Source organism: Myripristis murdjan, chromosome 15, assembly GCF_902150065.1.
Source record: "Myripristis murdjan chromosome 15, fMyrMur1.1, whole genome shotgun sequence".
Classification (NCBI taxonomy): Eukaryota; Metazoa; Chordata; class Actinopteri; order Holocentriformes; family Holocentridae; genus Myripristis; species Myripristis murdjan.
Genome location: NC_043994.1, coordinates 10,242,566 through 10,314,654, shown reverse-complemented (window position 1 = coordinate 10,314,654; position 72,089 = coordinate 10,242,566). Strand labels below are relative to the sequence as shown.

At 41.4% G+C, this 72,089-nt stretch overlaps 2 protein-coding genes across 4 annotated transcripts in view; both read right to left on the bottom strand.

Annotated features, from left to right (window-relative positions):
• The window catches only part of ehbp1 (EH domain binding protein 1), a 174,881-nt gene extending 157,409 nt beyond the window's left edge, over positions 1–17,472 (bottom strand). For all 3 annotated transcript variants that reach the window (XM_030070143.1, XM_030070144.1, XM_030070145.1), the window contains exons 1-2: positions 17,080–17,472; positions 15,994–16,456 (exon numbers count right to left, since the gene is read on the bottom strand). In XM_030070143.1, the coding sequence (XP_029926003.1) occupies positions 15,994–16,097 (104 nt within the window). In that variant the 5' untranslated portion in view covers positions 16,098–16,456; positions 17,080–17,472. The remainder of the gene's footprint in view (positions 1–15,993; positions 16,457–17,079) is intronic.
• A 25,121-nt stretch (positions 17,473–42,593) lies between these two features.
• Positions 42,594–68,093, bottom strand: b3gnt2b (UDP-GlcNAc:betaGal beta-1,3-N-acetylglucosaminyltransferase 2b). The gene is made up of 3 exons (XM_030070719.1): positions 67,834–68,093; positions 52,613–52,759; positions 42,594–47,666 (listed from the first exon to the last, which is right to left on the bottom strand). Exon 3 carries the CDS (start codon positions 47,645–47,647, stop codon positions 46,460–46,462), a length of 1,188 nt encoding a protein of 395 aa, XP_029926579.1. The 5' UTR covers positions 47,648–47,666; positions 52,613–52,759; positions 67,834–68,093; the 3' UTR covers positions 42,594–46,459.
• Positions 68,094–72,089: the final 3,996 nt, after the last annotated feature.

Here is a 72,089-nt window from a genome sequence, read left to right as displayed (position 1 = left end):
TAACAGACTCAACAACTGACACAATCTTTAATTACAAACTGATTCCATTTCAGTTTTCTCAATATAACTCTTGCAAATTAGCTTCTGGACTCATGACATAATCTGAGCAATGTTCTCCAATCTTCATCTTGTATGTCTGTTACCTCCTGACCATCAAAATTTGTAAGAGCCAAAATGTGCTAGTGTGTCAAACATGAAACAAATGAAATATATTTAAATATGTCATGTTGCGTACATACTTTATATGTACATCACTGTTCTCTTAGGGCGGCCTTTCTCTTCTGTTGTCTACTCTGCCTCCCATTGTCTGTGTTGCTTTTTGTGCTGTCTGACACCTAATAATAACAGGAGAGTAAATAACATATAGAAATACAAATACTGCAAATGTTTAATACTTGCTTGAACACAGAAGGTGCAGTGCATTTTCTCTTTCTGATGATGTTACCAGGGAAACTCCTGTAGCCAAGCTGATTTAAACTGCCTTGAAGGCTAGTAGGAAAAAGTCGGATATTTGTTCTATTTTTTTATCTGTGGAGAGAGCAGGCAAGTGCAGAAGTAAAGCTTGCCGCTATGCATGTCTTCACAATTTCATTTTATTTTATTTTTTTTGCTTGTGGGGGATGATCACAACCTACAACTGTCAGGAAAAAAGTCATAAAACTAGTCATAAAATGAAAAAAAGTTAGTTTCACTGATGACCATTTCAACCTGTAGTTAGGTCACAGGCAGCGCTTGTAGGAAAAATCATATGGCTGCTAACAACTTATGCAAACTGTCCTAGAGTGCAAGTCAAACCAATTCAACAGTCATGTCTGAATATGGGCGGGTAAAATGCACTCATGTGGACTATTGTATATCTGCTATGTTTTTAAAGTCATGTCCTTCATGGGTCAATGGACACTTGCTGGAGATCGAGATGAGAGAGAAGCTGACAACAGCAGAAAGAAAAGATATGATCTCTTAAGATATAATGTGATCACAATCATCTATCACAAATCATTTTGATGATCTGAGCCACAAAATTACTGACCTTTTGCATTTGGCCTACATAAGCATCTCGACTACTTCAAACCACACCATATATTCTGAATGAGTTGCTTTGTTTGCTTGTCAACAGTCTATCAATCCAGCATTATCAATTTTTGGAGGTTAAAATTAAACAGCTGCACATAATGAACTGTACTGGCCCTATCAGAGGGTTACGTTTCTGATGCCAAAATGACTGGGAAATCTGGGAGAAGAGAATGAAAAAGAAATGCTCTATCTTCCCTAAACAACCACAGAAAAAAAGACATTCCTCTGTCTCATCCAGGGCTCTAGACCAATTTGGTTGCATATATGAGTAAAATTGGACACTAAAAAATAAATGGGTAGTAATAATTGTTATTATTTAAATTGTAAAGGGTATGATAAATATTTGCAAAGGTTACCTGTAGCAATGGTGGGACGATGACAACATGGGATACATCATCATTCTCATTTTGTTGTCTTATGGAAATGCAGCTTAATTCACTTGATATTTTGTGACATTCTTTTACAATTCATTCAAATGTTTTAGAGAAACACTGATTGAGCATGGAGCAAGGCGATGATGAATGAGTCTGCGTGTACGGTCACCACGACTTCCATGTATATATTAAGGTTAAAAACATTCTGCTGGACATTTTGAAAGGAAAGGAAATCAGGACACTACAGGAAGCGAGACACAAGGCAGTAAAGTGAATACAAAGCAGCAGTCAGCATTCAGACAGGCAGCAGCTTACTGCCACTCAACCAGAGAGCACAGTGACAGCCTCAGGGAGAGAACATACACAGCAGAAGTCACCCAGATCATGTGTTTGGGAGCAGCAACACAAAGCTCAGAAACAAAATACAAAAGAGAGTCGGAGGTGGACTGAGGCAGGCTTCTCACTGGAAGGTTGCGAGTTTGAATACCGGGAAATTCTAAGTCGGGGAAGTGAAGGAATAACTTTCAGCCCTCCTACAACAACTACTGTCACTACAGGAGCTAGCACACGGCCCGAGGGAAAGTCTGACACAGTAGGAATCACCACCATCATGTGCTGGAGAGCAGCTGCAGAAAACTGGAGAGAAAGGCGGAGTGGGGATAATGAATGATGGAGGGAGCAGAGGGAGCAAAATAACAGTGTGTGACAAAATGATTTTTTAAGGCATCAGAATTTTTGAAAAAATAGTACTGATCATAATGGTGAACTTATCTATACTGACTCAGTATCATCTCTATCATTACACCGCCCACATGAAGAACAAACATCTTGTGGATGGGAAACATGAAAACGCTTTTGACCCACTGCCTCATGTTATTGCTAGGAAAATTGTGAGCACCTACAAGTGTGTTTAGAGGGAGGACTAAGGATGGATCAGTCATTCTTTATGATCAAAGGCTTTGATGTTATATTTAAACTGCAGAATTCAACGGGTCATTTGCTTACGCACTACTTTGGAGGGGAAATTGAAACTGAAATACAAGGGAGAGACCTTTCATCAAAACACTCATATTTCCAGACCCCACTACATGCTAGGTATTATTTAATTTTATTATGAGGCCTGTAGCAGGGGCCACCCTGGTTGTAGGACACAGTATCAGCCAATCACACCTTCAGAGTTTGCATAGGCATACAACTTTGATATTTACGACCAATCCAAACAACAACACTGCTGCAGCCCAGCCAGGACTGCCAGAGTCACTGCTGGAGACAGAATGTGGTAATGTTGCTATGTAGATAGCACATGCGGAAAAGCCCTGGTGAATTAAAATGTAGTTTTTGTGTGCCTTTCAGAGGAATGTTTCCAACAGTGTGTTGTTTACAGTTTGTCAGTGTCAATAAATATACAATAAAGGATACAAGGATACAAGGAAGTTTATTGGTAGGCTAATTATACAACAGGTTGTATAATGAAATTAAAATGTGGTTCCCTCTTGGTTGATTAATTGATTGTATCAAAAAAATTAAATTATTAAACATGGAGGAGTGCAGATGGTGCATTAAGCAGTCTCACAGCCTGAGGGAAGAAGCTGCTCTGTACATAAATATTGAAAGCAAATGACAATAAATACGCCTGTACTTCCCATATAGGTAGCACCCTACTACAAGAGATAGAGCCCTGAGGCCTGTATCACGAAGCAAGCTTAGTTTTCGCTGGATTAGCCAGACATATCCGGCTACACTAATCGAGATCATGGTGATCAGGGATAACCGGTATCACGACGCTGGTTATCAACTCGCTCACTCGATCCAGGTTTGCCTCATCAAGAGCCGTGAACGCGCACGTATAAGAGGCGGGTTCTGAGGCAGCCGACCAATCACAAACATGAGCGACAAGGAAAAACGCATAGCGTCTTTCACGGCAGAGGAGCAGCGTATTATCGCCTACTGGAAAAGTATGAGGAGGAGTGGCGTACTAGACTGGAAAAGTATGAGGAGGAAAACAACATCTACACAGTAAATTGAACACCGCGGCTGCCGTCAAGAGAAGGCGGAATGCTTGGCAACGAATTGCCGACTGCATAAATGCGCAAATTACACATCAGTGGCTCAAGTCCACATCTGACGCTGAAACCCATGCACTGCACTGCACAGATGCGTTGCGTGTGTGACCGGTATAGTTGAATTCCCCCACGTGTAACCCCTCAGTTGTCAATCAGGCCCATTCTTTCACACAGGAATAATTTGTCCCCAAAAAATATTTAGAGCTAATTAATTGTGCCATTTTAAATGTCCCTAAAATGTTGTGAAACGCCTCTAAAAATACTTTTGATTATCAAATTTCCTTTAATGATCTCTCATGTATTTTCCTCTCCTACAGAGTGTCAGCTGTGTACAGCAGGCAGCTGTTAGCCAGGCTGAAGCTGCTTCACATTACATACATTACATTACATCCTTTCTCTCATACAGAGAGTCGTCGGCAAAATCTAACGGGTTTGATCGGTCAAGGAAAATCCTTTCACGCCATAATGCTCTCCGGGATCCTCGATGATTGGACAGGCCACGGTTTGGCAAACAGCTGATTGGCCAGGGGGCGGTGCTTTATGTAGGATTCAATCCTATCCTGAAAGTTAGCCTGCCCCGGAGCAGGCTGGCTTTGTGATACAGAAAATCCGGAGTTGAGCCTGAAGTTATCTCGCTAACCCCTTAATCCCGCTTTGTGATACGGGCCTCTGGTCTTGTTAGTTGCACTTCTTCTGCCTGGGAGTGTTTCAATGATATTGATGCATGTAAAAATCAATCCACATAAATAAATAAATAATGAGAAATGATCACAATGTTAACACAAACCATGGCTTTTAAGATTATTTAATCTACTAGCCACCAAGGCAGTCAACAAACCATGAAGCCTTTTCAACAGGCTAACAGGCAGGTAAAATGGTTAAAGAGGATTTAGTGGCCTGTAGAGAAAACAGCTTTGACAACCAAGAATGGAGGGAGCATTTTGTTCACTTGCCACAGTACATCCTCAAGTCCACCTGTGAGTTTTATGGAATAAGGCATCCCAAATGATGTTTTGTTGTCTGCTGCAGTGGCTGGTACATAAACCAGCAACAGCCAAAACTGAACAGCAGCAGACTGGTGGCTGGTGCTATGTTCCCATCCCAACACACACACACACACACACACACACACACAGTCATCAGCCTGTACATCCTGCAGCACAGCCCTCAGGCTGCTAAATGATGAGTGCTCTCCTGGGCTGAGTGTGTTTCTCTCTGACAGCAGCAGAGACAGACACACCAGCAGGGTTTTCATCACATTTAACACTCCATTGGCTGTTTCACTACCCCGCTATGTCTCGTGTGTGTGTGTGTGTGTGTGTGTGTGTGTGTAGGCACTACTAGACAGAGGCTTATATGATTATCTGTGTGCTTTTGTGTATGTGTATGCACTCGAACATGAACATGCATACATCTGTGTCTATCCTTTACACTTGCTGTGTTCCTGTCTCTGTGCATTTTTGTGTGCATGAGTGAGAGAGTACATACGAGAGTCATTGTGTGTGGCCTGTGTGTGTGTGTGTGTGTGTGTGTGTGTGTGTGTGTATGCATCCATGATTGCAGCACTGAAAAACTGCAGTCGGGTGGATTCCACTGCAAAGCAGTTAAAGTGACAAAAAAAGGGGGCGGAGAAACAAGTGAGGGAAGGCAGGAGGAAGAGAGATGGAGCGATTAAGAGAGAGAGAGAGAGAGAGAGAGAGAGAGGAGTGAGAAAGAAAAAGAGATGAGAGAGAAAAAAGAGAGAAAAGCAGTAATGATAGTGTGAGAGACACCCCAGGAGACAGCAGTGGGCTTGGCTCAAGAAAACAATTAAAGAAGGAGGAAGTCATGAAGAGTCTGAGCTGAGAGGAGCAAAAACAAGTGGCTGACTTAAACCCTCAGCAAACATCATAATTAAGAATGTGATAAGAGCACAAAACAGAGTGACACAAGTATCACATATGAAAACACTTGTTAAATGATTCTTAATAAACAGTGCACCAGGAACAAACCCAGAGCAAACTATCCATCAGCTTCACACATATTTTTGGTCAAACAAGCCCAATTAATTTCTATGGGAAATTATGCATGTTGTGAATTTTTTGTGCTCTATCAGCTGCATGATTATGATTAGAGTCAACCTATAAATAACTGTTAATAAACAGATAACAGGTAGATTCTTGATAAGTAAAACATATTGTTTTACCACGGTTTTGTATGGATAAATAAATCTGAGCACCAATTCATTTTCAAAACGCTCCCATCACAGTTTTACGACTGCTGTTTTACTGGTCACGTACTTTGCTGTGATTGGCTGTTCAAGTTCCACTTTTGCGTTTGTACAGCTAATACAACTGATTTGAACTGAGCTTACAGTACTTAGGTACTGGCTAGCCACTTCTTCTGGCCATTTTTCCCAGATTCCAAGTATGACAGTGTCTGTGATCCCAGTTTTGGTGTCTCAGTCGTACAATTCAACAAACCGAAAATACACACACCATCCACACACGCACTGCATTCCACAAAACCTCTGCTTCCCGTACGCACTGGCATGTCATTTAAATTTAAAGCACATATCTGTTTCTTTTCTTTTTCATGAAACTACTCAAAATAAAAATAAAAAAACAGCATAAAAATACACTGTAATGTTACTATTTTACAAAATATTCTCTAAAACCTCAAACCTTTCATTCCATAATTAGCTCAACTGAAATTTTCTGTCAAAATTCTGCAGTTCCACCCACAATTGCTGCATTTCTGCAAGTGAAGCAACAAGCCACGTTACACAAGCCATCAGGAAGACTTTCTCTGATGGGCGGTCACCATATGACACACATGCTCACCAGAGGACGAGTCGCAGCCTGACACAGGACGGTCACTATCCAGCACTAGGGCGAGGCATCAGCCAAGTCACGACATGATGCTTCAAACTGTTGAGCAATTTCAACTTTTTTTAATGTTTTCTTTTCAGGATATCTGGACAATCAACTTTCGTTCAAGTATTTTAAACTGTAGTAGACCGGCCACTCCTATTGAAAGCAGTACAGAATGAGTGAACAGGGAGGGGGCTCAGGGTCTTTATCAAGAATACTGAGAGGATTTGCTGCTTTCCTGTTTTTCTGATTACATCGTCAAGAATGAGTGAATGCAGAAGATAAGGGAGAGAGAAAGCCCTTAGCCCAGATGAGATAAGGAGCACTAAAAGCCGGAAAACAAAGGCGAAGCTTAATCTCCCATTAAAAATCTATCTGACTCGCATTTTGTTTACTCTCCAAATACAATTAATACACAGATGACATGTCTAATGTGTTTGGATGGAAAGTGGGGCTGAAAAATTTATCAAAATATCATTGAAATCACAATAGGGCATAGTGCAACATCCAGCTTGCAGGAGGAGCAATTTTTTGATAAAGCCAAAATATGTGACAAAACATTGTTGTAAATAAAGTATTATGGTAGTACAGAGATAACCCGGCCAACAACCGAGTACAACCGAGAGCTACTGTCACTTAAAGTGTCACACATATTGGCACATATGGGACAAGGCCATTTCACATGCTGATTGTGGAACTTTTCCTTGCTAAATACCATTACCCATGACATGATACCCTAAACTCTCTGTTGTTTCAGGGAACCATGAATAGGCTGTGCAAGACGACTATATGATGCTAATGTTTAAAAGCTGTTCTGACACACTGAGCTCCCTGAGGAGAGGTGAAGTAAAAACAAGAGGGATGTAACGGAGACAACAGCCGTTCATCTGTCAGCAGTCAGATTAGAGCAGCTTTACCTGCGCTGTCCCCAATGAGTATGTGTGTGTGTGTGTGTGTGTGTGTGTGTGAGAAAGAGAGAAATGGAGCGTGTGTTAGTGTAGGTGAGTGACAGATGGTGAGTTTGTTTGTGAATGTGCATGAAAGACGGAGGGTGAGTGAGAGCAAGTGTTAGAGACAGTCGGTGAGCGTGTGTGTGCTCGAGTCCACTGCTCTCCCTTCCCCTCCTGTAATACTGTGTATGACATGATTGATGCTTTGCCCCCAGGGTTGTTCCCCAGTCCCTGGTTGATAGGAAAACTTCTTCCTCTGAGCTCCTGAACCTTCCCTGCCCTGTCGTGTGGCTGTGAGGGAATCTCTACAGTCCAGATCAGCCACGGTTGTGTGTAGCCAGCTAGAGTTACAATGTAATCAATAGCGTCTGTGTTGTTTCCAGTGTGTATAACGCTCATACCCTTGACACGCGTGTCAGTGTGTCTGTCAACAACACTCCTAGCTTTTGACAATGTTCTTAACCCATATTTAACTAAAAACACATTCTTCCAAAAGCCGCAGCCTCAGGGGGGCAGTGACAGGATGAGGGAGGGTAACATGGATGTGTAAGTTCATGTGTAAGTTCACACCTGGGAGTTTTGAAGTCTTCTACACTTGGACTGTTTGAGCTGCTTTGCTCTAGGGAACCTTGCAGCACTTATAGCCTTTGTGAGACATCGAGGAGCTGTCACTACTTAAGCCAGAAGCACATTACATGATTTTATGTTGCAGGACAACTCACATTTGCCAAGCTACTGAGCTACTGAATCATCTTGTATCAAAATAGTGCACACACTTTTCAGATGAGGCAATGACATGTGTTTGCTCATTACAAGACTCAACAACAGACTTCTCAGTCTTGCGTGGGCCGGCCATACTTCAAACAGAGTTGACAGGCCGGTGAAATTTCATAGGTCTGGGCTCGTGGGACTAGAACAAGCAAGCCGGAAAGTCAAATGGGTCATTAGTGCAGACTTTGTTTGTGTCAGTAAGAATGAAGACAACAACAACAACAATAGATCAACTAGGGCAAATTTTTGTTTGCACCTGCATACCTGCAGATAGAAAGAGGACAGCTTCTAGGATTTGGACACATACACTGTTGGTTCGATCTGATTTACAAAGAGTTGGCGATGAGACAGCTTTCATAAAATGAGTTGCAATCATGCACACTCTTATTTGTCTGCTTGTGTCTCATTTACAGTAAAAAGAGTAATGACAGAGCTTATCCTGCTGCAAACTCACTGGCCAAAGTGACAAATTGGCTCATTGTATCCTCTAACACTACAACAGCCAAAAAAAAAAAAAAAAAAAAAAAAAAAGATAATCTCAGACAGCCCCGGAATGCATCAAAGACCTGGACGTGACGTGCTGACCTTCTCACGTTATTATCTGCATAATAAAAAAAATCTAGAGAGATCCTGAAGTTGGGCTGAAGCCAGGCTATCAAACTCACTGATTTCACCCAGATTTTCAAAGGTGACCCTCTGATCACAAGCTTTCTTCTCTAGCACTAAAGTAACAGCCCCGTTTCCATCTTCCAGGTAAGACAAGAGAGAGGACAAACTGTATGAAGGAATTAAGCAGATGTGGGCATAAGATGAGGATGGCGTCCACCTGGGGATACCTGCTGCCCCTTCCAACTCTGACAAGTTTAGCCAGCAGCTTTCGTTGCAGGGCAGCCACAACCTGTCACCAGTGCTAATGCCAGAACAGCTGAGAAAATCTGGGTGGGGAAAGTGGGTTTTCTTCCCTGGGTAAATATTGCCGAGGTGACTTTGAGCATGGAGTTTAATCCCCAAATGCTCAGTGGTCAACAGAAGCTTCCAGGTGTGACTCTATGTGTGAGTGGCAAAACTCTCTGTGAGCTTTCTGCAGAAAAATATTTTTTTTTTAAGTGACTACCTGAACCATGTGACCCCTCACTATGTTCACCTGCCTTTCAGATGGAATGTTTCAGCCTTAAAGCGGCTGCACAATCATGATGAAATGCTTATCACAATTTGTTTCTCTGACTGATAATTGTATCGGCACATTAACAATACTGAAAGGTTTCATTTCATAGAACACACTTTATAGCTGAAAATAGCTACAGTTAGGACGGAAGATGCCCAAAGTGCTATGAAACAATTAGTTCCTCAAAGTGGGGATAAATTCTTGATGATAAATAATCTATCAAATCAGTATTTCATAAAAGTTTTGGGATTATTAGTTTACATAATTATAAAGCAGTTTGCACTCTTCACATAATCCCAGAGGTATACAGCACATCCACATCACATGGTGTGTACTGTAAGTATCAACTTCTGACTATTAAACAGCATTCATATCAACATCCAACTAGGAATTACAACTAATCCCTGATATATCTGACAAGGAGGTAAATAACAAAAGAGTGTCTGGAAAATGGTGATCATAAATAAATCGAAACTTAAAGCTATTTTTGATCGTGAATGCTTTTTGAACCAACAAACCACACCTGTCTGTCAAACTGAGTACATTTTGTCAAATTAGAGGTTTCGTAGTGTTAGCCTACCTTTTGATATAGACTTGAAGACCTGTTACATTAGTTTACTTTAATTCCACGTTCACTTACTGTGCTGACATGAACACTTAAAAGTGGTACTAATGGGAACCTGCCCAACCTCTATCGTCCTTCCCATGTGACATGAATGTAGCAAATTACCCACTGAACAGTAAACACTAAGGGGAGTTTAAAAAAAAAATCAAGGCTTACTAATACGGTAAAAAATATTTAGTGCATTAATATTTTTGAGTGAGAGCGTTTGGTTATAATAATTTTAGCCATAATTATACAGCCCAAATATAGCTCCCCGCAACTTACTGCCTCTATAACTGCTGCTGTACTATATATTTGTTTGCAAGCCTGTGTCCATTATCACAAATAGACAGAGCAGATTTATCTCCAGCTCCTCAATAAAGATGAATCTTTTCTTGCCTGCTCAGCAGTTCAAAGCAGTGCCAGTGAACAGGTCAGAGAGACAGAAGCATGGCAGTACATGCTTAACAGCAAATGCCAGGTTAAGAGACTTATATATTTCAGTCTCCAGATATTACAGCCCAGTTCACTGCTCTGCAGAGGGAGAGGGATTGAGATTTGGGGTAGGCAGGAAGTGAAGTGGTAAACAAGACAAGATTCACTCTACATCTTGGTGAGCTGACGCAAGGGCTTTTCTGATTCTTCCCTCTTTGACTGTAGCAGACGTCTGAAAGTCAAATATAATGCGGCAAAGAAATACACAGTAAATAGCTATAATGCAGGCCTCTAAGTGCATTTAACTGTTTCCAGGGGCACCAAATCATACAAATATGTTCATACTGGAAATTAACAGAAAACATTTATTAACATTTAGCACCGGCTCAGTGCTAGGTTTGGATATATATACCACACGTCTCTCTGAGTGTGCCTACTGGTTGGATCAAACTAAAAACATGAGGCAAGGCAAGAGTGGTAGGTCATAGAGGTATGATCTATTAGCATTTCTAATATGTTATGCGTCAGACAGGATGAATGGGCATGATGCTGGCGCTACAACAGTGTGAATAGTGTTCCATTTCAATGGCAAAGACAGACACTGAACTCATTAAAGTTTGATGGCGAGTCTGATTTGACTCCGGAGTCTGAACCGGGTGTCAGTGGAATGCTAACTCTCTCAGTGCTGCAGAGGAGCCAGCCACAGGAACTGGGCCACAGATATAGGCCAAGAGTTAATTTACAAACATTAAATATGTCAAGGAACACCCAATGACCCAAGGTGCCACTTCTGTCACAACATGCCTATTGTTTCACTTTAGAATAAAAATAGTAAATCTGAGTGGACGGCCCACTCTCTTTATTTAGAAAAAACAAGAAACTGGAGTTGGGTTGACCTTGTGGGACAAAAGGCTGAATCAAATAACAAGTAGTAGATTAAACATTATATGTTTGTATTTGACTCTCACTGTCCCCTCTTTCCTTTCTCTTATTTACTAAGTAAATGTTTTCCTTTTCTGTCTAAAAGTATGCCAAGAAATGAAGCATGATACCCTCCAGATCCTTTAGGTAATAAAGGCCACTAAGGTCAGTGTTAACAGGTCATCACTGAAGACTTAGACCTTGTTCAGATTGTCAGCCCATTTTTTTGGCATATCCAGGTTGATTTTAGAAAGACCAAACATGAAAAAACACATGAAATGTAATTTTTGCAAATCAGATAAAAGCCACATTTGAAGGTGGTTTGAAATGCAATTCCAATCGGATTTCTACAGATGCATCTCAAGTCTGATTTGAAGCTGTCCTCTGCGTCACTCACAACGCGACACTAAAGGACGATGTCAAATCCAAGGCGATGGAAGCGCATCAGAGCAGTTGAGCGGAGTCCATGCTGCTACTAGCAAAGTGTTATGGAGGACAACATAGACAACAGCTGGTGGACAGATGCTGAAACGTAAAACCGCGTTATCAGCATACATAATAATTCACACCAATGTCGTTACCAGAGCAACCCATGCAGATAGGTTGATGATGTCTGGACAGACAAATCCGATTTGATCACTTGAAAAAAAAAAAAAGTGTGGACAGTCTATCTTAAACACCTGATTTAAGAAATTTGATTTGCCCACAGTGTGAACAAAGCCTTAAGCCTGAATTATGCTTCAGCGTTAGAAGAGCGTACGGGGGTTGTGCGAAGCACGCATTTCCTACGCAGTGCGTGTGTGTCCAACATACCTTTGCGAAACACACTGAGCAATTCTCCTCCCACCAACGTCGCTGCTCTTCTGTACGTCTTTGTAATGGCGAGAGGACGAGTCGTATAGGTGCGGGTACTTGCGCACCTCCTCAGCCAGGCATTCTTCCGCGAGATCCAGCATTCTCCAAAGTTTTTAAACACAACCGACGAGTCGAGACACAACAGTTGTTTTAAAAACGGCGCTGCCGGCCGGCACAACAACAGGATGTGATGCCGATTGCAACGAAATGCCGGAAAAGATGTACTTCGGCGGACCAATCACAGCTCTTGTGGGGCTGCGTAGGGTCCGCGTAGTTACAATTTTTGGGAGGCGCGCGGCAAGTCTCTGCGGCGGTCGCACAACCCCCGTAAGTTTCGCACAACCTCCGTACGCTCTTCCTACGCGGAAGCATAATTCAGCCTTTAGTGTCTTTGTAGTCTAGTGGGTGGAGGCAACATCCAGTAAGTGCATGGACACAGGTTCAATCCCTGTAGTAGTAGCCAGTTTTTCCATCCCTGCTAAACTGTCCATGAATGAAATACTGAGCCCCTGCCTGCTCCATGGGCGACATTCCCAGATGCCGCCGCACTTGGACTCCTCCGGTGAAATGGTACTTGTACAGTATGGTGAACATTAAAGGGATGCAAAAACAAACAAATCCCTTATTATGTTGTGTGTCATCTTGAAATTCTGTGTTTTACATTGTGATGCTCATTCCGCTCTACACTGGAAACTCATCTTAAGTAAAATGTGTAAAATGTAATTAAAAAGTTCCAATCCAGATTGAGGTGCCCCCGAGAGAGAGGGAGGGACAGGCAGAGACAGAGACAGAGACAGACAGAGAGAGAGAGAGAGAGAGAGAGAGAGAGAGAGAGAGAGAGAGAGAGAGAGAGAGAGAGAGAGAGAGAGAGAGAGAGAGGGAGCGAGGCAGAGAGAGAGAGAGACAGAGAAAAACCAGGATGTTACCTGAGACCATCACAGAAGTTTTGAACACCAATAGGTTAGTCTGGCTGGCTGGATAAAAGTGCTCATGCAAGCTTACACCCCAACCACATGATTAGAGGAGTTAAGCTACTCATCACACCTCAGGCATGGGGATCACATGTGAGGAACCACACTCTCGGAAAAGACCCAGGCACTTCTTACCAACTGGTTTTTAATATCAGCAACCTGAGAATTTAAGCCATTATATGCCCTTCTGCATAATAGCTATATTTGCAAAACAAAAATGTGAAGCACAGTTTCTAAAGCACCCACACATGCACGTGTGCAGAAATATGCACATACAGAAATTCAAACAATGAAAGGGCTGTGAGTTTTCAAAAAAATCACTTGAGGATTTCAGGATTTGAGATCCATTTGAGCTCTGGAGACTGTTTCCACTCAGTGTAGATGGAAAATTTCCACTGCAACAATAACATACCGTACTGATGAAGTCCGAGGAAGGCAGAAACCATGCGCCAATGTTCTCTCACACATTCTGAGCCATGCGTATACACACACTCCAAGGCAGGCAGAGACCCTGCGCCAGCATTCAATCAACCACAAGCTGCAGGTCCTCACATAAACACACACTATACACACAGTTATCTGTCATAAGATCTCGAACCACTGTTTTTGACACGCTCATTGGATCTCTTCTACTGAATATAGCTGCCATTTAAGATGAACTATTACATACTGGATGGTGGCTCACTCCTGCTAGCATGAAATGGTCTTGATCCAACCCTGACACAATGATGGATCTCTACACACTTTGCCTATAACCAAGAAATATTTGAATAAACTCCAATTACCACAGCAACTAACACCCAGGGATTACTATATTTATATTTTCAGCATTTAAAAACCACTCTTTCACAGCAATGTACAATAAGCAATGAAATGTGTGACTACCAATCAATACATCTGAATATTCCACTGATATACTTATAAGAGCCGTGCTCAGACTGCAAAACAAAGCATACGACCAACTAAGCTCTGAGCCCACCCACCCTTTGCTCTGGGAAGAGACGTACATTTTTCTCATTCCATTCTCCAACACGTTAACATCTGTCCCAGGTTGAGGCTCTGCGGGCCTGTGTTAGTCATGCCTACGGCAAGTCGCCTGAGAATACATGCCTCCAGGGTACACGCTTACTCCGCACCGCCCCGCTTTTCACTCATTACTCACTACAGGACACATACCTGCGAGCTGCAACACAGTGTGTGCACCTCTTGATCTTCACTAGTGAAAACATGCCTACCTGAGAGCTCCTCCATCCCTTTTCATTGACCAGCATTCATTCATTCTTCATTACAGACATATGTCTGGGTCGTAATTTTACACCTACAGACTGAAGTGGTGGGAGAGGCTGCTGAACTAAGACACAGAAGGTATTAAAAACATATATCCTATGCTTTCAATACACCTCATGTCAGTGAGAGGGGTGCTAAATGATTTTTGATATTACATCTGATGCCACTTTGATGCCATATCAGTGGTGTAAGAACAGGATATTGTGTCACTTAGAGCTCAGCAACATATCAATATTGTAATATCATGGCTGCCATATCCTGATATTATGTTGTCTTTTCTTGGCTTTGAAGGCTGCACCACATTAAAGGGGTAATGCACTGAATAGTGACATTTAATTTTACCCTCAAAATCTCTTAACGTGATTCACACTAAATAATGACACAATGCTTGTATAAACTTTCAAAGTGAAAATGTTAAGTGTACCTTAAAAAAAAAAAAAATATATGCAACTCACAAAGACCATAGAGACCAGTGAAATAATTTCCTTGTACTTGAAAATATAAAATAATGAAAAAATATAAATGAAGACGTTTGTACATAAAGAAAGAAATTACATTTATTCTTCGTCAGCATCCTGTCTCTGGGCTGGGTCAAGCCAGAGATTCTCAGCAACATCACAGGCAAAAACTCCTTGTATGCCTTATTCACCCCTGGAAAGCCTCAATGATAATATCTAAACACTACTCCTTCATTGCCTGGAGGAAGTGAACACAGATGTAAGGGTTTGGTCACAGACCTTCAACCACCATGCTGAAAAGCAGATAATCCTGAGATTCTGATTGCTTCTGACAATTTAGATGCACAGTGTTTCCACCTGGAGAACTGGGTGTTGACTAGGTTTCAGTTGTGATGACTTGAGTTCATGACATTGATTGCCAGTGCTTTCTAAATGGGCACATGGTGGAGCCAGAGATAGATGAAGGGTTTTGTGTGAGGAGTTATTCACAAAATGTTTATTAAACCTGGCTCATTTGTGAAAACAGGAGAAGTGTTTACAGTTTTGGTAAATGTGCCTGTCTTTGAGTAGATGGAGTTGTGATTTAGGATGTTCAGTTAACAGGCCCAGTTACAGCGTGTAAGCAATCAAGAAAAACTGTAAAGTCTACAATAAAATCCTACATCATACCTGTACTTGCCACCATGCTGACTTCCACAGTCAGCATAAAGCCCTGTGATGTGGACGACTTTCAACACATCACTTAACAATTTTAACAATCCAAGTTAATAATATGTCTTTACTTTATTAAGACCATAAAGAAGTTCTCTGTTCACTTTTCCCTCTCCATGGAAGACATTCAGAGTGAAGGGTCAGCAACAGCCCTGGGGCAGTTCGGGATTCACACACTCCAGCAGGGTGGGTGCTAGCCACATGGGGGCTTGAACCCAGACCCTCCAGTTGAGGAGTAATTTCTCTAACCACTAGAGCAGCCTGCTGCCATGGGCTAATACACAAGCCAAACAAATTCAGTGCCGGCGCACAAAAAACTAACATAGCAATTTCGCAAGGCTCCAGGGCCCCTCCTAACATGCAGACATGCCCGCACACCAAGGAGACTGTGTGTGAATTATGGCCACCAGGAACCAGCTCAGCATTCCAACACACAGACAGAGACACATAGTTTTCATAGGGCTGAAATGACAGCACTGTGGTTGCGTGTATCCCAACTCACCATTTCTTAGTGCATTCCACCATCAGCTCCTGATAGGAAGCCACAAACTGGAATTTGGAGGCATGCTTCCCCACACGTTGCAATCTTTTCCAAACCGAGGCCATGTTTCTTTAGGAAGGGATAGTTTTTGAGTACCTGTCCCGTCCTGGACTTCCCTCTGTGGGGCTTCCTTAACACAAATTCACACTGGGGGCTGAATGTTCATACAAATACAACCCAATTCAACCTCCTTTTATACATAGTTAATGTATTATGGGAAGCACATTAAAAAGACGTCCAACTGGAGCTGCTGGTCTTCATGAACTGCCTGGTAAATCCAAACATAACGACGTGGACTCTCCGCAGCAGTGACCCAGGACTGATTTGACAGCGCGCATGGTGTTAGCGGCGAAATCACTCCATAATTTCCAAGGACAAGACGATTAATCCTCTGTGTGTGTGATATTCCTTTAGGATGGCCACCCTGAAAAAGAAAGACACAGTCAGCAGAGCAGCGGCAAGACTGTGAAGTCCCAGCATTCAGGAGTATCCTCCCTGATCTAAACGCCAACTTATCCACTGTCAGTCCCCACAGAGAGATGCACTGTCCGTGCTGGCAACTTTTTTCCGCCGCTGCCACCGGTAATGGCACCGCCAATGTTACAAGAGCCCCGTTATGTACCGTCACACTGTATGGTTTATGTATGAGAAAGTGTGTGGGACTCCAACAGCGCTTCTGCTGCCAACAAGGCGTGCCGGGAGCTATTTACTGGAGCGGCAAGTCTGTGCTAGCTAACTTGGGATGTTTGGTGATAAATTATGGATTCATTTTCTATAATGGTGACAGAAAACGGTGACAGAGGGTTACTAACAATTCACTGAACAAGTCGCGTTGCCCATACCATTTAGCCAAACTTCATGAAGATATGCCACATGAGACTGGGACCTAGATATGCAGTATATTGTGTAAACATGGAATATTCCGTGGAATGTCTCTCTTCCAGGGAATAGCCTGAGCCGCTGTGCTCTGCTAACTGGAATGATTCAGCTGCTAGGCTAGCGTGATAACATGTGAAACTAAATTAACTGTGCATGCCTGACACTCACCTTGCTGTGATATCAAACGCATCATCCGTTAAGCAGCCTTATCGGATGTGTTAAAACATGGCGAACTGTCCGACTGCCTGGAACAAACTAGTCGGCGAGCCAGCGTAGCCCGCTTGCTAGCTAATTATCACCTTCTTTGCAGCGGTACCAGCAGCCATACAGTTAGCTAGCTCGCTAGCGATGGCTAGCTATCATAACATGGCAAGAGCAGAAACAGTGGCTGGCCAGCATACGCGTTTGCTAAACAGAGAAGCGCAAACTCGAAGACTCAGAGCCGAATCTGAGGCGACATTTATTTGAGCTTGTCCAAAAAGTAAACAAAAAAGTATTCCGACCCCAGGCGTAAATTCCGACAGGAGACCAGTCCGATACGCACACCGCTGCGCTCTTCAGACCAGAGTTAAGCTAGCCAGAAAGAGCAAACATCTCCCGGTTTTTCATTTTCAAAATAAAACTTCCATCTTTACATCGTTTGTTGAGTAACACCTAGTGGCAAATATGTCGAATTTCAAGTATACATTGACGGATTAATCTGTATAAAATTTACTTTTATTTCTGTTTACGCCAAAACGACTTTTCATAGAACTTTTAATAGGCACTCAATTATCACCTTCTTTACATTTTCAGGCTATGAGCTTTTATTTTGTATAAAAATTAAGGCTGTTTCCGGTGATGTTTTTGCTTTCTTTAGCTTGCTTGACGCAGTTTCACCTCTCCATCATTTTCCCCAGCGCCTGGGTGACTGGTGTACTGAGAGTAAAGAAACGCCCCCGGGAATCTCTCATTGGTGCGCCGCATGGGCCATTTACGGATTGTTTACTGATTCATGAGGCACGTCTAGATAGTTGTTATCACATTGGCCAAATCCAGCATCCATCACAGACATTTAATCCTTCACCGTGCCATTATATAAAACGCCTTCTGGCTCTGGTTTTACCCGGTGAATGTTTGTTTTGTCATTTAGTAACACACATGATCTCTTGATTCCTGTAAGCTGTCACTTGTGCTTTGGTTAATGGCTTCCAAACAGGACAAACTGAAAAATTTTACCAATAAGGTATCTATTCTATAAGGTACCAGGGTACCTACAGTGTTAAATCATTGTTGATTTTTTTAGAAGTATTTTCTTAAACCGTTTTTGTTTTGTTTTTGCTGTTTTGGGGGAAAATATAAATAGATAGATAAATAAATAAATAAATAAATAAATAAATAAATAAATAAATGGATGTTCTCTTCAAATGACACATATCTGATTTAGAGATCAAACCTCTCATTTCACAGAAAAAAACAATAATCAAGCATTTTGAGTGCAGGGCAGTACTGACTCCCATGTCACTCTAGGAAAGCAATGTAACAAAATTTCATGAATTATACAACAGCCTTCATGGCTGAGTGGCTTCAAAGATTGAGGATGAAAACAAACACTTAGCCCTGGCTCTATAGTATCATAGCTCATCCCCTCAGGTCTGGGCTAATGAGGATGACTTCCATTTCCTGTTTCTGTCACATAAATTACAGCATTAACCTTGTGATGCTGCACGCCGGGGGGTCTTCTTCACATGTTCAGAGGACACAAAACACCCCCCGGTCATCAGAAATCAATGTGCCACCCCTCCACACACACACACACACACACACACACACACACACACACACACACACACACACACATATACACACATATACACACCCCCAGGCTATAACCACAGGCTTGGGTTGTAATGAGCTTGTAAATGCAGAGGGCAGAGCAGAAGCAAGCAGGACCACTGCTGAGGGAGACAATATGAGGCAGATTTGTTTAATCTCAGATAAAGATATAGACATAACCCACAGGAAATTGATTTCTCACTCCTTTTATATATTCCTTTAAAAAAAAAAAAAAAAAAAATGATGAGGTCAGACTGAGTACGCCGAACACCAAATCACAGGAAAATCATTGCATTTAATTTAATTCTAGGAGTGTAAATGTCATAATGTGCCAGTGTGTCAACGCCTATCGGACTTAACACTATCCTGTTCTTTTTAACACTTTATTACCTGGAACCACCGCCTTTATAAGCCAAAAAAAAAAAAAAAAAAAAAACCACTGGCCACTTAAATAATAGATACTAAAAAATGAATGCTTAATAGCACTAAGAAATTTGCAGTATGGAGTGGATTTGGTCTGAATTTCATCCAAATCCCAGCTATAATCAGCCTAAAAGTCACAGGAGCGCCAGAGTGAGACAACCAGTTGGAAAAACATTCCACCAACCCAGACAAAATAATATCTCCATTAAAGTAAGAGTCAATAACAGAATGAATGACTAATTAATAAAATAAAATAAAATAAAATAAAATAAAATAAAATAAAATAAAATAAAATAAAATAAAATAAAATAAAATAAAATATTGAGGGGGAAAAATATGACATAATCTTTTCCCCAAAACTAGATACATGTAATTTTGTTATATGAGCCTTTCCGATAAAATTCAACACCAAGGACAAGGGGGAGGAGAGTACATAATGTATTTTTGGTAAAATAATCCTAATACATTGCGTTGAATCTTAGGGCATTTCAGTCACAAGTTACTATTAGCTGTTGTCAATAGACATGTGTGTCTTTGCCTGTCCTTCTGAAACATGGATTTTGGTGAGGCCTGAGCATCATTGACTTTTAGTGCCTTGCTAAACAGCACACAAACAGGGAGGGACACTATAGATGACCAGTTTTGGGATGAAATTATGCCCAGCAGGCACCAAAGCTCTCCTGCTACAAACAGATGAAGTGTCTGACATGTTTTCTATTCAGTCTCTTCCACTTCTCTGTCGACAGCTTTCTATTGGAAATGTATTTATCAGTTGAGAGCAACATGGGGTTTAAGGTTCAGAGCCGATTTGACAGTGGGGGCTCTGCTGATCCTGCTGCTCGACGTGGCCTGTTTATGTATTAGTGTGAGAGATTACGGGGAGCCTCCCCCCACACGCCAAGGAATGCTTTGATGTGACAAACGATCTGGTGCTAAATGCCGCTTTGTGTCTCTGCCCACACGCCTGTAAAGGCTTCATTTCATACATAACACAGGAGGAGGAGAGGAGGATGGGTAATCAGGTGGTGTGTGTGTGTGTGTGTGTGTGTGTGTGTGTTTGTGGGAAAGAGAGGGAGAGAGAGAGAGAGAGAGAGACAGGGGGTCAAGTGGAGTCCTCCTGCCTGTATCCCCTCCTGCTCCCCCTCAACAAACATCCTCCAGTGTTCTCATTTTTTCAACTTCATCTTAATGCCATAAAACAAAGCAGCGTACACTCACATCCCCATGCTGCAGACACTGCCATGCACAATGCTGAGCTTTCAGTGGCAAATGATGAATTTTATTTCCCTTTTCACGGTGCTGTCATTGTTTAATTGCTGGAAGAAACTTTGAGAGGACAGCCATTCATTCATCAGCATCACAGCTTTAAAATCAAATGGCAAGATTTTAAGGTGGAAATGCAGCATCTTCTCAGTGGGGCTGCAGGGGTCAAGAACATCCCATTTTAATCTAAAGGTAGTCCCGTCGTATAGGGGGGAAAGATGATGACAATTCTAAGGGCCCACGGCCCACTAGGGCCCACACACAGTTAAAAAAGTGGCAATGAATGGGGTAGAGGGGCCCACACCGATATTCTTTCAGGGGGCCCAGAATTCCTAGCAACTGCCCTGTTTAAAGGAGATATCAGTTTGCTGTTTTTGAGCAAAATATAAATTGTCTCCCAAACAGATGAATACATATATAATAATGATATATATTTTTGTCACATACCACAAATCAACTTGTGACTTGCTGGAGGATGACAAACACTTGTGCTGAAATTCTCTATATATGTTTTATTTTCTGAGAAACTGAAACTATTTATATCAGTTATTAGAGCAAGGGTTATCTGTAAGAAACTCTGAAGGCACAGTGGAAGTTCTTACCCATTCTCCCACACACACACACATACACACACACACACACACACACACACACACCACACATTTCCAGTCACCCTCCAGAGCGCCAACAAAAACAAGTCCAAGATCTAAGCCAGCTCTTTATGCAGAGAGACTTTGGCGCTTGGTGCTAGACCACTTGAAAAGCCTTGTTAACAGAGCAGAGTCCTTTAGATAGGAGCCAAGTGAGTTTGAAGCACTTAAGCGGAGCACAGATAGCTGTAAGTATCGCCACTGTGGGGAGAAAAGTGATGGATTCTCTCAGTTTCAATCACTGGGAATGTGTTGCAATCAGCGTTCTATTAGAGGACCTGTCAGGTGTGCTTCCCTCTCGCTGTGATGTACGCTGTAATACTGCTCTCAAGCTTATTTTTTCACAAATGGGCTCTTTGGACAACTTTCTATTGTGCAAGAAGAGAAGATTGGTAGCAATTTCACTCCCTGTGCATCCAGCATTTTTAATGTCACTCTGCTTTGGAGGTGAGGTAAAGGTAGCCTGAGCTGACTAACAAACATGTAAACACATAATAGTGTAAACCATTCACATGCATTGTAAACATAAATGCTCGATGCAACAGGGTGGAAGTGGTGCAGTCTTATCATCGATGATTATTGGTAAATTGTTAGAAACCTCTCTTTTTTTTTTTTTAAACCAAAGTCTGTATTCCTGTAACACATTTTTTTTAAACTTATGCCAACATTTGTTACATTTGATGAAACACAGAGGGGTAAGAATGCTGAAACAACCCTCATTTTCCATCTACAAGACAAACTCAAAAACAAACATGAATACACCTGATTGTATCTTTAACGCCAGCCAGGCGGCTCGGGCCACTATCGCTATCATATTTTCCTTCTTCCACCAATTCCTTTCCTGTTTGTCTCCCTGTGGAAATGTGAGCGCCATGCTTGCCCTGCCAGATAAGCATCTTTTAGTGTAAGCCGTACCATCCTGACTCATGGCAGCCTGACAGAGGAGCCGGCTGTATGGTGGGTCGGGGTGATAGACAGCTTCCGACGGTATCTCTCACTCACTGCTCAGTTACAGGAAGCCTTGGAGTTCCAGGATGTATGAATGGATGTATATATATATATATATATATATATATGTATGTGTGTGTGTGTGTGTGTGTGTGTGTGTACACATATGGATAAAGGGTGCAGTATTTGGTTCCCTGTCAGTCACTACCACAACTGGATTAAATATGTATTTTACTTCTATGATTAGGTTGGACCAGGCCAATTTAATCATAACAGCTGTGTCATCCCGCTGCCTCAACCTCTGTCCCGTGTCAGCAGTTTATGAGCTATTGCCTGTCTGTTTTTATTTCCCTCAGCAGTTCATAATGTTTGTTGTCCCACTGCTCAGTGGGCACCACATGGCAATAACAGGGGCAGAGCTTCCCACACACAAAATGCAAGCGCTCATGGTACTATGAGGGGATGTGACTACTAGCATTAAAAGTCCACCTTGACCTTGTGTTTCTGGGCCCAGTTTTGACCCAGGTCACTGGACAAACATATAAAAATACTTGTAGTGCAGAAACAATTCAATGCGAAATATCAAGAAAAGTCAGATTTCATTTTCAGTCTCTCAGAATCAAATACCAGTTTCTTTCTGCTCTCACCATTTCGCACTGATGTACAACAATCACAGAGGGGTGAATCCATCTTACAAGAGGCAATTTTTCCGCTGACAGTCGCATTGATCGGCTAGAATGCAATGTGGCCGCAAGACGTGTTAGGTTTGAGTTGATTGTTTAAAAAAAAAAAAAAAAGAAAAGAAACTAGTGGGCTATCTAGCTGTATTTACATGCCCATACATCCGCCTTTAACTGAAACCAGTATGTTCATAGCCAATCCATGGGGGCTGTCAAAAGGCATTCTGGGAAACCTGGGAAATCACACTTCCAATTTGGATTCCAATTTAATGCCTCAGTTGAAGTGTTACCATATGGTTTTACAAGTCAAATGGAAATGAACTGGCTGTGCAGGTTAATAAATTACAACACTTCATCTCAAAATGGAGTGGAGTGAACAACACAGACTAATGACGGGAGGAATAGTGTTAAAGTATCCAAGGGTGGGCGTTTCCTTTAAAAGCATTTATTATTCATAATGTTGTTTGACCTTGTTTGAAGGTGCATGCATACACAATGTATCTGTTACATTTCACAGGCCCACTAAATTTGGTGGTTCTTTGCTGTGCTGTCCCACCACTGTGGCCTGACACTTCAGATGAGTACCTTCCTTCTGACAGAACACTCAAATCAGAATTAAATTAATCTGCTGGGGAATGGATTTTCTGGGGCAGCAAATTACCCATTTACACTCATCTGGTGCGGACATCAGATCCTTGTCTGTGTGAAATTAAACCCACAATCAGCCAGGGCGGGCCGAGCTGGCGCACAGAATGTAATCATTTCTATTTGAGGAATCACTTTTCTCTGCAAAAGAGAGGCATGTTGCTGATTACATATTGCCTGCCTGCTGCTGATAATGATAGCCTATGCAAATGCATCACATTCCCATTTTATGCTGACTATATGAGAGTGGTAAAGAGCACAGCATTACATATGCGATAAACAGCATTGCTTCACAATGGTTACAAAATAAATGCTTACTCAAGTCGTCATGGTTGGAAATCCCATCATCTGCTGAGTGGCACCGAATCTGACTCATTTGAATCACCTGCAGGGAGGAGTCACATGTGGCTGTACAAACTAGAACAGCCAAAAATGTATTAACTGCCAACAGGTCGGTGTTATCCTTCCCCCCTTTTGCAAACCAACAGGAATCTCCACAGTACTGGCAGGTACAGCTTTCACCCCCTCTGACAAAAAAATAATAAAGTCACATTTTCACAGCAGAGACAAGTAACCTCACTTGATTAAAGCAGAAATCCAATGGAAGCATCTGGCAAATAGGTAATACACCAAAATATCAATACTGATTTGACATTAGCGCTTTTATCTTGACAGCAAAATGTCTTGTGTTGATGTCATTCTCCATCATCAGGTGGTTAAAAATGTGATATTATAGTCATTTTGCGATATGGAACAGTCTTACCTATTCCGTTATGGTAAAAGAAATTAAATTACATTTGCAAGATATGAGGATTGATATCTATTTTTGAAAAAAAAAAAAAAAAAAGAAAGAAAGAAATTGGAGCACTTTGCTAAAAGAGGTGTAATTTAAAAACCACCCGCTGGCATTTCTGCCATTGATAGACTGGCTGACCACCCACTCCTTCCTCTGGTAATCTTGGAACTGAAGCTTATTCTAATGTTGCAATCACTGCAAGCTATTCTTGGATAGGAGAGCCTGTGAAATGCCTTAAAATGTAAATGTTCATATGGCAATGTGAGGCAGGGTGCTACTGGAAAAGTGCACACGTGTTCAGTCAGCCACTCCCCGTGGTCGAATAAAGACTAAAGCAGAAGACAGACAGAGGGGAGAACGTTGAGAGGAAGTCACTAAATCAGAACACTGTGGTGGGATCATTAGCGGACAACAGTCAGACAGTAAGAGCCCAGTGAAATGAATAGTGACAGTTGAGCAGGCACTTACTCTCGCCTGTCTCCCAAGAGAGAGCTGTCCACTTCCATTCGCACAACCTGAACAAAAGCTAAATTAGTCCCTGGCTGGCTGTCTTGAGGCCTTTTGGGAAGCCACTCAAGCGGTGGAGAGGGGAGACGGAGAGGCTGGGACATGGCTCTCTGGCTCTGCTAGTCAAGATTAGATGTTTCCGTCTGCCTTTTTAAATAGCTTGTTAATTAGCAGCAGGGTGGCGGGATGAAGTCATTAAAGGGTTCAGTGCCGGAAGTAATTAATCAACAACATGGGATTGTGGCGAAATCAATGAAGCCTTTGCTGCTCTTTGGTCTTACTCAAATAGTATCGGCTTTCTGTTCACTTAGCAAGCACGGGAGCTGATTCTCCTGATAAAAGTGGGTGAAATATTGAAATATCCTCTCTCTGATGTGAAATTTTGCTGGAAATAAGACTTTGGATGGGAGGCCAATCTGTGTAAGTGTGTGTGGATGCGTCTACGTGTCTCTGTGTGTGTCTGCCTCGGCTTTCTGGCGTGTTTATTTATCCCTTGCTCTTCCTTAATCAGTCATGAGTCAAGAACAAGGGTGGATTGTTTATCATGCTCCTCCATTTAATGAGCCTGGTTTTGTCTGGCAGGTCAGGTTGAAGGCGTAAGCGGCATTTGAAATAGTGTTGCAGTGGGAAAACTTGACACTTTGACAAATATCCCACATTATCAGCAGCTATTAGGGGCTAATCTGAAAGTGCATCCAGATGTGAAGACAGAAATTGACACTACAAGCCTTTTAATGCTTATAATCTGTTTTTGTGACTACCGTTAAACTGAGAAAGTTGACTTAGAACACATTATTTTGGCAGCAGCTTCTAAAGGAGGAGGAAGTGTTACCTAGTTCATTTCCACCATGCTGATTTTCATGATTTGAACTGGCAGCTTTCCAGTCACAATGCAATTTCTCTTGCTTTCAAGCTACTGCCACCCCACATAAACAGCTTATAAAGCACTAAAGACTCCTTAAATATGCAAGTACACTCTGGTATCCATTCATCATTTAAGTCTGACACAGTGGAATGGGAACGTGCAGCAGCGACCGGCCAAAACAGACGTCAAGTGTCGCTAATAAAGAGGCAAAACAGTGTTTTCTTGCACAACCCTGTGGCCGACTCCTCTGGGAGTTGCTGGAGTTCAGAGCACAGCAGCGGAGGTGCTCGAAAAACACGAGAATCAGATGTCGGTTTTGTGTATTTGGTGCATGGATGGTTGTGTCAAGCTAGGAACAGATGGCTGCGAATCCTCCCCTTGTTGAGTTAGGAAGAATATTAGACTGTTGTTTAATGTTTCTCCCCTCGGCTGGCTTGCCAGGGACAAAAACACACACAGAGGGAGAAAACTTTAATTTTCTCTCCCTTGTCTGCAAAGAGAAAACAGCAGCTCTTGTCAGTACAGTATGAGCTGTAAAGCATCCTCCGGTTCATGCAGACAGAAACGAGAGCGTGATTCATCTTGTTCAGTAGTTACTCTGAAGGGAGCGGGGGAAACAAGTCATCTGCCAGTTGCAAATACAAGGCGAATCAAAGCTAAGGGATGTTAACCAGCAGATCTGAGCAAATCACTTCCAAGCCCTATTCCCTCGTTTCACAACAGTCATGTGAAATATTTCTGCTGGAGTTGTGAGGAACAGTTGCTGTCATGTCTGCAAAAGGTCAAAAGTTCATGGTGAGGAATGCTCAAGAATTGTTTCTTATAGTTACATTTCATCTATAATTATTCCATCATGGATGTTAAAACAGTGAATTTGCATGTTTCCTCATGACTCCATAGGTACACAAACAGCTATAGTCCCACAGCAGCATATTAGTGGTGCACTGGCAATTGTCTAAGAAAGAAGATCCAGAGAATCAATACCCTTATCATGTGGACCAGTTACATTTTTTTCAACTGCAGTCGAGATTGCCAGTCAGTTTTCAGAAAGCAAAGCCTTTCTTTTATCAAAAAATTCAGTTTATACAGTGGTACTCATCTAATTCAGTCTTAAGTGCAGTGTGTTTGGTGTTTTGCTAGCGAAATTGCCCATTTCCGTTGGCAAATGCTGCTCATGCATGGTTGTTAAGCTGGCAGTGATCACTACACTGCAAGTTCTCATTTGCTTCATCATACATTATTCAGCTGGTAGCTTCAGAAGAGGAATCTGATTGGGTGGAGACACAATCCAACTGTGCCGACACTTGCCATAATGGTTGCTATGGAAACTCTCAGGGTAACCAAGAGGTCATTTAGTGATCTTTCTTGTATGTTCTTGACTTTTTATTGTCATGACACAGAAAATGTATCAGTCAGTACACTCGTGCTTATAATCATTGTATCATAACAGCCATAATAACCTTGAGGGCAACTGCAATAATGATTGATATCCGCACGGCTATATCAAAGTCAATGATATATCACTGTATTCCATCATGAACACTGATATATCACCTGATCCAACCTGTCACTGCCTGATGAAGGGCTTATCATGCAAAAAAGACTTTGTAATCATTTCACCTCATTAGGATCTGCCCCTATCAGTTCATGTACATTGAGATGCATGACCCTCTGTATGACATTGCCTCAGTGTACAATGAATAAAGACTTGAGAAGAGTGATCTCTTGGCTGCCTCACATGTGTATCACTCATGGAGGTGCTTGCAACACACCGCAGCTGGTGTGTGCACAGTCTGCAGGATCTGCAGAGCTGCTGACCTCTTGGGAAAGTTTCGCCCCCGTCCCTTCTCTCTCACTGGGACTGGCACTGGGAAAGGCTGCTGGGGGAGTCAGATCTGATGAGGGTAAAACTGATCCACTCTGGAGTTTATTATCAAGAGTTTTTCTGCCTTCCTGTTTAAATATATTGAAGGGAGGAGAGAGGGGCAGCAGGCTTACTGTTTTTGGCAGCATCTCCATGTCGACTATAAGTGATGGCTTCAATTGTTGCAGAGAGTGAGACTGAAAGATTTAAAGGAGAAAAAGGGGAGCAAATTAAATAAAATGCTGAGTTTATGTATTTGAGAGTGAAACTTTACACTAAAGGAAATGGGAAATGGCAGAAAAAAAAACAGGGAAATAGTCCCCTTTGTCAACAATTACAGTCAAATTGCCCCTAAGCAAAGCACTCAGCCCCCAAGTGGCCAAGTGAAGCAGCTCTGAGGCTAATGGTGGACTGCAGCAGCTCCCACATGTGAATCTGTCACCACGAACCAGGGCACTGCAGAAAAGGAGCATACATGCTCATCAAATCTTTTCTCCATCTAAAATAAAAGCACAAAAATATAGTGGTGAAGAAAATAGCTGCATGAAAAACAAACAACGAGAGGGAGAAAAGGAGAGACCCCAGCATGGGGAAGCCTATTCCTCCCAGTTGATCTCCAGCGTGCAGCGGATCTTGCTGGCCCGCTCATTGCTTGCAGGTGTAATAACATGGAGCGATCCAAGGCAGGGGTAGGGGGTATGGCAGCTCACAGAGGAGCGATTTCTGCATCCCTCCCTTCTGGAAAAGACGAGCTCAAGCTGTGGTCTACTGTAAATGTAACTCATTCCAGGCGGCTCCAGCTGTAAAACGTCCCAAAACGCTGTCTTTTTGTGTTGCCATAACATTTATGAAGAGATGGGCTGAAATGCAACTTGAATTCTAGGCGTTCCAGTATCATTTTGGCATTGGGATTTCTGCTCCATTAGAGAGTGTTGAGTGGAGAAAGAGAGAGAGAGAGAGAGACAGACAGAAAGAGATAGAGAGTGAGAAGAGCCATGAGCTGCAATTGAACCCATAACATCACAAAGAATATGTGCACTTTGCAATTGGTAACAATATCGTTCGTATGTTTAGTTTGTAATTTGTACGGTAAGATTTACGCCATCATGTTTTGCACTGCCTCATACTGTACGTGAGGTTCTGCAGTGATACAACAGATAAGCAGGTAAGTACTTAACCAGTGTAACACTAGTCTACATTGAGCTGAAGGTAATTTGAACCAGATGGCAGTTCACCGTGGGTCACAGTAGGACTGATCCCTCATTTCACATCTGGGTTCCCAGGCCACTGAGGGACAGATGGTACAAGTTAAAATAGTACACCAGCATTTACAGCGAATATGCTGCTTTATCAACACACCACTGCACAGTGAGAAACAAATTGGACCAATTGATAACTGCTAAGTGTGTAATAGCAGCTTTGAGATGATGCAGAGCTGTTTCTGCTAGACAGCGTAAAGAACACAATGAAACAGAGGAATCATAGAGCTGGAAATCATCAGTTTAAAATCAACACCATGCCTGTGTTTATTTAAACCCATAACCTACGGAAATAATTTAACACTCTTGATAGTTTTGAACAGCCTCCCCAGAGCCACAACAGCTTTATGAGGACAAACATCACGACTGTCAACACTTGCCAGATAATTGTCACTGAAAAAGCAGCGCTCGTCAACACTGGAAGAGAGTGCTGATAACGTGACTGTCAGGGTGATTACAACCACAAGTCGGCATCAGGACAGATGTCACAGATCAGGCCAAATCCATGCAATACCAATCACAGAGTGACTGATCATGGCCCTCCTTTTCTAAAATGTTGTAGCAATGTATGGCGATGAAAAAGAGAGAGAAATCAGCAGGGATCAATCAATGTGACAAACAGACAGGAAACACCCACTGCTCGATGTTTTAAAGAAGGCTCATTTGCTACATCTTGCGTTATCTCACACTATACTGGAGGTAGGTGACAGTCATACCTCAAAGGAATCAGCAGAGTCCTGAAACATTTACTTTCATATGAGTAATAACTAATTTTCATGTCCTAAGCCTGTGCAACAGGTCATTTCTGCGGTGTGATGGACACATTCTTTATTCCATGCAGGTAATCACCATGCAGCACGGCTCCATGCACAGTGTGCCACAGTTCACAGGCTGCCATGCTGCACTGTACCTTATGTAACGTCTGTATAACAAGGGAGCTAGTTAGCAAACTTGCCAGTTTGTCCTACTTTTTATTCCAATGTATGTATGCTATGTTGAAGAAAAACAAAAAAGGTGGCTGTGCCTCAGCTATTCCTTGCAGCTTCTATGTCACCGTCATATCTGTAATCACAGTAAAAACACCCTCTTGCATATTATTGCTATTTTACAACATGGAAGTACATTTTAGAGGTAAAAAAAAAAAAAGAAACTCCCCAGAGTCTCACAGACTTTCCACAATTTTTCAGCCAAAAATACCACAGAGAAATGACAGAAATTTCCATTTGGGTTTGATGATAGCTCTGTTATAGACATGGATCATTAGTGGGGCTGGCTAAATCGCTCCAGGCTTTTCTCTATTTTAGTATGAAGGGAGCACTCTGAGGACCCGAGTGAAGCTAAACAGCTATGACAGAGCATCCTCTCTCCTTTCCTGTTTGTGTGTCTCTGCGTGTGCCCGTGTATGTGTGTTAGCCTCTCCAAACGTGTGCACATCCTGTGTGTGTGTATACCATGTGTGTCTACAGAGAGCTCCGCTGCTATTCATCTGACGGCTGCACAGAAGCACTCCACAACTGTCCTTAGTGTATTGCTGACTTCAGCAAGTCACCTAGGAGCTGCTGTTCCTCTGAACGTCTGGCATTTGAAGTGTTTCAAACAACAACCAATTCAATTATCCTCAGTAAACACGGGCCCCTCTGGTAATTCAAATAGGATAACTCAATTCATTGCTTTTCCAAACAGACTGTTCTATTGAAAGTGAGCTTCAAACACTTTAACAAATGTATCTAACAGGGAGCTAACTCAAAATGTGGACTTTGAATCTGTCAGGCTTGTATCAATTTTGCTTGCATGTGATGTTGAACAGAACAGAATGGCTAGTAATCCTTTTTTTTTTTTTTTTTTGTCTGCACTCCACTTCCCATGAGATCACTTGTCAGTTAAACAGCGCGTCTGGCACTGTGACGTCTTTGTCCTAAGATTTTCTGTTGATCGGGGGTTGAGTTTCTGTTTTCTTTCTCTGTTCGGCCGTGGTGGCTATCACTGCTCACACTTCCTTTAATTAAATCAAATAAACCATTGTTGCTGCTCTTGGAAACATCAAATGCATCACTTCCCGTGCGCCACCAGACACCAGGCGAACAGGCAGAGAGGGAGATGGAATAGGCGGAGAGACAGGGGAGAGGATTGCGGTATGATTCACCCAGAGGCACATGCAGTTCCAGTGCGTGCCTTAACCACAACACCATCTCTGAACATGTCACTCCTTCTTAAAATCAGAGCGGCCTCAGCCCAGATTAACCAAGTAGCACCAGCCAGTTCCATACCTGAGACCAATCCGAGCAGATAACTCATCTTGTTTGTTAGAATCGCCAGAGATTCTTCTGTCAGAGGAAAGTTTAGAGGCACTTGGAGGATCAGTTTGGAGTTTGTACTGCTGGGATGAAATAGCAGAGGTTGGCCCAATAAGGTGCTCAGGGATCCAGGCATTAGGATGGGCAGGGAGAGGAAAGCAGAGAAGGTTCTGGCAGGAATCAATTTAGCCAGCCGGGGGTGCATGTGATTCAGGAGGAGCTCTGTCTCCAGCCACCAAGATAAATATCCATTTACACTTTTTTCCTTGATGTGATTCCACACCCTGTGCCACATGGGTAATCGTTCTTGACACCGTATCACACTGCCAAGCATTAGACACAAAAACATCTGCTTTTTTTTTTTTTCTGAACGAGGTAAAGCAGTCGCGCTATGAAACAATATCTTATCGCCCCGGGCCGTGAAAGCAGGCTAAGCTTAAAGATACAGCACGCTTTATTGCATTTGTTTGGTCTGACATGGTGAGAAGGCAGTTTAGCACGGGTGGAGCTGTGTGGCGAGAGAGCAACAGCATGGCAAAAACCAAAAACACGCTGCAGGTCAGGTCACCCGGGGGGAGGGAGGAGGATAGCCCGAAAAAAAGAGGAGATGCGAAAAGCAGTTTAGAAATTGGACTTGATTTAACAAGGAGAAAGGACACGGCAGGGAAAAAAGAGAAGAGAGAAGGAGAGGAGGTGGTGCAGACAGAGAGGGAGAAAAAGAAAAGATGGAGGGAACTGCACCGACGGGGAGGGATGAATTTAAGAAGAGAGGGTGTCAAGATGGGCAGAGATTTAGGATACACTTTCACAGAACTGTGTCTAATCATCAATAATAATAAAAACAGGATTAGGGGGGAAATTAAAGATGCTGTGATAAACGAACACTGCACAGCGCAGATTGTGAGCTCATGAAAAATAAATTACCCCGAAAAATCATCCCTGTGGGGAGAAAATAAGTAGGATTATTACTCCTGCATAACAAAATGACCAGAATATATCGAAGGGGAGGTAGAGTTACTGATCAATAGCAGCGATTCGAGTATTCTGACGCCAGGTGAGGAGATTTATGGCTTGTAACACTCCCTGTCTGAGCTGCTCTTGCAAAAAAAAAAAAAAAAAACCCTACCTTCTGGAATTTCTTGCCCCCCCGATCCACTTGCATTTTCACCCGCTCAACAGCAGAGGAGCAACAGCATTACAAGAAGCTTTCAGCTGTATAAAAGAATTGTTCTCAAGCCTAAAAGGCAAACAACAAAGCAGGAGCACTACTCTGTGCAAGTGCATCATGATATGCTACTGCTTTTTTTTTTTTTTAAACCCAGGTCTTACTAATGGCTTTAATGAAGGCTCTGTTCCATTCAGGGTCCTGCCATTGTTCACGCTGGCTCACTGGAAAGACTCTGCTGCACTTAAATGGAACAAAACCTTCATTAATGTCATCAGTAAGACCTCTTTATCTACTTCATGTCAAAGTGGAAAAGGTCTATTGTGGAATGTGCCTTTTTTTTTTTTGCTGTGATTTCCCGTCTCCAAATATAAAGGATGAGATGTCTTTTTTGCAGCTGCTGTTTTTTTTAATAGATTTGTTGGATTTTCTTATTTTTCCACAAAAATATAATGAAGCAAATACATAACCAATAGTAAAAAAAAAAAAAAAAAAAAAAAATTGGTAAACAAACCTACACAGGAGGTTACAGGAAATTATTTGTCAGTGTTTCTCATATGGGCATACGTGTACCCCTAGAGGTACATTGGAGTATTGCAAGGGGTACATGAGATTTTTTTAAAAAAATGTTCATTTAAAAAATATTAGCAATGCATAATTACAAACATAATTAGCTTATGCTGTGATATTACTCAATAAAAAAGTGTAAATGTAAGTTTGATAAACCACTCTTTATATTCAGCTTTTCCAGTGGGTTTCCCAAAGGTCTGCTGCTGTGCTCATAGTTCATTATGACCAGGATGCCAGGCAAAAATCAAGAAAATGTATTTGTGGTTGAAATGCAGCAGGCAGTGATAGAGCTGAAAACAAGCTGACAGAAGTGGAAAAGAGGCAAAAACAGAAACAACAAAATATCCTCAGGATCAGGTTGCTGTTTCAGACACTGATGGAACTGTGTTGGGCTGTGCACCTCTTGATTTAAGCTTTTTTTTTTTTTTTTTCTTCGTCTACCAACGTTCCCCCCCCCTCTGGTTAGGAGGTACTTGCCTGAAAAAATATTTCAAAGTGGTTACACTACTGCAAAAAGTTTGAGAATCACTGATCTATATTACAATTATGTCACAGGTTACAAGGATTCATGTTCAGGAAACTATTAATAATGGAAGAAAAATCAGGTCTAAGATAATTTAGATAGGGCTCATGCAAGTATAATACTTGTAAGATATTCCAAAAGCATCAGCTCAAACATAAGTTTCCACCAGCCCTTAATAAAAGGGCTCTTATCACAAGTCAACTGTAATAATATTTTTTTTTCTAGCAGCAAATATGAGTGTTATATAACCTTTCTGTTAGCTGCAGTGGTTATATTTCTACTTGGGAGGCCCAAAATCAATGAGATTGGATCCATTTCTAAATTTTTCCCATTTAATATTCAATATTTCAGACTAACACTTCTGTAATTTACAACATGACCATTGGCAGAGGGTTAAGGTCCCTGTTTCAGTTTTATATTAGACACAAAGGAGAAAGTGCGGGGTTGAAATGTTGCCCGTTATCAGAGCATATATATATATTCTGTGTATAATTCCAAACTGATTTGCCTTTGTGTTGCCATCACAAATATTATTACCCTTTTTAATAATGCATGCCAAAATTTCTCCAGCACTGTGTCTCAAGCACAATGCCTATCTGTTGCTGTGGTTTTTTTTGCGAGTATAGATTTCTCTTGTGTGTGTGCTGCAGCAGGGTGGAGCCGTGACAAAGTGCCTTTATTGTTAGTCTACTCAGAGCGCTGCGGTGACTCTCCGCCCTCTCTGCATGGCAATCTTTGCATTTTGATATCAGTTTGGTTCCTCAAGTCGGGGTGATGATATCCTCAGCAACGACTCAGCAGGGGCTCCCAGCTCGTAGCCTCATTTCTTTCTGCACCCTCTCCTTTTCTCTTCTTTTTTTCACACATTCTTTTTTATCTCTATCGCCTCCTCTCTTTCTGTTCCCCTCTCCCTCTACTGTTTCTCTCTCTTCATGCAACCCTCACTCTTTCCCCTACTTTTCTCCATCTCTCTTTCTTTCCCCCTCCTTTCTCCATCTTTTAATGCAACATTTCCAAGTCTGTACCATCTCTCTCTGCTTCCCCGGTAGCTCTCTCCTCCTCCCTCTCCCCTCTCCAATGTTCTCCCTCTTCCCTCACTTCCCCCTGAAGGATGCAGCAGAGATTTAGTGCACAAGTTCCTCCTGCAGAAAAACTACCGGCTGCAGAAGCTACAGAGCTGTATGTTTATTAAAACACAGAGACGGGTCATCCATCATAACTTACCCCCACCTTCAGGACGCAGCTCCACGACTAACTTCACAGTGTTACTGTAAATTGCCCACTTTCTCTGTGGCCTTGATAGCCCTCCTCTGAGCAGAAATTATTTTTCAGGGTGAGGGAGGGTGTCTAGGTGTTTTATAAGTAGCTTCATTATTTTTAATGCTGTTCTTTTGTTGAGTGGCTCTTTGTAGCTCAGTGGGTAGAGAGTGGCACTAAAGCCGCCAGAGTTGAGGGTCTACTTTGCACCGCAAGGCACTTGGAATGAAAGCATCCACTACAGGACATGCATTTATTGATTTGATATTGATATTGATTTTAAGTGGTTATTCTTACATTTCCTGTACAAGACTAGACATCATCCATACAAACTTGGTAAAGCTTCTATTTTTGAATCAGTATAGAGGGTACAAGTGACGTGGGTTCAAGATCAATCAGGAAACTCTTTGTGCTGTTATCATCTCACTCTCTGAATTCAAAGATTTCTAAATGGCACACCATCTTACCTGGACAAGTTGCTTCTTCAGCTTCTCCTCGACTGCCTCTCGTGGTAATTATCACTTCCTCTCCAGGTCCACCTGTGTAGATCTGGTTTTATGATCTGTGAGAAGATTGTGCATATCCCTGTGAAATTAATGTATGTGCAGCAGCAATTTATCAAACTAAACATGTGTGCAGCAGCTGACATAGAGGCAGATCTAGCCTGTCAACGTCAAATTTATTCTGATGCCTTACCAATGAATAAACACATTTTTTGGGAGTTGTCCTGACTGAACTGAACATTGCAGGGGGCCCGGTCCATGTGTCTTGTCCCTGTTGGTCTATTCACAGCCCCTTTGGGACTATAAAAACAAAGTCAGTATATTTCCAGTCATTCAGCTCGTGATGTCGAGAGTGGTTCTGCTGCGGTGAGGAGCACAGAAGTCCAGGTCCAGGCACAGCTGTGGGTTATAGAATAAAAGCCTTTATTTTGGGGGCAGGAGGAACATTAAAAACACCAACACATTTCCCCGCCGAGCCCTCCTCAGGCTGCTCCACTGATGGAACTTGGACTGATTTTGAACTTGGATGCACACCATATAACCTGAAGATGCAGGTCTGATCCCGGTCCAAGTGAAGTGCGTGCGTAGTAGGAGTGCATTATGACTGACATTGTAATCCGAACCACCTACAGAAAGCAAGATGTGTTGAGTGCGATTGCCAGCAGTTACTCATGTTCCTCATCTGTGGTCAAACTCAGGTATTTCTCCATGTGCTCCTACCTGGCATAAACACCAGAGAAGATAAATTACAGCTAAGAGTGCAGGCAAATCCATTGTTAAATTATGAGCTCAAGTTACAGGGACTTCAGTTCAGGTTTGCTTTTCCTTCTCCTGCTGCCAAAATCTCTAACACCGCAGGGCGACACCTTACCAAAACTCTGTTCAATAAACAGCTATTTCAGTCCATGTGACTTCTGTTTACAAGCTATATTTTTCTTGTAATTTGACAGTGTGAACCTTAAATGAACCAAGCACTAAAATGCAACAACGTAAACTTTCCCCGCTTCGGTCCGGACCAAAGAAAATGAACTGTAGGTGTAGCAGTGATATCTCTTTTCTGTGAATGTTGGTACAATGTTGATGAAAGTACCCATAATCCCACAAAACAACATCCTTAAGGGTATTTTGGCTGTTATACAACAGTTCCCGACACGTGCGCTCGCTGCAACATTTTCTTCAAAGTGCAGCGTTACCCACAGATAAGAATAAAGAGAGAGCGATAAAAGCTCCCTATCTGCCTTTCTACCTATAAACAGCTGATAACCAATAAAGTGCAACCAGCAATGCCTTCTGGGAGCCATCAGCACAGCTGGGACACGCTTCTTTGACCAATCAGAATGCTTGGCTGAAAGTACCTGCTGTATGGTGGTATTCAAACCAAAAATGACTCAAGTTTCCAGGCTTTTAGTGCATCAGCGAATGGATTTGGCTGGAAAGTGAGGAGTTGGATGAGAGAAGTGACTCACTCCCCCCAGGTCACACCCACCGCCGAGCAGCCTTCCCATTCCCTCTGACTTACTGCTTCCTTCACTTAGCCTGTTCCAGTTTGGAAAAAGGAAAAGCTTTCCAAGCTGTCTGGTTATAGGAATCCAGAGATGAGGGAGAGAGATTTAGTTTAGATTTATTATAAAGAGTTTCTCACGCGAATGTGCATGTGTAACATTTTATGTGGCACTATATTGTAAGGGTAAAGGTTCTTTAATTATTTGATGACAACCACATGTTCACTTTCTTGTACTTTACCTTTATTATGACCAGATGTCTCTTTTTTTTCTTTTTCCTTTATCTATTGTTTCCCTGTTTCTATATGCTTCTGCAAAAAACAGAAGGAATTTAAAGGGCTTGCCAGTAATGCAATCTGATACTGAAAACTGAAATAGAGAGATAGAGTGAAATGAGTGAAAGAGAAAGAAAAAGGATGAAGAGAGAAAGAGAGAGAGAGAGAGGTTGAGGGTCTCTATCTCTTCCTCTCCACTCATAAAGATTCATATTAAATTCTCCGCAGCACCACAGTTAGGCTGGGCTTTAAAACGCACAGCTAAGGTCCTGCTCACTCGTATATATGTAGTAAAAATGACAAAACTAGAGGAGAGAAAGAGATTTATAATTGGTTGGTGGGGATTACATTAAAAACAAGCAAATACATCAAATACATATTATATATATTATAAACTTCCTCTCACAGCTTCCCAGGCGTTCCAAATATTGACTAACACTGCCACTAGTCTCTCTTCAAACGTTTCAGCATCACACACTCATTCATGTGAGCTTTTATACAGCTGGTGAATGAGCAGATATATAAAGCTGGCATGGCTCACATCATGAAAGGGAATAAAAATACAAATAGACATGATGATATCTGCCTGTGATGCTGAGAGGAAGCAGGTAAAGAAAATGAACGAATGAAAGAACGAATGCAAGCTATTTGCTCTTATCTGCTTCTCTTAGGTAGTCGGTGAACTATGACAAGATAAAACTACCGATAGTGGTTAACATGGATTGATATGATAATGGATCATTGCAGCAGCAAAGTAAGAGGATACAACATTGAGAAAAGAAAGCATAGATTGCAGATAGACATAGAATAAAACCAAAATGAACATGTGAAACAGCAGTGGGTATATATAAACACATGCAGTCAACAACAGAGACAGAGCTCTACATATTCTGAAAACCAAGCCAGGTATGTTTTCAGCAAGGGGGCTATGTGCTGCTCCAAATTTAAACACAATTTTGGCGAGGGAAAACAAGAATGGCTATTTTCAAAGGGGTCACTTGACCTCTGACCTCCAGGTATGTGAATGAAAAAGGCTTCTCTGGGCGCCCACAGGTCTCCCCTTTGCAGACAAACCAACCTTGTGTTAATCCCACACAGTTTTGGACACAAATCATGCAGTTTTTTGCATGCAGTACAAATGTGTTATTTCCACCTATTGTAAAATGGTGCATACTGCGCTCTTGGAGTTGCATAAGTCGGGCTTGACTGGAAAACTGAGACTCTTGTGGATTCAACGAGCCCAATTTTATTCATGTGTGATGACGTTAGCCCCACAGTAGCAGTAGTAGTATTTCATTGTAGCAAGACCGTTTTCTTTTTTTTTTTTAAACACTTGACATCACTGTATAAAATGACCTGTTGTGAGCTGTAGCATAATCACAGCCTTGTGAAACTTTACAACTACAAACAAGAGACCTAGAACATTCAGAGGATGTCTGCTTTTCTCGGTGTGTCATCAATAAAGAGGAGTTTCTGAACAATGTCTAGAACAGACAGCTGGCCAATCCAATCGCCAATCGAATTTTTCTAAGGTGTTGTTCTTGGGTGTGCAAATATGTGTAACAAATGATATCAACTCAAAAACTGCTGCAACAGCTGATGACACATAATTGTTCATGGGAAATGTCCATCACATGCTCCTCTCATAATGTTCTACCCTTTTTACAATCAAATAAATGAAAAAACCTATAGGCGCGTAACAAAACACAATGTTTATTGCAGATTTATTACTATAATAACTTGACACACAGTGCTCATGGTGCTGAGCTGCAGTGCAGTGCTATCTGGCATTGACTGTTGACCTTTTCTCACCGCCTGAAGATCCCCAGTCCCCTCACTACAACAGGAACAAGAAAGGGCCGGAAGTTAATAACCATGAGACAGGAGTAAAAGTTTTTTCCCCCCCACAAGTTTCCTTTTCTCCTACTTTCCTTATTTCTCCGTCTTCTACTTTTTGGATGAAAGTGATGCTGGAATGAACCAGGAGTCCAAAGCGCTCTGCAAGATTAATGCCGGCTCTTCCTGCAACAAAGTGCTGTTGGATACAGAGCCATTCAGCCCAAAGGAGTCAGCGTGTTGTTAGGTATCTTTTCTTCTTTCTTATCTGTGGGCACTGGTTGATGTCAGAGGCGTTCTCTAGCTCATACAGGCTTTAAAAATGTATAGCATATGTGAGTGTGTGTATGTGTGGAGAGAGTGTGTGAGATGTAAAGTGACAAAAAAGAGAGAAAATGTGTGTGTGTGCATGTGCATGGTAGGAGATGAGCTATAGGTGCTGCTGCTTCAGTCCCAGAGAGATTACATTCATTTCAATGATAGATGAAGAGGGTCTGCCTCCTGGGGCCCTGCAGCACAGATTAGCTCATCGCTGTGTGAGTCTATAGTTAGAGTGCGAGAGTGCAGTGAGTGTGTGTGTGTGTGTGTGTGCACGAGACAGGTAGATATGCTGCCCCCATCAATTTGCGAGAACTTAACCCCAAAGTTTATCATCCCGGCTTCCCGGCAGTGCGTTGATGATGTCATCGAGATGAGTCAGAGGTTCAGTAAATGCTGTTATTTGCTCTAAGCTCTCAGGATGTGGTCAGCGCTTCTGTGTCTCGACTTGATCGGCCCTCACACTCCGCTCTTATCCAATCACGGCCAGGCTGGAGATTGGAGAGTGATTGAAAAAAAAAAAAAAAAAAACGGAAGTGTGTTTTGGGCTGAGTCATCACTCCCTTTGTTCCCGCTCATAACAGGCAATCATGATATTATGATTCCATACGACGGCAATGAAAATGTGAAATGAAATGAAAAGGCTGTCTCGTGTGTGTGTGTGTGTGTGATGGGTTTAAGTGAGTCATATCTGAAAAATGAGGCCTTGATCCAAGTAGCCACAAGGCACACACACACACGTGCGCGCACACATGCACGCACACACACACACACAAACACACACGCCTGTTGTTTTCTATAAATACGATATCCACAAAGACTGCATTATGTGAAGGAAATAATAAGCACAAAATGGAAAATTTACATTTATCATTGTGACTGTGTCTCTGAACTTCACTCTTACATTGAACCTGATGTTGTGTAGTTTGCATTGACCAATCAGCATCAAGCAATACCCAACAGAATTTGAGCAGATGAGTGGATACCTAAACACTGTTCCTCATCATTAGATGGATAAGCTCTTTGCTACTTGTCATTGCTTTTGCCCGTTTATTTTTATACTCAGTGCAATATCTGAGTGTTGCAGTGAATAACACAAATACTTCACTGACATTTGCTGAACGCTAGCCATGCAAATAAATGTGAAACTGATGATTAAAGCCAGAACAAAGCAAGAGAACTAGAGAAAGAGCGATAAATAAACAGAGAAAGGAGGTGCATGAAGATAGATGCCAACCAAATCCATGACAACGCGTGTGTGGACGGAGCCAAAACAAAACTCTGCTGAAAAACGCAATGTTGGAAAAACAAGTGGAAAAGGCCTCAGTGGAACAAAGTGACTCAGCTGTCGCTCTGTGATTCAAGCACATCCAGACCTGGGTTGCAGAAGCTTCCTAGTGTTTGTTTTACCCTGCATGGAGCACCAGGTGGGTGGGGCTTCCCCGCATCAGGACGGTCTCACTGACAGAGAGGTAGAATTAACTTTCTACCTGTCTTTTATCTGCTTTCCTGTGATTATAAGAGCTGTCAGGCAGTGGTTTCGCGTCCTATATGTGTCCTATGTTGGAAACACCGCCCAGCTGGCACCTGTGTACATCAATGCAATCATAAATAGTGTTTGCAGTTGCTTTTTTTCCCCAGCCTTTGCTCTCATCTGCAACATCCTGCTGTTTCCACAGAAGGGTGGAAATGTAGAATGAGAAAGCAGCTTTTTGCGCCTGCACTCACGCCTCTTACACTTGAAGCACATCAATACAATTTACAGAAGAAATGATGATATCTTGCAGATGTGATGGCAAGCCCGTTTTATGTCACAGTGAGGCATTCAGCTCAGTATCACTTCCTCCAGGGGTTCCTAAACCTTTTCAGCCAAGAGCTCTAATTGAGTAAGTTTAGTTGCTTCCTGGGACCCAATTAAATTATACAACCTGGAGTTTTGCCCGAGCGATCTCATTGGTCAAAGATGCATCTGATAATCCTCATAAAGGGCTGCTGGCCTCCTGTGGTAACTGGGGAGCTTGTTAGCAGTCTTTCTGTTTTTCTCCTCTTCTTCTTTTTTTTTTTTTTTTAAATTCATATTTATGTGCACCACTCTGAGGAGGACCTTTCTCTCAGTGCGAAAGCTGTTGCAGAAACCATCTTTTACTGTGAATATGGTCACGCTTGTATCACCACTGTAACCATGTCATCAGAGTACGTTACGCCCTCTTGGGTATTATTGCTATTGATATTATTGTTGCTATATTATGTTCCAGAAACAAGCACTTGACTCAATTTAGCTGCAGAGCCACAAGCTGAAGTCACAGGATGCTGGAGTGGGACTATTCAAAACAACTCAAAGCTTCTGAAATGCTCTGCAGATCATTTTTAACCGTCACAAACTTTGTAATGAAATCTACAATGTGAGCAAAGCTTTCACCACTGTACCAGGTTGCTAGGTGAATCACTGTGAAAGCTGTTAACTACTAGACAAGGTTTCATATGAGGGAAGGTGTGTTGTGGTGATGGTTAAAAAATCTGTAGTTTTATTGGTGGGAATTTTCACAATATGTGCGCATTCTGCTACTAAATAATGCAGTTTCCTCTATAAAAAAAAAAAAAGACATTCTGATATTCAAAATTCTAGAAAATTTTATAGGTGTTTTGGCATTTCGTGCTCAACAGGTACAGTGTAAATGGTTATATAGGGAATTAGGTAGCAAGGTTAAAAAAAAGGAAAAAGAAAGGAAAAAGAAAGGATGACCTCAAGACACACTGGCTCAAGTTATTCTGCTTTTCTGAAAACTAGACAACCCAAAGGTGCAGAGGCTACAGGCATTTATTTATTTATTTATTTTGGTCTGAAATAGTTTTACAGGGAGGATTGTGCAGCTCTCCTGGCAAAAACCAAGGTCAGTAAAACCAAAGCACAGGCACAACAGCTTTTTTTTCATCTTTTTTTTTTTTTTTTAAATGTCTTTCCCTTAAAAGGCCATGAGATCATTATCAGTGAAGAAATATGGTTTGCACTGAGTATCAAGACAACCCATGCACACACACACACACACACACACACACACACACACACACACAAAACTCACTGCACTTTTACTCTCAAAAGGTCCTAACCCCCAACCTCCTCACACAGGGATAAGGGGAGGATGGGTGATGGTTGTCATGACGACCAAATTCCCAGTGGCAGTCATCAGCTGGCACAGGTGTGTGAGCTCAAGAGGTTCACAAGACGTGAGTGTATGTGTGTGTGTGTGTGTGTGTGTGTGCTTGTCTGTGTCAAAATGACTTTTTGGGGACCTGCTCAAAATGTTTTATCTGTGTGTGTGTGTGTGTGTGTTCTCTGCTGTGCTCTACTGCAAATGGTGTGTGTTCAGCCCTTTGAAATCTGAGCACGTTCACCTGACTTCTTTCAAAAACATGCAAATAAAAGCAGTTGGCAAAGTAGCAAGAAATGACCCGGCAACTGAAATAACAGCAATGCACTGTGCAGGTAGAACTACATAGTTTCAGTCTTACATGAGCGGTTTAAACAACACTGCTGCCCTCTGCTGGCAAGAAACTTCATGTGCACAAGGGAACGGGTCCTAACCTGCTGCAAGAACAGAGGGTTGCCACATCAAATCAGTGTAAAATATAAGTTATGGAGGGATAAACACATTGTGATTTCATTTTACACACGTTTTAATTCATAACATTCAACAGTATGAAATAAAAATACATTGAGCAGACCTTACAAAAACAGCAAAATATACTTTATTGAAACAATCAAGTCATTCTAGGTCATAGACAAGCAATCACACTTAACATGGTTTAGCAATAGATCTTCTTATACATAGATAAAACATCAGGCACAATTTTGGTAGTCATCTCTCATTAGTGCAGTGGAAGTATTACACAAAGTCACAACAGTACTCTGAAATACATAGACACACATTAGGTGAAGGATACAGTGAAATTTAACCTTGTACATACCAGGGCTTGTGTAACTACGAATAACTCCAAGAGTTTTTTCCCCAGAAATTTCTGCACATTTCTGTATGACGATAGAGGAGAAACAGCCTGGGCAATTGTAACATTCAAGGCTGTGGTATAACTGGAAAAGATGGGGAGGGATTTTTCCTAAACACTTTTGAAACAACTACATAGCAACATAGAGGACAACTCCATGTTGTCCGCCCTGTTTAGTCCAGTATGCTACTTTTTCTGGGAATGTTTCCCGATCAAAGTGAACCAAAACTCTGTATTATGTCACTCAGAGAAAAGTGACACTTTTTTTTCCCCTCAAAGCTATAAAAACACTGATTTTATGTGACCTTTCAATACATGTAAATGATAAGATGATGTTCTTTTATGCCCTCTTGGTTGCTGTTGTGTCCCAGTGAGTAGTAGTATAAACAACAGCAGCTGCAAAAGCTAAGACAGTAACACATCATAGCTACTGAGACTGGGGGAGGCATCAAAAACTAACAAAACATCCAGCTAAATTGTGCGTTTAATATGTACAGGAAAAGTACCTCATGCAAATGATGATTCAAAGCAGAATGAGGGAGAAAGGTTGAATCTAAACCCGTGAGGCAAGAGGAGACAAATATCAGACAGTAAGGACAAAATCACATGAAAGTGAGCTTGGGAATACACATGTAAAGCAGATCAGACTTAAGTAATGATTATAAAGAAAAGTGAAAATGACTGTTTAAAACATGTAAACATTTCAAGTAGCCCCTAACAGCACCCATGTGCAAGCTGCGAGGATGCAACCTGCCTTTGGTTAGGTTTTTAAGCTGTGAAAAACCCCAGTGGACATCTTGAGGAGACATGAACCAGAAAGGACAAAGACAATAGGTGACACCTTGACAAAAACATTTAACACGAGTGAAATCTGCCCTACTCTGTCTCTGGGTCAGGTCAATTTCCCCTTTTTGTCTCTTTCCTTTTCATATTTTTTTACTGATCTCTTCTCTAGAAACTTAAATAATTCTTCATTTATACTACTTGGGCTACAGATAAGTGGGTTTTACAGCACCAGGGAAATCTTCTGCTAACTCTCTGTTGTGTAATGTGCAGCAAAACCCATCCATCTGGCACCAAACGTAACCACAAAGCATATCTACAAATATCACTCTTCCCAAGTCTGTCTTTCATACAAACACTTAAATCTGTTGCTAAACGCCATAGTAGGGTGTCTAATGAATGGGTGGTCAAGGTATCACAGAAGAGACTAGAGACATTAGAAAGCAGTGGAATTAAGTTTTGGATAATTGAGTTGCCAGTGTCTATGTATGAGTCCTACAGCTACAAAGTTAACACACCTGACCAGCAGGGGGAGCTCTAACTCAAGTGTAGGGAGAAAAGGTCTTGAGCACTGCTTTTCTCTGCCCAAGTCACTCCATTGAACAGTAATAACCAGTGTCAGGGTCAATTAAAAGAATTTGAGAGTTAAAAAGATAACTTGACACAAGTAAGCATCTAATCCTGTTCGGAGGTCACCTCTCTCAAAGTTAACGTGCATTGTTACAGGACCATTTGAAAGACCCATGATAGGTGTCAAGTGTCTCATGTTACTGCCTCACATACAGTTGAAAAGAAACAAATTATTTCACATGGACATAAAGTAAATGTGTGAAGCATTTCTGCATAACATGCAGGACAGACCCAAGAGCTGTGAAAAACAAAAAACAGCGAGCAGTGAGCTGAGCGTTTCACATAACGTAAAATGAGGACTTTCATTCCAAAATGAGAAATACACCATTGTAAAAACGCTGACAAAATTATTCCTGGAATGAAGGTAAAATTCATTACTGAATGTTACTGCAGTTATCACATACTGTGAGTTTTTAACTTGTAAAACAATAACTTTTCCAAGGATGTAACCATTTCTGTTTTTTTAAATACTGTGTAAAGAACAAGATAATTGTCCTCCCCAAATTAGACATGTAACATTTTGGAATGAAATCTTTAAAACGATTGGTGATTTTCTCAGAGCCAGTTGTCTCATAGTATCACAGTGATCAGTGACAGAAAGTTAACGGATACTTCGGTAAACGTGAGCTGCTCACTGTATGTGACACCATGCTTAACTTTTTTTTTTTCTTTTTTTTCCTTTTTTGGACAATGCATATTTGTCTCATCAATCCACTGACAACACAGTAAAGCAAACTTTTACAACAAACACTTGCAGACACCAATGTATCAGGTTATAATAAGTACTACAGACATGAGCTGTGTACTGGCAGCTTGAAAATATAATGTCTCTTTTTGTGGAAAATATGAATTTAGCATTTATACCAGCAGTTTCTTTCTGGAGAGGGTGGAATATATAACCTGAAGCGAAACAGACAGCATTTGGATTTCTCGATCCATGTCAAATGAAGCCCAGACCTGCTGAGCTCAGCTAGGCTATGGTCCTATTCCTTGTTTTTCCTGAAAGTATGTGCTCTCTACACGACACATGATTTCAAAACTTTGATTTGAAGTGTTTTGTTCTAAAATGAAATGTCAGCCATGTGAAAAAGGGTGGTGCCTTCTCTTTCAAAATAATAGCCCAAATTAAAGGGAATTTAACCGTACAGTAGGGAACTTACACAACTTTGACAAAATAATACTTTTCAAGTCCAGAACTTCAAAAAAAAAAAGCGTTAAAAATGATTACAGTGTTTTGGATATGAGTGTCTTGTTTGGCCATAATGGAGAGTAAACAAACAAAACAATTTTGCACAATTCTTTTACAGAAGAAATAGGTTAGGGTTGAGATGGAGCAAGTGGAGCACAAGTGAATACTTTCAGGAGTGTGGATGCGAATAGGAGCACAAGTTTAGCCTCCAGCAACAGATAAGCCTTTGTCCACCGGGAACCTCTTTTTAGGCTAGTATCACAGCTGTATGTGGGAAGCACTGGTTGAAGCACTGGTTCACTATGTTGATAAGAAACTAATGAAAATCAGTCTCAACAACATCAGCACAAGGAGTGCTGAAACCAGTCTCATCTCTCAAAGCTGTCAATATCCTGAACAGCAAGTACTTCCTATTGACAAAGTGAGAAAGTGCTGTAAAGAGAGTCCCTGGTGGACACACCTTAAGTCTCAGTCTCCATCCTCATGTAATACAGCATTGAGAGGCTCCATCATGGAGCTGACACACAGTGTTAAAGCATTATAAAGATCATATAAATAGTCATAATATAAATATGTGCACGCACAGAATGACACGGTCACTTTGGGTGAAGCTCATTCAACAGTAAAGGAGGGTCAGCTGGCTCTACGGAAGTCTGTCATCAAAAATACTATGGTGGCCATTTTGAAAATGGAGCTATGCATGAATGATGCAGTCCTTTCTCATTTTTAGGGGTACAATGCACAAGGCAAAATAACCCCAAGAGACCATGACAGTAGTTTATCAACAACTTTAAGTTTCCAACTTTAAAGTCACGACCCAACTTGAAATAAAATAATATTGGTCATTTTCACCTTTCAAGAACAGTGAATTGACACTGGCCAGTACCACTTAGTCACCCCGAAAATGTCCCCTTTTGGGTAATTTTAACCATTTTAGTCAGACCCAAAATGATTTGCCCAGACACAAAATGGCTGCCACTGAGCTATTACTGGCAGTTCAAATCAGGGTTATTGAGCCATGCCCAGATTTTGATCATCTCCTGTGGGGTCCTTGAGTGAACAAGCATTAAACTCTTGTAGGCACAGGGATTGGACCTATACTTCTCCTCAATGTCAAAAGTTCTGAAGCCCTTGTGTTTTTCTGGGGCCATCCCTAGTTTCCTAAGGCACATGCCTGTATAAACATCATCTATGGGGTAGAGTGCCACATGGTGCGATATGTTGTGCAGACGAGCAGCTAGGTCACCTGAATAAAGGTAACCGCCACCCCCTGCATACGGAGGGTACGTCCCAACATACATGCTCTCTGGAATGAAGTATTTGACCTTCTTGTCGCGATGTGGCCCTGCATTGGTGATCACGTCACCTACAAACAGATCCCTGGCCTTGGGTCCTGAGAGGCCTTTGAGGAAGTCCAAGATGCGGAAAGTGTTGACAAAGACATCATCATCGCCTTTGAAGATATAGCGAGCCCCGGGGCAGCGGGTCTGTATCCATTCCAGGAACAGAACCTCTTTGACAGTCAGGTTGAAGAAGGAATCCCGGTAGTCCCACTGGATGATATCCTTATGGCGAGCGCTCTCATAATTCAGCATCTCTGACAGATCTGGATGATGGTCCACTGCTGTGGCATTCCCGAGCAGGAAGATAGTCACCACAGTCTTATTGGCTACAACACCTGCCTGTCCCCAGGACTGACGAATGGCCTGGCGGCGGTCGAAGTGCGGAGCCAAGGATTTGACAGCCAGCAGCAGGTAAGGTGGTTCATTGCAAATATGAGGCTGGTCCACCAGGAGGGGGTAGGAGCGGCAGCGCATGTAAAGCAGGAAGTCCTTGAAGCGGCCTGGTAGGGAGTTATAGTCTTTCACCTGAGTGGTAACCCTATAGAGGGGCTGGCAGGGGTCAGAGGTCAACTCTGTGTTGTTGAGCCAATCAGGCATTTCGGAGGAGTTAGTGGTTAGGATGGGATTATGCTGGAAATCCAGAATCTGCTGCTGGAGGTTCCAATATGCCTGGTTGGGGGCCAGTTTGCTCCAGAAGCGTTTGTTGGGGATGCGAACCTTGTGGCGCCCTTGTTTGTCCTGGTTGCTGTTCCGGGAGACGATGATGAAGATGAAGAGGTTGACCATCATCACTGTCACCAGAACCTTTAGCCTCATCCGCAGAATCGCCATGGCAACGTCCGCTCACCACCTGGACACACACACACACACACACACACACAAATTAGAAATAAAGATGTGAGAAAGTAAGAAAGGTGTGTGGGAGAGGAAAACACAGCAATATTTATCTGGGCATTGTCTCGGAAAAAGAAAGTATTAATTCAAAGTGTGTGTCAAATTAATTTCCATGTCCTCAATGATTAACACATCTGTGAACACGTGTGAAAGAGGTCTTTAATGCGATCAGACATTCAAAAGCATGGATAGTCCTGATAGGAAATAGGTTGACATACTAACTGAGTACAAATCATGTTATTTTTGTTTCCTGCTACTCCATAATAACAATCGTTGCCTCTATGGAAAAGTAGGAGGGATGGTGTAGTGAGTAGGGAGACTGTCCTTCAACTACTCACAGCCAGTGGAAGAGGAGGAGGTGGTGAAAAAGAAACAGAAATTTCTACCATAAGTCCATCATGTGTCACATCAAGTCCCTCAAGTAAACCTAAGCATACGATTTAAGTGTTGGCACACGTAATGCTGCACTGTCTCACTGTCTTGGCTACCTTCTTGTGGACAGGTGTGTAGGAAAGTGAGTCTCTAAAGAGAATAGGCACTGGCACCATTACTACTCAAAATTTGCATTTGTACTAATAAAAACTGTTTCAATCGTTCTGCAAATTGTGTGCAAATCAACAACCACTACATTCTACTCAGTCAACACGACACAGTGTGCGTTTATATGTGTGTGTGTGTGTGTGTGTGTGTGCACATATGTGTTTACATGTGTGTCTGTGCATTAACAAGTAACGGTCACCACAATCATTGGCTCAAACATTAACTGGGAGGAACCATATAAAAATTCACTTTGGGTCACAATGCAAGTTCACCACGCCTGATCAAGACATCTGAAAAAAAGAATTTGGCATAAAGTCATAGCCATCTAGCCATTTGAGAGTGTGTTGTCACCTTGCACTCTTTCACCAGCCTGAAGTAAACAAAAAATGAGGGCAACATGTGAGTGATAGGGCAAACACAGAGAACAATACAGCCTTTCAGAGGGTACAGGTCTGCTTCAGGTTTCTCCTTTGGCAGGCTCGCAGTCCTCTGCTGATAACATTCTCTTTTCTTTGCTAAGTCTTTTTACTGTCTTTCTGTATTGTCTGTATCCTGCTCTTTATATATTTTCCAGGTCTCTTCCCTTTCTCATGCACTGCCTTTTTATTCTCACCAGCAAAGGAAGCACCTACATCTATATGTATCCACATAAGCTGAAATCACTGTAAGATTTTTACTAGATCCGTGTTGAACTGTACACACCAAAAATTCCTGTGGCACAGTACTGACTTTTATAGGTGAGCTTATCTTGAGACACCACACTGTGTGATAAACATCTTTGTAAGAAGATACACCATTGAAAGCAGCCATTAATAATCATTCAAAACAACTCATCAACACATAACACTAACCACAAAAATTAAACAGCTTTTCTGAAAAATAATTATTTAAGCATAACAACTCAAAAACAACAATACATTTACATACTGACTTGCTGTAGCCTTACCTCATCACATGCGTCATCATGCAATAAAAACGATTCAGTGCATACGATAAATACCAGTGTGGGAGCTTTTCCTCTTAAACACAGAGTGCAGGCCAGAGCGCTACAAATGTCTGCATCTGCTGAAGTTACCGAATCTTTGAGTCATTGGTAATGGATCAATAACCTCATCAATCCTGCGCAGATATATTGAGGTCATTTTGCACTATGGGGCTGTAAAACTCTGACGTATTGCACCATTAAGTGAAATCTTTATAAGAAAATCTATGCTGTGGTAGTACACTGAAAGCTGACATAACAAAACTCCAGCCAGTGATCACCACGAGGCAAACAACCACAGACACAGATAGAGGTAGTGATAAATAAAGACCAGCTGATAGGCAGACAGGGCGAGACTGAGATAAAGTGAGACAGCGTGAAAGAGGAAGAGAGTCACAGAGTGTAAGAAACAGATAATTATTCAGAATAGTGTGACTTTTCACGTAGCTTGTGTTGGTTTGGCCCCTTATTTTATGATGCATGCCTTGAACTGATAATGTGAACACTCATGTCTGCTTAAAAGGTGAGTGAACCTAGCAAACTAAAAAGGCTGAGTGACCTGAATTTAGGCGGGGTTTACCCTCCACTACACCGCTGTCTGTATCCTGCTCCTCTTCTTCCTGCCTCTCTGCCTCTGTATCAGGTTTCTGCTCCTCAGCTCCCTAGCAACACCTCTGCACCACTGCCCTCCTGTTTGCTCTCCCTTTTCTTTCCCATTCCCTCTCTTTCTTTTAGCCGTCACCAGCTCTTTCACTCTCCCTACCCCATTTTTACCCCTTCTCTTTCACCCCCTCTGTGTCATTTCCATTTACTCTGGCTTGCCCTCTCCCTTGCTCTCTACTTCAACTGCTCCATCAATCTGTTGCACTCTCTGTCCAAACCTGCGCAAAGCCAAATGACATCAGCACAAAGACAAATGATGATAGGGGATGTTACATAATCCTAATGCTATTATCATACTGATATATTCATAACAGGGACAAGTGCAGCCATAACTTTCCTACTCCCCTGCCTGCTCCACCACCCTTTCTCCTCCTGCTTCCATCTCATGGATAATTATAGCTTCCTGTCCTCTGCTTCACCGTACAAACAAGGAGCCTTGTGGGAGATTAGTAGGTGGGTGATGAGGCTAAACAACATGTTTCCTTTCCATTTCATTCATTTACTCATAATTAATTAATTAATTAATTAATTTATTTATAAAGGGCAACACACATTAATCAACATTTCTGTAAATGTGCCAGTGTTAGTCAGCTGGCTAATTTTCAATTGTTGACAAGACCACAGCTTCCACACTACTAATTAACAGTCAACACCATGGCCCTAAATACACACCCATCTACTAGAGCCTTGACAAGATGAACCATCTGAGGCTGGTTGGAAGACTTGTTAAAGCTGATGTTAAACAGTAGGAATGCCATGCATTGTATTTTATGTTTATATTTTAGGCATTTAGCTGATTATGCAGAATTGATGACTTGGCAGGATCAGGGATGCACACTGGCTGGCGCCCTGGCTGACCTTGAGACTTTTAGGTTACCTTTAGACATTCTTGGTTGCAACATCCACCTCAAGGTACAGGTGTGAACAACGTATCTTGGAGATCCGATCACTCAAACCACCTTTGGAGGTTATCAGGGTCTCACTGGACCATATAGCATCTGTAGAGTGAAAGCTAATGTGTCCCAGTAGGTCCAGGGCAGTATCATAAGACCGCCTGGTTGCTTTGTAGAAGGAAGGAGTGTTTGATGGAGAGGACTCTTGGCATGAAAATAAAACTGTGTTGTGTTGAGTTCATGGTGTCCTAAGTGGGCAATTAGAAAAATAGAGAAGTTAGGCAGACCTGCTTTGCTAATTGACCAGAGATGGGGGATGGTTGGGTGGAAACTACTGGGAACATAGTGATAGCATGTGATAAAGAAATGAGAAGGAAGAACAGATGGGAGGGAGCTTGGGTATGTAATTCTGCCAGACCTAAGGTTAATCGCAAGTCTGTTCAGTAGTGTTCACTGGAAATGGATTTGAGATGCTGTCCACTGGTGACTGGATCACCTGAGATGGATGTTAAAAACGAGTCTGAACAAAGTCTCAGTCACTCAAACAGCACAGTGTTGAGATGCCAACACTGTACTGTGAGAAACTTGCACTGGGTCATCAACTGAAGCACTCAAATATCAAACCAACCTGGTTTGTAAAAAGATCTCTTTATGATGAACAGCCTCTGTCAAAGGTGACATGACACAGCAAATTTTCATTATAGTCTAAGGTTCATAAATGTGTGCCATGTTCATGTAGGTCTCAAGTGTAGGCTTCGGCAATGTCAAATACTTTACAACCAGCATTATACATTTTCAAAAACTGACGTTATTATCATCAATACCACAATCAAACTGGTTTATGCTCAGCAGCGATAACCTTTGTTGGGAAGACTGTGCCGATAATATCACTCCATTAAAGAATCTCTTTTTCAGGGGAGACGAGGCCAAGACAGTAGCACATCAGAATTATGTGAAAAGTCAAAATACATTGTCCCTCCAAAGGCAGTAGTCTAACAACAGACAGGCAGGATCAGGGGTCTATGTAATTAAAAGGCTAAACAAAACAAAACAAAAAAGATTCATTTTAAATAAGTAAGTAAGTAAATCGCTCAGATTTTTTAAAAAATCCAAAATGCCTAACATTACTCAAGTTTTGGCAAAGGTGCCCTGCAAAGGCAGTAAAACCCATTTACCAGGCAGTGTTAGTGTATTTAATGTATTTCTCATTCAGTATTTGTCTTTATAAGACCTCCATTTTGCAATAATGGATAATGCAGGTCAATCCTGGGAAAAATAGCAGGCCAGATGGACAACAATACTGTTTGCTGTGGCATTGATCAGCCTAGGAAAGACAGTACAGCTGAGGCACATTGATTAGATCTGGCAATAATCTACTGGACAATGCCAGGCTCTGTTTGACCACTGTGTTCCACCTGATAAATGTCTGTTTGAGGTGAGGCGTCTCACAGGTGTGGGGGATGGGTGCGGGGAGCAGATAACAATGGCAGTTACAGGACTAGGGCTTTATGTGTGTGTGCCTAATCAAATTGAGAGAGTTTCAAGGTACAATTAGGTTGACCTGAAATACTCAAACCTTGAAGGCTCATTGCTGGTTTTTACAGGATGAAATGGTCTGTGAATTGGACACTCAATTCTTGACTACAGCGTCTACATTTTATTATGATCACACAAACTATTCAAGTACTTTCAAGGACTTATGTCCATTCTGAAAAAACAATATGGATACAAGACCATATCAAATATAGGTGTGATAATTTGCTGCATGTATATTAGGAGTGTGTTCTGTGTGTTTGTTGTGCATGTGCAAATGATGCACCTTACCTGTGCAGGCTTGTGGGCGTCCTCAGCTTGTGTCGCTCTGGTGTCTTCTCTTAGCTCTCTTACCCCATACTTAGCCCAGTGCCTTGAGGAACAGCAGGCAGTGAGGACCAGGGATCAGGAGGACGGGGGGGAGGGGGACAGTCAAACCTGGAGACACACAAACAAATGCTGTTGTCAAAGGCTTTGAAGAAGCCAGCCAGGCATCAAACAAATGACTAGGCAAGTAGTATCAATGGCTTGCGGTGTTCCAAAAGTCGTTCTTTCTTATTCAAAACAGGCACAATAGCTACTGCATCTCCTCTTTGTCAAAACTAACTTGTCAAAGTTGGAAAACTCATGAAATAAAAGATATGAAGGTAAAGAAAAAGGGACCAGGACCAGAAAAAAATAAAGAGGAGCTAAGAGAGAAAAATAAAATAAGAATCACGAAGAATTTACTTGCCAGTAAATGTACAAGCATTTGCACAGCAAGCTCATACAGGCACACGTGGAACAGAAGCAACAGGATCTCGCATTTATTGCAAGGGGAAAGTTCAGGACACAAAAATAGACCGTGGACTACAAATCTGACTCTACACATAAAACACAGAGCGTTCTCACTTCTCCTTGGCAGAGGTCTTTTGAGGATGAATGAGGAAATGTTGCACTCACCGGAAGACACAGACATAGCCCTACATATTCCTTTAACCACAGAAATCAGAGGCCAGCCTAACAGTTGCCTTGAGGGATATTCGCCGGCTTAAGGAAATTTGTGTGAGCCTGTTTCTATTCTCCCTCCTTAGCTCCTTGAGCTTGATTTTGTTTCTGGTCTGGCGTGTTGCGGCATGTGTGGCTGCACTATTCAGGATCTGTCATGTCAGAAAATTCATGGATCCCAATACAAAACCCCGCATCATAGTTCTCTTTTACCTAACAGTGTGTTAATAGCCGATATTCCTACCACAGATACAAATGTGAAGGCAGAGCTATGCAAGAATCCACACTATCAGATTACACACTCATCTGTCCTATGCTTGTGCATTCCCATCCAAACCATGTATTTTTAGATTGCTTGTGAACCAAGTCTAAGCATCTGTTTTGTGTTTTTGCTACCCACGGTGGCTTTTGCATACTTGGCTGTCTCTGCTGTCCCCAGACTATAAAATTGTAAGGATTAATATCTCTGTAATGCTAACATGCAGGGTCTGAAATTCACACCCACCAAGTGGCAAATACCAAATTATTTTGGTCAGTTTAAACCGTTCTTGGCAGGAGGATATTTTGTAAGTTTATGAGCTTCTGACAGGTCAGAATCAGAATCGGAAATACTTCACTGATCCCCGAGGGGAAATTAGGTAGACCAAATTAGGTGAGCCAAAGAATTTATCTTAGACACTGCTATACCTAGCAGTGTCTAAGAGCAGTGACCTTAAAATGGCTAAAAACTATTAAAACTATTATTACTATTATTGAAGTAGGGCATATTGAGGGAGAACAGGCTTCTTTAAGTCAGCAGTGGTGTGGAAGAGAAGTTGCAGCAGGGGAGTAAGAGTTATACGCAGACACACACACTTCCTGGCACTACTTTATTCTCCTTGAGCAGGACAATATATCAGGACAATATCTCAAAATTAGATTAGATTAGATTGGATTAGACAACTCTTATTATCCACCAATGTGGAAAATTATCTTTGGCTCATCTGGCAGTTCATTTAAAAACATGAAACTCAATTCATAATTATACAATATAAATCCCAGTTCAACACAGGTCATGAACAAATCACAAAATCATCAAAAACTGAGTCATAGAAGCACATATTACATAGATTGTGATATGAGACCAGCTATTGTCTGGGATTTTACATATTGTCATATAGCTTAGTATAAATCTTTTCCTAGTTTTCTAAATATACTATAATTTAAATGCATTAGACTGTTGTAGACAGTAAAGGTAAATCTTATCTTAACTTATCTTGGCTGTCCTGTTAGTTAACTCTACCTGCTTGGTCAAATATATTCACATGTGACTGCTTGACAAAAATCCCATGTTCAAATATCAGCAGTGATCCCTACAGTACTGTCACAACGGGCCTTTTGCACAGCAGTCATTTTGCTATGACCAGCAGGTAAACACAGGTTTTCTAATGATATTAATTAAAGTTGTGTTCCATTCATGTCTACCAGAGCCAGGGGACCGGATGTCTTTCATGGGGGCTCACTGGAAAGGCTCTGGCACACTTAAACAGAAGCTTGATTAATATCATTAGTAACACATGGGTTTACCTGCTATTTCATGTTAAAATGGCTGCTGTGAAAAAGGTCAGTATTGATACTGGAGGTATTCAGCCAAAGTTATTGTGATATTTATATTTATCAATGTCACCCAGCCCTGAATAAAGCACATGTGTGGTCACGGCTTTGCTCAAGTACATTTCAATGGCAACTGAACGGTACCCATGCAGATTTTTTCAACCGGCCCTGCGATTCAAACTGGCAAAAGTCACCCTCTCACTCACACTTCCTTTGCCCTGGAGGGCGTCTGTACAAACCACAGAGCCCCAGACATTGTTTCTGAAAGATTTCCTCTTAGAAACAATTTCAACAGAAGCGTCATTAAGTGTCATTGTACTTATGTCATCATATACTGGTTGATTTGGGTTCATGCTGGCTTAACCGTCATTTCAGTTTTTTTCCATGCTGCCAAACTGATAATCAGGGGGAAGATGGTGGTAAGAACTGTAATGGACTTAGCAGGTATGGAAAATGGATGTATGGACAGTGGTGTGGAAAGTTACCATAACGTATACACACACACACCTGACTGGGTGGCGTTAATCATTAATCTGCTGGTTTTGCTGGGAAAACACAAAGGGCCAACAGAGGAAGAGAGCGCATCACTTCTTCCTGCTTGTTGTTAACGAACAAACGGCCTAAAATTATTCATTTAACACTCATTTCCTAACACCCACTGATGTTCCTCTCTCTCTTCTATGTTTCTTTCTCTGTTTTGACACACACACACACACACACTCACACACACATAAAGACACACTCACACCTACCTCTCAAACATATATCTGAGGAGGAGGGTTAATCAACAATGGAACGTCTCAATGCATTCTGTATACATTTATTAACTCCAGCTAATCCAAATACGACCTTTGTACAACTAACTTCACTTCTAGGTTTGCACTTCTCCCGTTCAGAATGAACACCTTCCCCACTTCACATTCTGCTGGCCTATTAAACTCTTAATAACAACAACAGCAATAATAATAGTAAGCACCCTTAGGTCCCTTGAGAGGCGCTTTATAAATTTAAATTATTATTACATATTCTAGGGTTACATGAATATTTCTAAAATCTGTTGTTGCAGTCGAGTAGCATTAACTCTTAGACTTCTTACTTGCTAGTGAAATTGGTGATCGGGTAATTTTAAGTTCATTTAAATTCTAAGTTCATTTAAAGCATTAAAAGGCATTAGATGGCATTTATCATTAAGAGTATCCCGATGTGTGGATAAAAGCATCAGCTGACTGCATAAAATTAAACTTTGTGTTCTCACTAGTGTAGCTGCACTGGTTAGCATCTGCTTTTTCTGTTAGTCAAACTCCCATGCCAGTACAGAGAATAAGAGAAGGGATAATAAAATGTTACATGTCCATTCATGCAACGCCTAAGCCCAACAGTGTTTGCAAATACTTTTTCTTGATCTGCAGTTTTCATTTTGGCCAACTTAAAAGAGCCAGATGGGTGAAGCTTGTCACATGCAAGACCAAATTAATCAAATCGGAGAATGCTGCCTAAAAGATACCACAATACTTTTGTGTCAGTGATAAGGTATCCAAATTATCATTAGCACAACACAACTGTACTAAAAAGGCAAATTCCTCCTGCCTGTTTTCTGATATCTACTGATCAGCATTTCGTAAATACAATCAATTACAGTCTCTAGAGTGCTAATGATTTTGCATTCAAAGGCTTTTCAGCTAGCAGCTTTTATATGAAATACAGGGGACATAGGCTTTGCCTCTACATGTTGATACCTGAGTGTGCCTGGCTGCAAGCTGAATATGTGCTACACACGCTGAGCTGCTGTAGTGATCTCATTCAGACCACAGGCTGGTGCTAAAAATCTGCCATGACTAACTAGAGATAAAGAGCCCATAAGAGGAAAGCAATCTCACACACACACACACACACACACACACACACACACACACACACACACACACACACACACACACACACACACACACACACACACACACACACTCACACACACACAGTTTGCAGACTATAGATGTATTAGGGGAAAGTGTGTGGAAAGTCAGACAGTTGGCTAAAGGCAGCCATACCTCTGTGCAGTGTCATTTCAAAGTGTTCTTTAGAGAGACACTGAACTGCTTCCTGCTCACTGACCGGGAGCAGGCCTGGTTGAGAACATCAGCAAAATACTTTTAACGTAATGCGGTGTGTGTGTGTGTGTGTGTGTGTCAGTGTGTGTGTCAGTGTGTGCGCGTGGCGGTGGTGGTGACAGCAGATATGGAGGCAGCAGACCAGCATACTTGTCTGCATCACTCCTGACCGTATCAGCTCTCTGAACAAAGTTCACCTTCAGACACAAGAAGGAAGAAAGATAGAAGTGCTGACCAATGAGGGAAGCACAAGCTACAAAATAAGAGAGTAAGAAAATAGAGAGAAGCCAGATTTGCACATAATATCTTTCACATCTTCAGGGTTTGTCCAAGGCTGAATGGATGACAAAATGGCAACTCGTGATGTACTTTGTGTTTCTGGGTGCACTTTGTAGTTTGCTGCTGATTTATTCTAATTCCTATGAATAATCAGCCAAACACAGCTGACCCAAATCCCATTTAGACAATTTAAACACAGCTACAATTAAGTTAGCAGAAAAGGTTTCAGCTATCTAAAAAAAAAATCATCAGTAAACCTCAGCCACCATGTTGCACTGACATACAACAATAATAAAGGGAGGAATTCACCTTAGAAGAGACAGAGTTTAATCTCTCCACTGATAGACGGCTAAATGTGACCACAAGACATTTCATGTTTTGCGTAAGTGCCACTTTCATTTTTTCTCAAGCGGAAAAACTCTTGCTCTCTTGCCATTATGATAGCTCTCTCCACCTACACATAAAACCCACAGCTGAATGCAACAAGGTCACACCCATCCTCTAGCTCTCAAACGTTTTTTTTTTTTTCCTGGAAAATGCAGGAAATCACTAACCAAATTAGAAACTTGATGAGGTGTGTTGCGAAAATTGTTCACACACACCCGCATGCAGACACACGCATGCATGCACACACACAGACACATGAATGCACACCAACAACAATAACAACAAAAATAAACAAACAAACAAAAAAGTCTTCATCATAAACTAACGTCTGGAATCTGCTGAATATCACAGAGTGATGATAAATAATGGGTTACAGGTATGTGAGGGTGGATCTTTCCTTTATGTCATGTTCTGTAAGGTGTGTATGTTTGCTGATAAGCAAGGTAACACTACACTGACAGATTTCACAGCGAAGTTAGACATGATGTCCTCAACGAAAGAAAAAGAGAATAGCATGCACCTGCCAACCATGCTAAAAATGTATCCCGCTGAGGTAGTGTAAGACTTTGAAAGAAAAAACACCCAGGAAATGGCACATGAACTGGTACAAAAAAAAACTTGATTACATTTCCCTTTACAAATCAACATAAGGCATCAGGTAAGGTGTCAGTCACCCAAAAGTAAAGATAAAGTCAAAAAAATTTCTCATGATTGACTTAACTTTCTGGCAGTCACTGTGTTGTGGTCTGTCACAAACATCTAGTACCTAGGTAGACTAAACCAACAGAAAGGTATTTTGAGCACCATCCTTACCCAGGACTGGTGAATATAAGAGGCTGTAGGAGCAAGAGGGAATGTGGGAGTAATCGAGACGTGGTGTGAAGAGAGAGCACCATAAATAACCTGAGATGAAGAGGTGTGGTCTGAGTTGGTGTCTGCACACCAAATGTCTACAGTGGACACCACTATTCACATGGACCAGGAGTCGCATTACACACAGATACACACAGTTTTATGGCTTTTTCCCAACAGTGATTATTACAGTACTTCTGCTGTAATCAATTGGAAATGTGAATTAAACTGTTTGGAGTCGGTTATTTTAAAATATGTTGTATATTTTAATAGTCTTCATAAGTGTTCTGCAGCACTTTGTATTCTAAACTACAGGATTAAGCTACAGTTATACATTAAAGTCAGTTCTATCAAGCACTGCGATGTATCTTGACACAAAATCAAATTATGACGTATTGTGAAATCCTCTTGTAATGTGAGATCCACAACATTACACAGCCCTGGCTTGTCAACATATTTTATTAATACCATTATTATTATTATAACTCTTTTTTGGTCTCAATTTGTCACCAGAATTCTAAGACACATTTATGAGGATTGTGTTTAAGAACTTAAGACTATGATATAATGTATAATGGTATGTGCATTTAGAAGGGGTAAAATGCATAGCCTAGTTATTAATTTAACAACTCCAAAATATATAGAGTATCCTGCCTGTAAAAGTGTTATTTTGTCAGCCAAGGTCACAAGTTACTAACTATCCTTTGAAAAGCACCATAAACTCTTTTAATTGTGTACTCCCAGTTTTTAGGAATTTCCTTTTTTCTTAGATGGTGGGTCTCTCTATTTGGAAGCAAACTGTTCAGTTTTTGTTGATAGCTTATTGATCCCCAGAGATGTCAGCGGTCAGGTTCAGCTACAGGACAGCCACTCTGCAGTTGGTAGGGATTTAATGTCTAATGTAATGTGAAAATCTAATAAATAAAATCATACCATCCAAGTCACGAGGCAAAAACTCCTATTTGTGACATTAAGGGTGGGACAGAGGATAAAAATGGCATCAGCCAATTAGTCCTCCGAGCAACTCCCCTTACTCCACCCTCCCACACACACACATGCACACACACACACACACGTGCACACACACACGCACGCGCGCGCACACACACAGAGTCAGAGGGGAGTTAAAATAGAATGGAATTCCTCATTATCAAGAAACACTGGTCACTCAGCCTGTCCCATACACTCACCCTCACTGCAGTGATACTGACAAAACTGTGTGCGTGTGTGTGTGTGTGTGTGTGTGTGTTTGTGTGTATTATGAAGCTTTTGTGATACAGATATTGGCGCCAGGTGCTCATGTCAGTGTTCATTTGGTGATAATGACTTACACAAACATGTCATGCTTAACTCTGATGTGACTAGGGTGTAACAAATCTCCAAACCTACAGTCATGTATCGCACATTTTAAACATAAAAAAGCATTATCTTTCCAAACAAAACCTGTGCATAAAGTGTCATATCGCATTCATGTATTATAATATATTGGCTGAATTAGTATTAGAGGAAGTTAAACAGGTCATAAATCCCTGTCTATTCTCAATTTTATCTTGCTGAAAACATAAACAAATTTATCCCTTAGAGAACTGCATTTATTCAAGTTTCTTTTCAAAAACTAGATTTTACAAATTACAATTTCATCTCTATGTGAATCCCAAACTGCATAACTCATCATGTATATTCTTGCATCAGTACTTCCACAGTTAACAATGGTAGAATACTGGCGTATTGGCAATAATCAAGATGCTGACTTGAACCAAAAGTGCATTAAAAAAAAAATCAGATGTCAGAGGTCAGAATCAGTTAAAGAGCATCTCTCCTGAAGCTGGTAGGGATTCAGTGTCTGGACACTTCAGCAGGACAGATGACTCTAAACAACAATAAAGATCATAAATTTGGCCATAAGCCTGAAACACTACCTGTAACTCCTAATATCAAAGCACTGTGTATTAAAAAACAAAACAATCAGATTCTGTTTCTTATTCACGTTTGACTCATTTCACACTTACTTGATCACCCTTTGCCTTGAGTTTCCCAATTTTGTTCCAAAATACAACATCCACCTGTTGATCTTTCAAAATGTTTTAAAACATATATTGAATGATTAAAATGAAACTAAATGATTAAATGATTAAAATATTGCACACTGGACCATCTCAAAGAAATTTAATGGTGAACTGCAGGTTCAGATACTGGAGACAAGATGACATGAGGCTCCACAACAAGAGATCACACAGCTTTTCCCTTGCTGGATTAGAGGTGAGCATCGGGCTGGAACTGGCCCTACCTGATCTGGCTCAACACGTCCCATGAAATCTGATTGATCAGAACCCAAATTTAATTCTTAATAAGAGTACAACAGCAAAAACTCTAGCTAGCCTTATTATAGTGTATAGGAGCACTGATGTGATAGATAAATACATATACATATATATAAATAAATAAATAAATACATGCATACATACACAGACCCGACGTTATAGGCAGCTAAAGAGTCGGGTTCGGGTTGGGTTGCAGACCTCTCTGCTGGAGGTCCTACTAATGACAAATCTTTTAAAAAAGGTTTCGTCGGCTTCACATGGGGAGGAGGCCTATTCAGATTCTTCTCATCCTGAGAACTCCACTTGTTTGTGCATTGTAAAATAAATTTCTAAGTGCCCATAATGGAGCTTTTGTGATACCAATGTTGTCTACCCTTAAGTGACCAACAGCAGAGTGTAGCTAATGATTCCGGTTATTACAGGGATAGAAATAGAAGGGCATTTTACCAGCTGGATACAGGGCCTCAGGGCATTACCGAGACATCCTCACACAACCACTGGATCACAGGCGAATATCAGACAAACAGCTTCTAAGATAAGGTGAGGAAGGCAAGGAAGTGAGTGCTTCAATTAGCTAAAAGAGAGGCAGACACACTGGCTACATTTACAAGCACACAGTAATGCAACTCTTGCCTATAATGCTGCAAGTAAGGTAATAGCCTCATTAAGCTGTTTACATGGCTCCATAATTTGACAACACCCCCATAATAATCCGGTTAAATGAGTGAAGCACTTATTTTGAATATCCAGAGAGATTTTTAGATCTACCGCTAAAAACTTAAATTAGATTTCATTTTCAGAAGTCAAATGTGGGAGTGCACATGGGTTAGAGCAACCAGTCAAGTTTTACTTCTCAGCTCTGTAGTATGCAGCCTTGATCGCTTGATTACCAGTAGCCTGGTAATCAAGAATTACAGTGCTGCGTTGTCTGCTTTGTCTTTGTCTTTTCCCTTCTCTTCCGTAATGATAAATGTAGAATTTCTGTATGGGTTATGGCTACTGATTACGATGGTGGTGTCCCATTTAGTAGTTAAAGATTTCAACCCCTACCCCTTATAGGTCCGTCTGAGGGGCCACAACCCAGTTGAGGCCACTCTGAAACTAGGAGTAGGGCCAAGGGAAGGGAATTAGGATTGGCCCCAGGCATACAACCAGACCTTTCTCTATTCTTGCTGCATGATCTGGGTTTTAAATTGATCCACGTTTTTATTTTATTAGGATTTTTGTATTTATATTGAGGAAAAATAAACTGTTCTTGTTTTAATGCTCAGCCCTTGTACGGAGACATGTACAGAAGTCAGCCGACCCGCTCCAGTGCAAGTGTCAGAGAACTGGTATAGCTGGCCCTACATGTGCATTATGAATTATAAACAGCTAAACAGGAATGTCTTACATCCCTGGGGACAAAAGAAGATGGAATGGGGAAGAGTGACAGGAAGAGCGGAGACTTCTGCGAAACCACTGTTTAACTCTTTGTGGCCTGAACAACTGACGTAAAAAGAGATACACAGTTTTGGCAAATATGATCGTTGACAAAATTTACAAGTGATGAGGTCTCCAAAAGCTTTACATTTGTTTGACCAGTGTTTATTTAGCTTGCTAAAATGCATGCAAATACTGAATGCTGCCAATGTTTTCTTGTGGCTCAATGTTGAGTTGAACAGTGTTTTTCAAGATTTGATGTGGTGGTTGATTTCTTTGTGAAGTTACACTGAACAACTGTGCCTGTGACATTGCTGCGTGCTAAGCTGCTGATTTATGGTACGTATGGCAGGTTCCTCCATGAGCATGTCCGTGGGTAGCATCGCCTGCTCACATGTTGCTGCACTCTAAACATTCATATCCTGTTGCACAAGCGCTGCAGGCAGGCTTTCTAACCCAACTGTTTCACTCTTGCCGGTCAAACGCAGCCAGGGAGGAAGACAACCATCTGCCTGCCACCAACAAAATGCAAAACGGTACATTTTGGTAGTGGTTGGGACGTTTTGTCACATTCCACACACTTATCTCGAAGCAGGCAGTTTGTTCATGAGTTGCGTTATACTTGTAGTTGTAATTTATTATTCTGACAGAAAAATGTCATCATGTCTCATCAGAATCACAAATGGTTATAATATTCTCCAAGGATTCTGTGTGCAGTGACTTCTTGTTCTTTTGTGTTAGGCAACCCACGAGTTTTTCCTTTACTTTCCCTTATCAGCCAAGTAGTACCTAAGTGACCCAGCCCTCATATGGAGTTTCCTTTCTACTCTAATGAATGTGGAAAACCACGGTCTAACACAGTCAGGTGGATGAAACAACTTTGATTTTCTTCCCCATTAATGGCCACTGGATACAAGCCAATAAAGCTAAGAGGCAGGACTTCTCAGCAGCCACATTAGTGCTAAAGGATAATTCCGGTTAGTTTAAACTTTATTTTTCTCAAGTGTTTGCCATCATGACACCTGGATTTAGTTATAACTGTGTGTATTTGACAGTGGTGCTTCCTGCCTCTCTGGAAGTATGAAAGCTCTCAGTAAATGATGAAATCCGCTACACCATCAACTGTCATGACAGAGGAACTAGGACACCAAGGCCCGGCCTGAAAATACCTCTCATCCTTCAAGAAACAGCTACAAGGTGTGCAAAGGAGAAAGATTTAAGTATCATTTCATTTGTTTATCATCTCAAAGCAGACAGAGGAGCACAGTCCTGGATTAGTCAAATACACTATACACTAGGGGTGTAACAATTTATTGTGTCACGATACTTTGCAAAGCAAAATTGTAGCTGTTGTCAGATGTCAATATGCAAAACAAAACTAACAAATGGCAAAACAATGCAAACTGCAAAATGCACTAACTGGTGCAAACCCTGATCAGTATTTGGGGAGAATAAACTCTTTACCTTGAACTCCTTGTGTGTAGTTTAACAAACATGTGATTTTGCATTGTTTATGTGATTTAAGACATCACGTGTTTGTATTTTTTTAATTTATTTATTTATTTTAGATGTGGAAAAACTGCCAAGACACATTTTCACACATCTTTCCAATTTGAAACCTCTGTTCAGATGTTCAGTTCTATATAGCAGGGGTCTAAAGATACATCTGTTTAAAATGTTATGAAGACAAGAAGGAAATTCATTGTTTTGTTATGATTGAGAAATAATAATAAAAAGCCACATTTTTAAGTCAAGGAGCCTAAACCTCACATTTGACTTATAAACCCTGGGTCATCTGAGGAGATTTTTACTGTTAGGTAGGTATAGTCATTACAAAACTGATTGCGTTGGCGGGGGAGATTACAGTGAGCAAAATGAAAATGCTGATGTAAGAGCAATCATTCTCAAATCCTGCTTTCTCACTGGATTGAACTCAAGTACATGAAATAAGAATAAGTTTAACTACCATAATTTAAAGGCTTTTAAAAGACCTTTGGGGCTGGCACATACAATGGGAGCCACAAGAATTACCAGCCAGTTTATAATGAGAGGCAGAAAGAACTCAGGTCTCGATTGGTGAGGTGCCATGACTTTAAATCAGAAGGAACCGCTGCACACTAACAGCCAACAGCGCAGCGCTTTGGACATTGGGCATATTACGAAGCCAAACATTTTTACAAGCAACGATTTGAATACACTAACTTGTAAAAACAAGTTTCTTAAAAAGCATATCAGCATTAAATCATGTAAGCTGGGCTGGTTATGTACAGTGGCTTCAATCTAGTGAACGTTATACCTGTACCTACAGAGGAGTGGGAGCTTATTAGGGAGCTTTCCATTGACTGTCGGATGTCCTGACTTCCGAGTTGCACCTTCCCTCCTCTGTGCTGAATGTGTTTCATTGCGACCAACATGGACAAACATGGACTAACATCGATACCCGGAAGAAGATAGAAAAACACTGATCTGTCCACTGACAGCAAATGAAACTGCTAGCATAAGGGTCTGTTCATTAGCAGCCCATTTATGCCAGTTTGGAGGGCGGGGCTACCAATACTCCAAACCAGTCAATCAGCAGCCAGTGGCTCATTAATATTGAATGAATGTCTCCAAAATGGCTCTTTACCTTGTATGTGTAACAGTAGCCCTGGAAAATATGTTATTTCTTCACAATTTTCTTTCATTTAAATATAATATAGCCTAGTACATCATATAAAATTGCCCAACAATAATATTCTCCCCTTAATTTCAACATCAAATGTTATTTCTAACTCTGAGGGAGGAAAATGAAGTATGTTGCATCTCTGGCCACAGCTCAGTCAGTGAAGTCATATCAGTTTAAAATGCTGTGCAGTCATAAAACTGTTACCTCTCCCGTGTAAAAATGGGTGATCCACTGTCCCAGAGGCACACCCAATGAGGCAGTCAGGCCTGGACTGGGTGCACTGACTAGGGAGTGATGCTGTGCACTGCTGAAGTACTATCCCCTTGTCTAATAATATCAAATTGTCTGCAAGTACAGAAGACAGATATACAAAAACTACGCACAGGGAGGCAAACACTAAGCATTCTGAGTGTTTTTGGAATGCAGCACTTCCAAGGAACAAATAATGAACCCACCTCTGAGATCTGGCATAACACGTTAATGGCCTACAAAAAAGGGCCATGCTTTATGCAGATGACTCTTATTACTCATCTGTGCTCCTCTCCACCTTCCTAGAAAATGTTAGTCATCGACAACGGGGAATGTTTGGAATGGTAATGAAGGATGCTTCCTTAGGTTATGTGCACATGGTGAGAGGAATACAGCATGAGGGCAAAATGGGCAGAGAGAATGGTTTGATCTCAGCAACATGCAACGCACATCTGACGACAGCCAAAGTGTCCTTGAGCGAGAAACCAAACCCATGACCTGCTCACTGAAAGTTGCTCTGGATAAGAGCATCAGCTGAATACCTAAGCAGCTCCACTGTAGCACTGTATGGCTCAAGAGTATGTGAACTGAGAAAAAAACAAAAAACAAAAAACAGTATCTATGGACAGCGCTGGCTGTGCCCGCTATGTCCATTAGACCATCTCTGTGCCTGAAGCATAACACAAACTAACCTGTGCTGTATTTAAAATGAAAAGGGCAAAAACAAAACAAAAAAAAAAAACTGGCCCACTTTGTGTCCTTCATACTTTGGTTTCATGATTATGAAACAAAATTGAAACCTGCAATCTTGTACAAGGGGAATAGGATCCACCATATAAGCAATTGTATATCTGAAATGCACAACCACCAAATGTCCTGTTCCCTAATATTACCCCCTCCCCCACCCCTCCACATACTCACACACACACACACACACACATTATTATTTCCTTTATCTGGTGTAACTCATTACAAGACATGTTGTTCTGTATTGTGCTATTTGTATCACCAGCTACGCACCATCTAGCCGAGTTATTAGATAGCAGAGCTCCATGTCTGAGACACAGAAAAAAAAATGGAGAGTTATTATCATGAGCTGGGGCCCGGTATGCAAAGGACAAATATATTAATGCAAAGATGACAGCCATGTAAAATGTGTGATGCCTTCACTGACCAAAAAAGAGCTGAAAAACAGTTTGTTCCTACTCGGAGCATTTGTGATTTGAGGTGACAGGAATGTTTATGATGTTATCTCATAGTATAGATCATATTATGCAGTATCCCACCAATATGAATAAGATTATATAAAAATAAAAGAATAAATATGTGTCACCCAGAGGATATAAATAATTTTTGGCATAGTTGTACAATTGTGGTTATTTGCCTCATGATATTCATCAGTAGGAGGTCACAGTTTAAATATATTTTCACTGACATCATTATTACAATTAACTCATGTCAGAAAAGGTTGAAAGACACTATACTGCTTTAAATAAAGAATAAGATAACTGGGCAATTGTTGCTCGATCAAATCCTAAATAATTCCACAGAACAGATCCACCATATTGCACCGAGATTGAATGGTCAGCCTGGGTTACAATTTCTTTTGTGCTGGATTGTATACACAGCTTAACATTTGAATAATCATACATAACACAGCACTATGGTCAATATGAGTCACACTGGTAAACACGCCTTAACTCACATGACACACCTTATTAGGCAAATTTTAATACGAATTGACAGAACATTTAAAATACCGCATAACTGATGTAACTGATAAGAAATGGGGCATTTTAAGAGTAAATCAAAGCTTAAATGAATGCTGTTGTGAAAATACAAGTGATATTTTCCTGTATGCTTCATGATGTTAACCATCTGGAAGCCACAGCCACCCACATTTTTGATGACCACAAACATCACTGGATAGCCCTAACTCAAACCAGAAAGTGACATCGGCTCCAAGAAATGTAACCATAGCAGACAGAAGCCTCATTTAGATTGGACGAAGGCAACTTATCCACAGTGCGGTTTGGACATTACTCCCCAAATTTCGGCAGGCTGTCAGCACAGTGAAGCAGAGCTGAGACACATCTGCGCAGTGGCTCTGGAAAATGTTGCTCATGTGATTAAAAACTTTATCTTACAGGGCCCATATGGCATCACAGAGCGGAGAGAATAGGCGCTCCGAGTGACTTCATGTCCAAACAGTAAAGCTGGATTTTTTTTTAAATAGCCAGAAGCCACAACAGAAACAGAAACACCGTTCAGCACTCACTGTCTTCTACTTGACATATTCGACTACTTTTATCGCACAGAAACAACGCAGCCACAACTCAGAATCACTTCAACGCTCATATAACGTCACTCCCACAAAAATGCCACAAAATGTGCTTAGTCCTTCTATTTTTAAAAGACTTTTTTTTTTTTTTTTTTTTTAAATCTTATATGGTATCCTTTTAATTTCCCTACATACTATTGTGTACAGTTAAAAATTTAATCGTCAGACTATGTAGCTCTTCGTTTGGGAGTTTCTTTCTCAGTTACATTTTGGCATCATATAGCGAATGAGTGTGGCTAAGCGAGCAAGTCACAGCCATGTACGGTCCACAGACGACAAAACACACGGTACGTGTACTGAAGCCATACCTTATAGTGTGAATGAGGTTCCTTCTCTCAGTAGTTAAATGGCAACCAGTGGTAGAAACGTATACGTCTCGGTCTCAGTCCGTCTTGACAGAAAACTCCACTCCAACTTGCCTTTCACCGGGTTTAACCTCGACGCGGAGCATCCACGCGCACCTCAGGTGTCACGGAAAACTTCAACAAGTCCACGCGCCTTTTGAGCGACTAAATGTCGACTTTCGTGTTGAGTCGCTCCAGTCTCTGTCACCTCGCCGACGGATACGAGCGAACATTAAAATCAGGCTCCTCCTGTTTCACGGTGACGCTGCTTTGTTATTCTGGAAGAAAACAGAGAGGGAGGGGCGAGGCGGAGAGACCTCTCTCTCTCTCTCTCTCTCTCTCTCTCTCTCTCTCTCTCTCTCTCTCTCTCTCTCTCTCTCTCTCTCGCAAAACCTGAAGAGATGGAGCTCATTAGGGGTAAAAATGCACTAACTGGCAGCTGATTTGAATCAACAATAATTAGCAGCTCTAATAGAAATACAGTAATAGCATCTCCCACCCCTTTCACACACACGGCATCACCTAAAACCTCCCCCTGGCACATTATTTGAATCAGGATCCAAGTCCAACAGCAGCCAGACTTGATATTCCAGCTCTTGAATCATGAGGGAACAAATTTAGGGAGGGAACTAATTCTGAAGGAACTCATGTTGGAACTAATTTTGTGCATGGAGATTTGTCAGTACAGTCACAATTTGCATTTGGATAACTGAATTTAGATTGTGCACCATGTAAAACTTTTAAATGTTGATTTAAGCAAAACCATTAAAATACTCAACACCTGGGATATCAAAACATGGAAAAGACCTTTTTTCCAGGGAACCAGCATGAACAATAGCAGGCCTAAAATGGAACAGAAACGTCATTAATGTCATCAGTAGTACCTGTGTTTACGCTGCTATTTTATGACAAAATGGCTGCTGTACAGGTCTACAGGTATTTGTTTTGTTGAATAGTGTTCCTTTAAATCTAGGCAAACAATCATTCGATTTCATGACGCTTTTTCAGTTTCAAACTATGCCTTGCAAATTTCATTGAGTTTCATTCACTGGATTGTTCAATGAGAATTCACGCTGTTTCAGAATTCAAATGCTGATGCTACTAATCTTCTGTGTATTCGGCTCTGTCAGTTGAGGTTTAAGTGAAAAATAATTTCTGCCCCAAAAACTTCCTCTGAGATGTTTGAGAACTGAAACTCCGCTATGCAAAATGTGTAACTGTAATGAGCCAGGATGGTTGGCAAACCTCAATTTGTACAAAAAACAGTATGTGAGCGAGTGTGTGTGTGTGTGTGTGTGTGTGTTGATGTAAAGCTGAAAAGGTGGCTGCTCTTCAGTCATTCATAAAGCTCTCCCCGTGTAACAAGTAAGTCTGGTTATGCCTGTCGTAGTAGACTTATAATCACATCATACGTTATTATTCAAATTATCCTTGGCCTCTAACCCCACTTATTCATAGTCATTATTTTCATTGTTTGACATTTATTTAGGATATTTATTTCAAACTCCTATGCACAACTAGCCATAATGGAGAGATGAACAGTAAAAACAAGAGTACCCAGCTGGTAGAAGCAGTGAAGACGTCTGAGATGTGTGTCTGTGGCAGGGAAAGGGATGGGTGTGGGGGCTTCCACTAGCAGGAGGCCAAACCCGGGCCATCTACCCCTAATGACCCAGGCCAGGATAAAGGGGTCTGTTGAGGGGAGGAAAGGAGCCTTTGCACCCTTCTGTTTAACAGACTCACAGCTGGTCACCCTGTGGAAACAATGGACCACAGCATGTGTATCCACGCTCATACATAATCGTCTTATGACTCACATATGATTATGCACGCGCGCAAAACCTTTCACCATATCTGTGATACGTTTTCTCTCTCTATGAATCTGATCGATTTTTTTTAGGTCAATATGCCTATAGTTATTACGCAGCACATGTATACTATATACAAAGCAGCGTACACGTGCAGGGGAGGCAAGAAAAGGAAAGAAATGACTGGCATGGTGGGAGTTAAGGTGTGCAATGCCAAATGAATAAACCTCAGCTTGTACAGTGCTGGAGCAGCACTAAGCAACTTCACACTTTGGCAATAGCAAGTAGAAGCAGGGGATGTTTGAATTTTTGAACGTTTGAAGGACTTCATTACTCGGAAATCATGAAATATGACATTAATAAAAAAAAAAAAAAAACACTCAGTTTTTTACATTAACCCCTTGAACTCTTTCTCTTAAATTTTCTGTCAAATACGTTAAAAGTTAGAAAAAACACATGTTCCATGTTGTACGATGATGTTATGTACATATCCTGTATAGCTGTTTGCAACACTGCAGCTACATCACACTGATACTGAGTGAAATATTCAAACTTAAGCCTCCATTGTTTGATGGCTGCAGCATTACATCAAATAGAAAATATCTATAGAAAATAGATGTCTTGTGCATGATTTCATACATATTTCCTTGTAATTCAGCAAGACATATTTGATGACAAACCCACAGATTGGAGCATCAGGATGCAGAAACCCAGCTGTTTGAAGCAGCGTCTGATACTCTGATGCTAATAGAAGGCTTGCTCCTCACTGTGTCAGTGTCACTTTGATAAGTTGAACTCTACAACATCATAAAGGAACATCCATTTGCCTGTATTTATTGTATGTCGGTCGTCTCATGAGGGTAATTACCTCAGACAGTAATCACCTCATATTTCATCTTTCTAAGATCGCTGTCGTACACATGAATTCATGCATGCATATGGGTCACACCCTGCTGTGTGTTAATTGCCTCACGTGCATATGCCCCCCTTCCCCTTCCCACCCCACCAGTCATTGTCACAAGAGCCGAGGCGGCGGTGCTAATCCCAGTTAACGACACTAACAAGACAGGGATAGGATGACAAAAGAGCGCTGGGTGTGAAAGGCCGGACAGACAGCCAGGACTCAGGTGTCTATTCTATTCCCCCGGCCCGGCATCTCAGGTGGTCAGTCGGGTGTTGTTCACTGTGTGGGAGCACCCAAGGATGTCAGCAAGGCACACATTGGCACAGGTAGCCACCCTTGCCGAGATGTCCTTGTATCAAGTTTGCTCCATGAGTCAAAGAAAAAAACAACAACAACAACAAAAAAAAACAGATTAGTTTTGGCAGCTCTGTATACAACAAAGAGTGAGTGACATGTGAACAGGGCTGATAGTTAGCTTTGTGATGACAGGCCTGTTTCCTCATACAAGCCACTCATTCATGAACATGTTTCACTGCCTTTACCAACACCCAGCAAATAACATGTTCATTGTAGAGAGTGTTGGCATTTTCTCCTTAGAGTTTGCTGTTTCATTAGCCTCTTGAACCTCTTTTGATCCTCGAGCGAAACGCCTCTGTTTATATTTAATGAGTGTGATGCTGCTAGAATGGTGTGGGTGATTACAGCTAGTGCCTCTGGGTTAACTGAGCTCAGGCCAAACGCAATGCAATTTCCACGGTTAAGTCAATTAAACAAGAATGGCAGGATAGACAGATGCACACAACTTCTAGAAGGAGGCCGCCTGACAAAACAGGAAACCAAATAGCAGACGGTTTGAATTGTAGTAATGCAGAACTAAATACACCATGGTGCAAGATCTGAATTGGTCCCAGTTGGTCTCCATGACACGGCAACATTAAAACATTGCACTGACGCAGTTTGAAGCTGTCAGCCATATACAGCAGCATTTTCCACTCAGTCAGCTTTTGTAATACTGCGCGCGCACACACACACACACACACACACACACACACACACACATAGCTCAACTTTTTGAGTCAGTTATAGTGGCTCATGACATAATATAAATACTAATGCATTCAATATACAACAGGCAATATGAAATACACACATATACCCTTTAATCTATCTGGTGAAATGTGTATATGTGCTATGGGCAGGGAAATAAATCCCCGAATACATTCTAAATTTAAGTGGGTAAAAAAAAATCATATAAAAAAATCCCGTCACATAAAAGAGTTAACCAGACTTGTTTGGGTATGTGGACATTTTTAGATCATAAACATGAACTGCGCATAGCACTGAGCCAATGTACAGTAAAGGAGATTCCTCCCACGTCGCGAGCGTGTAAGTGCATGTGTGGCAGTGTGTATGTGTGTGTTGGTATGTGCACACACTTGAGAAACCCTCTGTGTACAAAATAAATTCTTTATTGTGGCAACATGTGATAACAAAGTAAAATGTTAAAC

What these genes read in the sequence shown, in the direction of transcription:
- b3gnt2b (XM_030070719.1), bottom strand. Translation starts at nt 47,647, where the DNA reads ATGGCGATTCTGCGGATGAGGCTAAAGGTTCTGGTGACAGTGATGATG.